General features: G+C 40.4%; 1 protein-coding gene and 2 pseudogenes across 2 annotated transcripts; all 3 read left to right on the top strand.

The window, feature by feature from the left end:
- Positions 1 to 5,016: 5,016 nt before the first annotated feature.
- LOC147424971 (uncharacterized) lies at positions 5,017 to 23,992 on the top strand (annotated as a pseudogene).
- Positions 23,993 to 24,124: 132 nt separating this feature from the next.
- On the top strand, positions 24,125 to 27,667 carry LOC147424970 (uncharacterized; annotated as a pseudogene).
- Positions 27,668 to 49,034: 21,367 nt separating this feature from the next.
- Positions 49,035 to 51,681, top strand: LOC147424969 (L-ascorbate peroxidase 2, cytosolic-like). 2 transcript variants are annotated; one of them, XM_086499587.1, is made up of 11 exons: positions 49,035 to 49,153; positions 49,839 to 49,941; positions 50,022 to 50,055; positions 50,157 to 50,331; positions 50,405 to 50,470; positions 50,556 to 50,604; positions 50,748 to 50,830; positions 50,913 to 50,992; positions 51,070 to 51,172; positions 51,248 to 51,306; positions 51,388 to 51,681. In XM_086499587.1, the coding sequence occupies exons 2-11, from the start codon at positions 49,857 to 49,859 to the stop codon at positions 51,401 to 51,403; spliced, it is 750 nt and encodes a 249-aa protein (XP_086355713.1). In that variant the 5' UTR covers positions 49,035 to 49,153; positions 49,839 to 49,856; the 3' UTR covers positions 51,404 to 51,681. The 2 variants fall into 2 exon arrangements, with proteins under 2 accessions (XP_086355713.1, XP_086355714.1); XM_086499588.1 differs by having other exon boundaries at positions 49,107 to 49,153; positions 49,834 to 49,941.
- Positions 51,682 to 60,948: the final 9,267 nt, after the last annotated feature.

The following is a 60,948-nucleotide window of genomic DNA, read 5'->3' as shown; positions in this document are numbered from 1 at the left end:
CTTTTTGAATGAAGTAATCGAACACCTTCTGAATGAACATGGTAATTCATAACAAATCAGCTTCATACCACCCCCAAGCTAATGGACAAGTTGAACATACTAACAAACTTTTAATTTATGTTCTCAAAAAAGTTCTTAGTGCGGGACATATTGATTAGGAACTGCATTTACATTTTGCATTATGGGTACACAAAGTGGCTTACAAAACTAATTTGAAAACGCCGTTCACTCTAGTCTCTGGATTGGATGCCATACTTTTGATTGAATGTTTAATTCCTACACTTTGGATTTCCCAGACACTTGAATGGAATGTTCATGAACTAAAAACCAGAATAGATGAGTGTGTGTGTGTGTGTGTGTGTGTGTGTGTGTGTGTGTGTGTGTGTGTGTGTGTGTGTGAATGAGTGTCTCCATGCTTGCATGTGTGTGTGGTTTTTTTAGTACAAAATCAAGGATTTGCAATCACTCTTTGGATCAACTATTCGCATCAAGTTTTTCTCTTTTTCATTAATTTTTATAAAAACTAAGTACTTTAGACAATCAATTAGCAAAAATATGCTAAAAATAGCCCTTTTTTTTATTTTCATGTATCCAATTTAACTCAAAATTCAGCACTTAGCAATGCAATTAAACATATCAACCAATCATTCATCTAAATACTAATCAAAATCAAATCATTTTAGACTCATAAAATCTTCTTTCACCCAATTTTGACCCCAAAACTGGTCTAATTAGAAAAATTTATGCACATTGATAAAAACACTATCAAATGAGTGTATCAATCATTCCATTTTTCATATCAATTCACATACACAAAGCAATTTTCATGTGCGTAAACATGCACATTAAGCACAATCACTTAACAAGCATACACATATAATTTTGATGCAATTTTGATGGTTTGACGTAACAAGCATACACATACAATTTTGACGGCATTTTGATGTAAATTGAATGCTGAAAACCAGGAACCATAAGCAAAACAACAATCATGAGCATCCAATTTCTTTACATCAATTTCCATTGGCCCCAAAATTTCCATACATTTGCACCTAACTATGTGCACGTTGCCTACACATAGGCATACACTAATGCATCTAAAATTGCCCAAATCTTGTGCACTCAATTTTTGATCAAAATCTTCACATAAATCAACAAATGCGTGGGTTAATGCCCCGTTAATGCACTCACATTTTCACCAACAATTGTGTTGATTTTCTACTCCAATTGACGCTTCCATATGGTGTGTGTGTGTGTGTGTGTGTGTGTGTGTGTGTGTGTGTGTGTGTGTGTGTGTGTGTGTGTGTGTGTGTGTGTGTGTGTGTGCACGCGCGCGCGTTTGCATGTGCGTGTGTGTGTTTGTGTACATGTACACACAAATCGCACTCCAAAACTGCTTTGACCTACAAAACACCATCACCAAATCTCATGTGTAGCTTCAATTTCAACCAAACAAAACACATAAAATTGGCAATCACACATTGGATCAAAGAGTTATGTGTAGCATTCAAATCACATGTCATTAAGCGATAATTAGAGAGGAGAATTTGTGAAAATTCACTTAATTGCACAATAAATCACTCAAATCTACATTAAACTTGTGCGAATGTCTTTCAAAAGAGTGATTTTCATGCCTCTACTTGGCCATACAAACACGTGTAGCTCAGAATTAATCAATGTGTTAGTGCTTAATTAGGGCCACTTATTAGTGCAATTTAGAGTCCTAATTAGACAAAAGTAGTGCCAAAAACAACAAATTAGTATGTAAAGAGCACAGAAGAAATGATGCACACACATAGATTTCATAACTCAATTGCACACCAAATTCATACACACACCTTCACACAACTAGAAAAATTAGAGAAACATTTAGTGAAATTAAACTCGGTCCCTAATCCAATTGGCTCCTCTAGCTTAGGTGTGTCATCCTTGGAAATGTTGCAAAATGTTATGGGATCGTCATAAGACAACCAAGCCAACAAAATTGTCAGTTTGGAATGGTAGCTACATGTCTAGGGCATGGAAACATCACACACACTGTGCATGCACACGCACACACACACTCACACACAATGCATGTGAGAGCTAATTAGAGGAATAAGGAGAGAGGTGAGACTAGTAAAGAGAGGTATGAGAGAAGAATCAAGCTAATCTAACACTAATCGCTCTCTAATGGAAGTCTCGAGCTAACCTACAAAGCCTTAATCAATTACACACATAAGTGTGGCTACTAATCAATGTGCACATACACACTAATTCACTCAGGGAAATTGATCGAAAGACCTCTTTACCTTCATACTAATAATGAGCACACATAGAGAGAAACGCTTCTAGCATGCATGTGTCTCAATCAAGCATTCACACATTGGGAATAATATAGAAGCTCATAGAGAGATTAAATATTAATTGCCTAACATACACACACCCGATTAGTGACTAATCAACATAAATTAGCAAGATTAGTTAGTGAGAGAGACAAGAGTAAGGAGGAAGACACTCATCTTCATTAATGGATAGCCAATGTTGTACATGGAGAGCTCCATCTTCATCTCCACCATAGCCAAGCTTGCTTGGGCTCTCTACTCACAACCCTAACTCTATAATGAATTAGCCCCATTTTCTCATTGTAGCCTTTCATATATATGCAAACTCTTTAAAATTGTGGCCAACCCCCCAAGATGCATAAGTGAAAGCTACTATTAGTGACCCATCTCGGCTGACTAAATTACAATCTCGAACTTGCATAGAGCCAAACACACAATGTTCATCAAGCACAAGCCCATAAATATACATGTTCAAAAATAGTAAATGGCCAAAAGATGTATATGCCACCCATATATGCTAAAGATGCTAGCCGTGTGTTGGCAACTTCTAACAATGTGCCACAATTAAAAGGTTGGATACGATGCTTAGAGTAAGTACTATTGATCATCCACATATGTCAAGACAAAGGTCCTAAGACCTTAGCAAGGCTAAGTGGGCAAGGCCCTATGGCACGGCCACATGGACGACATGCACGAGAGCGGTTAGTAGTTACCAAGGCCAATTACTACTGTAATTGGTACAATACACAATCAATCAAAATCCTAGTCCGAGGGCTATAAATAGGGCTCACTACTCAATTTATGGATCTATCTCTCACCCATTAGAACTATCATTGCTTTGTATCTTAGAGATCTTTATGTTCTTCTACTTTGTAATTCTGATCATTAAGGCCATATTAGGCTTGGCTCATGTGGTTGTACTTTGCCCATATGAATCTGAATATATTCCAATTCTAGTCTTCAATTTCAATGTTCAGTCTCAGTTTCTAGTTCATTATATATTTCACTTATAGTCTTTGCATTTCATTCCAATCTTGTCCGATCTAAAGGCGTATTCTTGATCTAAAATAATTGACCAACTTGGATTAGTTTTCATAAGTGTTCATATCATTTCATTTTGGCGATCATTGTGGCTTGAGCTAAGTCACTCTTGATAGACGGACTATCTCCTAGTTGGTGTTACAGATATCATAAATCAACCATGCAAGACGAGTTGCACATGGCAAAAGGCCAGCTATACCAGATTCATGGAGGATCCGAAACATGTTAGCCCAATCCAAGAAGAGTCAGAGCGAGGCACTAATAGTAAGAGAGAACCTAGGAATGTGATAGATGTTCCTCTAGGACTAGAAACAACTAATAAATGAAGGGATTCTCAGCATTCAACCCATTCCAAGCAAAGACGTGCAAAGAGAGTAAAGCACGGAAATGATTTCGGGAATGACACCGCTCTGATACCAGATGAAGGGGAGGAGTCAAGAGCACAGTGGAAGAGGAATATGCACGCACACACTCACACACTCACCACCATAGCCACACACACAGTTTGGAGGGGGAGAGCCAACACGCACTGTGTGTCCCCTTTCTTTCTTCTCTATCTTATGCACTAAGGCACAATACACATTGTACTTAGTGTTAGTGGCTCACACAAGTGTATAGTTGTACACTTAGAGTTAGTAGCAGTTAGTGATGGGCGGTTGGCCACTTGGCCATTAAACCTAACATAAACAAGCAAACACTCTCAATTCATTTTTTATCTAAAATTGAATTTAGAAATTATTTTACATTGAGATTAAATTAATCATTTTGCATTGTGATAAATGCTTGGAAATGGTCATGTTAAGATGCTTCATTTGAATTTAAAAGGTCAAGAGAAGATAGCTATCTATATAATTTTTTACATGAAATGAGGCACGTTGACGTGTCTAATCTCAGATAATAAAATTGACCTCATAGTTCTTTTAGCATGGTTCTTTCAAACCTCATAGCCGCTTTAGAAGTATTTCCAACAAATTATGCTTCTCAAAATAGGGCACATTGACGTGCCTTATTTTAGAGAGCAAAAAACTTTGTGGTCTGCAACAAACTTTCTTGATAAAATAGGGCATGTCGGTGTCCCTTTTTTTGTTAACATCATGTAGGAACTTTTTCTTCATTCAAGGATCAAATATTCTTTAATTAGGATTAATTTTCCTTTTTTAGAGAGAAAAATTGAACATCAAATAATAGTTCTTTAATTGTATTTTACAAAAAACTTTCTAGACAAAATAGGGCACATCAACATGCCTTATTTTAGCTAGCAAGTTCTAGGAGCTTTCTCTTGGATTCCTTTCTTTAGGATTAATTTGTCTTTAATAGACAACAAACTTGAAGATCAATTAATATATTTTTGATAGTTTTTTGCAAAAAAAATCATTGACAAAATAGGGCATGTCGGCGTGCCTTCTTTCAACTAACAAGTTTTAGGAGATTAATTTTCTTGGTCATCATTCATCAACTAAATAAGATTTGATAAGAAATTTTATATATTCTTTAGCAAGGATTAGTTTTATAGACCATTTATTTTTAATATATTTATTGCTTTGTACAATCCCATGAAATTTTTGGCCCAATGAAGTGTTCGAAAAAGTCAAGTGCTTCAAAAACAAACAAAGGCTTGAAGACATATCAGCTTTTGGATAACATTGTTGAGATGGAAACGCATGATGATGAAGACTTTGTTGGAGAAGTCGACAGTCAACTTCAAGAGGAGATAGTCATGTAATGTGAGGATAACATTTTGGTGGATTTTGGGCCTCAAGAACAAGACCTTGCTATTGTTCCATTTTCTTTTAGGCTAGAGGTGGTGGGGATTGAAGAAAACAAAGAAACTAATCTTTATTTGGACAAGGGGAAGGATATTCTTAATAAGACAAGGTTGTTCTCTTATCATGAGTGTCCATCAATTCCTTTTCGTAGATTGAGGTGCCACCCAAAAGTTAGAGGCTTACTTAATATTGTCGATCTACGACATGGAGATCCAAAAAGAAAAAGTTTTGACACTCCATTGGGATAGTGAAAGCTTTGCTATGTTGGAGAATATGAATCTTATTTCATTATGTGATGCTTCTATTGATGAAAAGATACTATGGCTATCTCTATTTGGAAGCAAATAAGGCAACAAAAATTTGTTTGAGCTACCAAGGGGAGATCATGTGTATAGATGGTAAGCAAAAATCTTACTAGTTTGTTTTCTCTTGAGACATTGCTTTTTTACTTTCTCATTTGTTTGTTTTTTTTTTGTTGGGTTTGCTTAGAGTTATTATTAGATAAGGTTAGTAAGATTGCAAAAACAATCTTGAAAGACTTTGTCGATATTCCTAGAGGATTGTTGTTACCTGAGGCTTTCACTCTTGCTAACTATTTTATGGAGGTCAAATTAGAAAGAGGAAATTCTTTGTTGGTGCGACGGACGTCAGCACAACGAGAACTCACCTAGCAAGATTTGTCAGCTAAGGACGAAGCTCGACTCACAGGCGCGTGGAAGCAAGCATAGGGTGTCAACCTACACTCGACCGACTCTCGACTACTTCCTACAGAGGTCTCTACCCAATGTCTAAGCTACAGCCTTCAGGAGTATATAAGAGGAGATTTCCTACAACTCTTTCAAGAGCCAAATACCCATCAAACGTTCTCGAAATGCCACAGAAGTTGAAGGAAAACCTATTAACACCAATAGGTCGCTCTCCCCAAGGTCCATGAATCAAAACCCCAACCCTAAACACCAGGTGCAAAATCACGTAGGATGTCTGGTCGAAATTTGCAGGTCTTTGTTTCCGAAAACTAAAGTGCCTAATGTGTAGCTCTACTCAATGCGAACGCGTGGATATGCTGAAATGCGAAAACAGACAACGTATGCTCACCGAATCACCATATATAGCTCATGGACCGAGCTCGCAAAACCAGATCGTATACACGCAATGTAGGTATTAGCGTGTCTCTTCGGGGGCAACACGCTGCACTTCTCCGCACTCGATTCTGACCACCGGTGCACGTGTAGCATCAAGATAAAACTTTCACTCTCTCTCTCGTACACAGAGTACGCTCACTCACACAGACCAAACTTATAAAATGACAAAGGTTTTTCTTCATTAAGGTCAAAAGTGGTATAAATACCTTACAATCTCAAACCCTAATGTTCCAATTTAACCATTCACTCAGTGTAAATGTAAAAAATGGGATACAATCTGGAAGCTTCTGCAAGCCCCACTATTTACAAAGGTGAAATGACGGTTTTTCTCAATTAAAGAATAATTACAAAAAATAATATAATGCCGGGCAATCATCCTCCATTGGGTGTGTCCAGCCGCTAACACTCCCCCCCTCATAGTTCATGTCGTCCCTGACATGGCAGTAGAGCTGCTTCTTTAGTGTAGGCTTTCGCGCATCTTCATAAGAGACTCATACCGCACATGCTGAGCTAGTAATGTCGTGCCGAATATTTCTGTATTGATGGTGAAGAAACCGGTGTAGAAGGCTTCTTCAAAGGCCTGGAGGTGATACGAGGGCAAAAACATGATTCTCTAATATAGGGCATGTATCACCTCATGAGAAGGCTGAGCAGACAGATCATATGCACATCTATATGTGTCTTGGAAGAAGAAGATGATGTCTGTTGCCTGTCCAGGTTTAAAGGTTTCAAAAACCGCCAGGAGAGGTTTTACAGATTTTTCTAAGCATTATGCAAGAGAGGTCAGGCGAGCCAGTGAACAATTTAATGGCGCCCGTTAGGGTTTTCACCATGTATTGCTCACTCATTCTCTCGCCTGCAATGAAGCCTGACAGCTTTGGGTAGTTGAGCCATGTGGATTGGCTTTTCTACAGCAGCTCTTGTGCTTTCCAGGTCCGCATCCTTGGTAGAGGGCAAAAGCTAAAGTTGTCTCTGACTCTTTTAGGCGCCTTTATCAGATGAACTAAATACTGTGCGTATTTGGTTAGCCATGCCTTTCTCCACTTGGGCTGAGAGTCCATAATCAGCTTAACTCCTTCTGGTTTGGAGATATCTGCTTTGTATAGTGGCACTATTGGCTCCTCTTTAATCCATTTGTTTATTGTAGCAGCTTCATACTTTAGAAGAGGATATGGGAGAGAAGGTTGTAGCCATTCATGCCGAATGATATTGGCATCTAACTCTGAATGGTCATAGACTTAAATACTCTCTGCTCCCACTCCATTGCTTCTTTGGCCGTGTCTTTATTGCCGCTTCTATTGCCTTCTGTAGATTTTTATCTTCTTCTTCTTGTGTCAGATCTTGGGGTTCTTGTGATGGTCCCACAAGGATGTCCTCTTGCATAGTGGTGTCCACTGGATCTTACACATTTTCTATGTCAATGCCTTCCATTGTTGCTGGCCATGTGCTCAAGTGTTGCTCTTCAGTCTGTTGTTGGCCTTTCAGCTCATCTATCTGCTTCTGATATGCCTTCTTTTCCTGTTTGGCTTGATCTCCCATGTTCACTAAGGAGGTCGTTCAAATTTGCATTGGTTTTTTCAGCCTCTTCTAGCTTCCTCTTGGTGTCTTCATTTTCTGTTTGCAATCTCTCTAGTTCCTTGTCCATATTTTTTTTCAAGGCTTCTAGCTCATCTTTCATGGCCTTGTTCTCATCTTCCAGACGGTTTTGCATCACTAGGGAGCCCTCGGCTAGCATCAGTCTTTGTCTCTTCTCTAGTGTCAACTCCTTTTGGAGCTCCTTCATCTGTTCTTCATATAGATCATTCTCTGAAGCAGTGCCAGATGAGGTAGCAGCTCTGACTTTGGCCGGAGATGCCCAAGTAGCCTTTGGATGGTCTGATCTTTCACTTTCATTTGATCTTTTAGCTCTATCACTTCATCCTGCCTTGCCTCATGTTCTAGCTCAGCCTTTTCCTTAGCATTCCTCAAAGTTTCAACCTCTTTGGACTCATCAGCAAGCTATAGTGTCAAATTGTCCCTTTCTTTCTCTACATCTGTCAGTGATTTACTGATTTACTCCTCTTCTCTTTGAAGCTTTTGTTCTGCTGCTTGACTCTGTCGTTCCATCTCTTGGCATCTTTGTAGTGCCGCATCCAGATCGTCTTACAGCTTGGTTTGTTTCTCTATGTTCTCTTGGTCTTGTTTTTGCAGTGAGTCCACTTCAGCTTTGATATGAACTTCATTTGTTTTGAGATTATCAATTTCAATCTCAGTGGCCATCGACCTTGCTTTGAGCCCGGTGAGTTTTTGCATTACTACATCCTAATCATTGGTTGGTGGCTGTGGATCCATTGTATCTGTGGCCATCTCCTTCAACTCCACTAACCGAGCACTCTGCATATATTCCTTGGGTCTTGTGCTCGACAACTCAGAAGCTGCATTAGCTGCCTCTTCTCGAGAGTACCCAACAGCTAGGAGATCAAGAAATATTCTATAGTTTCTTTCTTTTGGATCTAGCTTCTCATCTTTTGGCTCAGCTTCCGCCTTCTGCTCTTCCTCTTTGTTCTTCTCTTGCTTGGAGTCTTGTTGCTCATCAGGTTTGTTTAACTCCTCTTTTTGTTGGGTTTGAGGAGGACTAAGAGGAGGTGGTGATGGTGGTGAGCTGGATTCTCGGCTTGATGGTGGAGTTGGTTGCTTCTTCTTGATATCCCGATCCGCCTTTGTTTTCCTCTCTCTTTCTTGGCCTTCCTGCTCTTCTAGCAGCTACCGTCTCACTTCGTCCACCTCTTCTTCTGTAAATGGTATATTTGGGATATTCTCCGCTATAGCATCTAAGATCTCAAAATTCTTGATATAATCTTCAAACCGATCCCTATCAATCCTTCGGGATGATCTAGACATAGCCTCAAGGGATGGCTTCCATAACTCGCTCAGATCCCCTTTTAGTGCCCTCTCGGCTCTGAAACTTTCCATTAGTCTTTCTAGCCTTGCCACTTTCTGTGACTTTGTTTCCTTGATTGGTACCTACAGAGTTTCTTTCTTTCCCTTCTTTGGCTCTGGCGGCTCTTCTAGCACTGTCTCTAAACGGCACTTCAACCCCTAGATGCCTTAGGAGGATCTTCTTCTTTGTCTTCTTTCAGCTTGAGCCAATCATTTTGTGAGGGAGGTAGAGGCCAGTTTCCCTTGGCATGCAATGCTCCATAGAAAACTTTTGTTATCAACTCACCAGGTACAATATAGGTGGGATTTTTGGTCCCCATCTTCACAAGATTGTCGTGGATGTAAGCGGCATACTTTATCTCCTTTGGTTTGCTCTTCTGCATTGCCCAGGTGAAAGTGGTGGCAATAGCTCCAGGTGGCATCCTGTATTTCTGTGGCCGCTTGGTACACATGTGGAAGTATTGATTGTATAGTTGGCTCATGATAGCCACCTTTGGGTTTGCAATATCTTCAAATGTATAGTTATTCTTCTTTTTCGAGTAGACCTTAATGTCATCTCGCCTCTTTGTCACATTGTCTCCTTTGTTAGAGATGCCAAGTGCTGCTACCACCACCCTCTCTGTGATGACAATCATTGTATTAGGCTTGCCTTGTAGATCTGTAACTCGGGCTATGCTGTCCTCTTTGATTGTGGTGACAAATTCCCACACTCTTTTAACATCAATCCCTGCTGGCAAGGCTTCAAAGTAATTGTGGAGATCCAGTTTCTCCAAGTAATCCCCCATCTTGCTCCTGACAAATTCATTGAGCTCTCGAGGTATCATGGGTAGCTCCACTACATTTCCCTCCGGATATTTAAATACTCCTTGGTAGATTCTCAGATCATTGGTCTCTAGCAGGTCATCTTGAATCCACGTGCTTGTGGGCTTCAGGGTTCCCTCTGGGATAACAAAAGGCTCCACTTCTTCTAAGTAGTCCTTAATAGTCATCCTCTTCTTCTTTGCAGGTGATTTTGTGGCTGCCATGGATCCTGTTGCACTCAGTAGTCCAAAGTTAGCGTTTTTTACATATTAGCTGATAAACTGAGTTTTGACTATCCAAATGACTTGAAAATTGAAATAACAACTCAAAAGGAACTAGGGAAACCCTGCATGTGCCACAATAGATTTTTGGCTTAAAAATAACCATGTAGACATCCTACGCATAGGATGTCTACCTTCTCTATTTTTGGTGAAACTTGACAGGCTTGTGGCCCTTGACTTGTGCAACATGGCTATGTACTTGGAATTGGGTTTGGGCATCAAAAAGTGCAATTTTGGGCAGATTTAGGCTTTTGGCTCACAAATTGGGTAGGATGTCCTAAACAGGTGGCAAATGATATTCAATTGGGTTGAATTTTGATATATAGGCTTCTTATACCATGTAAATGGCTCCCATGAAGTCAATTCCTGCACAGAAGGTCAATATGACACTGGAGACATCCTACGCGTAGGATGTCTATTTTCTCAAAATGACTTGAAGTTGGTTCTGTGGGTAGCCCTTAGCATGTAGAACATGGCCCTGCTCTTCGATTTTGATTTGGATAAGCATTGGTGTTGTTAAGAGCATGTGTAGTGTTTTTAGGCTCAAAAAGTGCATCTTGGAGGTTTTGGGGGCCAAATGTGATGGGAATGGCTTGAAATTTGATACATGAGCTTGTGAAGGTGTTATAAAGACATCTCGAACTCAAAAACACCAACTGGAGGTCAAATAGGTCAATTAGACATCCTACGCGTAGGATGTCTATTTCATTAATTTTCATTCTGACCCCATAGTTAGCTTGGCAATGTGCTAATGAGTATATTGTGCAAGTTTCATGTGATTTGGACTAGTTTTGGTAGGTCTATGATCCATTATTGCCTCTATGCTCTGACTTTCCATTTTTTGATGCATATGAGGTCAACTCTTGCCCAAATGTGGTGAAACTTGATGGCTAGCATGTATAAGCTATGTAGAAGTTGTGTATGAGGTGAGATGTTGAGTTTGGTTCCAAAACATGGCCTTGAGACATCCTACGCGTAGGATGTCTCCTGATGAATTTTATATGAAAAATGCTACTGGTACATGCCCTGAGCCCCCCTGAGTCCCCTTTAAGCCCTATTTCAATAAAAAAGTCAAAAAGATAGATAGAAACTCCTTGTTTGGCTTTCAGAGCCGCTGAGCCATTTTCTGACTCTTGGAGTGCTTTTCGGCGATGAAATTTCTTGATGTTAGTCTCCATAGCTTCACGGTTCCTTGGAGATCCTTGCCATATGGTTTCTGTTGGCTTTGGCTTCACCGGAGTTCCGTTTGGCAATTTGTCGCTCTGGAAGCGCCCATGGTTGCGTTCACATGTCATCGATGACTTGTGGTGGTCTACCACCATAGGACTTCGTTGTTGATGGTCTAGGAAAGCCGCTCGTGAAGTTTGGTGGCAAATGGACATCCGGTTTGGCTGTGAGAGCTAGTTGCCGCTTCGGGTTGTCTTATGGCCATGTGGGCTATATAGCCTTGTAGAGCATGTCGAGATGCTCCTACCCATGAGTTTTGGTAGCATTTGGGCGACTCTCCACCGATTTACCATTTGGTGGCCTCTTGCAGAGCTCTAGAAGTTAGGGTTTTTCCCAATGGTTTTTTGCCGCCTTTGTGCATTCAAGAGTGGTCTCCTATGCTAGGGTAAACCTCCAATGAACCCTTATTGCTTTTGGGTTAGCCGTTAGGTGGCCACCTCTACCTGTAGGTCTCTACTGTTCGTTTCCCGTGTGAACCCTACACTAGTTTTCGCGACAAAACATCAAACATACGCGAAAAGCTCAAGGTGGTGAGCCTACCTCTCATATATGGAGCCTGTCGGGTGGTCGTGCGTGTTGTAGAAGCACCTGGAAGTCCGGTTCGCTCTAGGTGGCAAGAGCTCTCTCTCAAGAAGGAAATAGTAGAAATGAGCTCTAAGTGAAGTGAAAAAATCTTATAATGGGGGTCCCCGAACCACTTTCTATGAAATTTGACATGTGCTCCCAACTTCTTGCGAGATGCGGTTTAGGCTCAAAAAATTCTTGATTTGGACTCCATTTGCTCAGTTTCCGAGAAATTTGACGTTTCGGTCAAAATCTGTCCAAAACACGCCTTCCGCTTCATTCACATAATTGCACCCCCCATCGTACCATAGGTTGTCCTATAGTCACTGAGTATCCCCATACTTTTTGTTTCTCATTACAACCATATTTCACCTGCTTTTTGTATTTTTGAAGTTTTTTTGCCGATAATTAGTAAAATTAAAAAGAAAATAGAAAATTAAACCCAAAAAATCCCCAAAAATCATAATAATTAAAAAACATCACCGCAAAACACTATATACACTCACATGCAATTTTTATGGCCGGATTTCTCCGTTTTACCAATATTTTGTCCGAAAAATGGCTATTTTTACATATATACACACACCTAGGGGCCTGATTTGGCATTTGGCCCCATATACTTGTAGATTCATGCTATATAAGAGCATATGTACTTAGGTTAGTCCAGAAAATTTTGCAATCAAACGAAAACCTTCAAAGTAGTCGAAAAACATGCCCTTTTTTTGCTCTTTTTACCTTCATTGGGTCCGCATTTGAGAATGCCTCCTAGTCGGAGTCCTCCCGGACGACAAGGTATCGCCTCGGTGTATGTGCAGTGCATGGGTTAAAAATTGTGCTAATGCTCGGCCGTGTAATGTGGCCCTATTTGATGCATACTCAGTCAATGCATGGAAAAATCAATGTTGTATAAGAGGAGGGAATAACCACGATGCTTATTGGCATTCGACGTCGAGGTTTCCTGTTTGGTGTTGATTTGGTTGGTGGATTTTCTTTGCAACTAAAAGTTGTAACTCCACAGCTCTTTGTTTGATCGTCTTTCTTGCAAAAGTCGCTTGGTTTGCCGCTACTGTCGATATGGCCATGGTTGTCTCCGTGGAGAGAATTGTCGTGGCGGAATTGACCGTAGTCTTTTTCTCTTTTGCTTTCCATTTGTAGCTTTGTTAGGAGGTTTTTGTAGGTTTATTGCCACGCCGTGGTCGTCATTGTTGTGCTGTTGATCGGCACCCACATAGATCGGTTTACCGGTTTCATATGTAGTGTGTGTCTGCATGCCAGTGTTGCTTGTATTGAAGGGAGTTCCTGTTGCTTTTGTTTCGGGATCCAAATGCGAGTCGCATTCAAGTTGTTACTGAGCATTCTCTTTGGGATCCATATCTTTTTTATTCTCGTGGTTGTTGGTTGAATTGTGGTCTTCTGTTGACTTCTTCTGTTGTATTGTGGTTTGTATGCCATGGCACCTCTATCCTTCCGCACCCATACTTGTTTTTCGCATGTTGCTAACCTTGATCTTTTCACTGCGGTCTGTGTTGTTTTATGTTTGTAGTGAACATGGTTGGCAGTTCTCTGGTTGTTTTCCATGGGTATTGTGTTGTTCTTTAGTGGTTCCCATCCTTTTGGTTCTTTATCCAGTGATTGTGGTGTTGTCATCTGGTTCTTCTGGGTTTGCTGAGCAAAGGCTACCACGTGTTGTTCTTGTGCATGCTGAATTTTGATTGTATCCGAATGCCAATCTATCTGCACATTATACTCTTTTTGCCAAGGTTGTCCCAACAAAATGGGGTGTAGTGTGCTCGCATCCTCAACCACGTAAAACTTGTGGGGGTAAATATATTGATGTATTTGTACATGCAATATAGTCCAACCCAATGTTCTTAGCGAATGTGATGTACTACTTTCCAGCACTTGTGAAGTAGGATGTAGTTGATCTTTGGGCTTGAGCTGTTTATATAATTTGTAAGAGATTAGATTTGCTTGAGCTCCAGAATCAAGCAATGTCGTCGATTCAACTTGATTGCCACCCACTTTGACTGCAATTATTTTCACGCTTTTGTTATGTTTTGAGGAAAGGTCCTTGTTGTTAAGAAATCAATGATACATTGACTCCATATAGGTGCAATGTTTACCTGAAACAATGTCGCGTGATCCATCGGTCGTTTGGCACTACATATAGTTCAATTGTTAACATAAGCATGTGTGTCAACATACATAGTTGGCCAATAAACTGTTTCAGTCTTTGTTGTGTTTTCATTGTTGAACAATGAAACGCACAATCCTGGACGTGTGCTTCTTCAAGATAACACTCGAATTCCTCTGGATTTATACATAATCGTAGAATTTGGTCCAAGCCTAGATGGTACAGTCGTCCTGCAGTCAACTGGAAGTTTTTTGTTTGTCGAAATGTTTGTTGTTTGGATCTGTCTTTCTTGTTATCAAATCTACCTCCAAAGGAAAGAATGCTAACAATTTCCTGAGACCATTTGGGTATCATTTCAATATTGAAAAGATAAGCATCAGGTATGTCATCGTCTACTCCTTCGGGAGCTTCCCCGTTTTGCAGCTTTGAAAGATAATCCACCCGTAGATGAGTTTTACCCTTTTTTACTACCACTGTGAAGTCAAACTCTAGCAATATAATAAACTAGCGTACAATTCTTCTAGTATTGCATGGTTTATTTACTAGATACAAAAGAGCTTCATGATCTGTGAAGAACACAATTTTTTTTGTGACGAGCAAGTAATGCCAAAATTTCTTTACAGCATAAATCATTCCTAATCCCTCTCTTTCAGTGGTTGTGTAGTTCTTTTCTGCACTATTTAGCTGTCGGCTCGCATAACAAACTGGAAAATCCATTGTTCCGTCTCCAGGTGAGCCAAAATACTCCCAATTGCATATGCAGATGCATCAATGTGAACATGGAATATCTTCTCCCAATCTGGTGCTTTAAGTACAGGTGTTGATACAAGGTTTTCCTTAAGTTTTTGGAATGAAGTTTCACACTCCTCAGTCCAGTCGAAACTGACTAATAAACGATACATAGGTTGTGCAATGACTGCATACATATATATGAATCTTCGATAATATCCGCAGTGTCCCATGAAGCATTGTACTTGTTTGGCATTAGTAGGCCTGGGCAAGTATACTATGACTCTTATTTTGTCTAGGTCAATGGTTATGCCATTTCTTGAGACAATATGTCCTAAGATGCGGCCTTGCCTAACCATAAAAATGCACTTTTCCGGGTTGAGACAGATTCGATATGTTCTGCACTTCTCAAATACCTTTTGTAATGGTCAATATGTTCTTCTCGTAGAAGAGAGTGGACACAGAGATCATCCATATATATTTCTAAGAATATTCTGAGGTATTCTTTGAATGCATGAGTCATTAACCTTTGGAAGGTAGCTGGGGCATTGGTTAAGCCAAAAGGCATAACTCTATACGCATATATTCCCCATTCTGTGGCAAATGCTGTTTTGTGTTGATCCTCTATTGCAATTGCCAGTTGGTTATACCCTGAAAACCCATCTAGAAAGAAATAAGCCCGTTTCCCAGCCACCCTCTCAAGTACATGTTTTGTGATCGGCAAGGGATAATTATCCCTTATTGTGGCTGCGTTTACTTTTTTGAGGTTCACACACACACGCAGCTTTTCGTTCTTTTTGGGGATAACCACAATGGGTGACACCCAATCTGTATGTTCGATTTCATAGATGAATTCAACATCCATCAGCTTGTCAATCTCCTCTTTGATTCGTTTAGCAAATGTGTCATTATATGTGTAAGGATGCTGTTTGCTAGGTTTGGCATCTGATTTCAATGGAATTGTATGTTGGCATATTGATGGATCAACTCTTTTGAGGTCTTTGTAGGACCATGCAAACACATCTTTATACTTCTTGAGAAGTTGTGTTAGCAGTTCTTCTTCTTCAGGCTCCAAATCAGTTGCAAAGACCTCAACTCCTTTGAGGTCTTTGTAGGACCATGCAAACACATCTTTATAGAAAACAACGAATATCAAGTTTTATGATTTTGCAAATCAACACCCTAGACGCTTGCTTGAGCTGTCTGAACACTCGTTATCTGCATCGTTATTTAACTCCAGATGCTCAGAGGAGTCATAAAACTCTTCTTGTTCTGGTGGGTCTACATTCTCATCTCTTGCTGGTATAAGGCTTACCATGTAATAGGGTAGCACATCATAGCAATCCTTATCACAAAATATTGTCGTTGGGCTATCTGTAATGGTACAGACATCCAATGTTGCTAGTATGTGTTCCCATTCCAGAGGTTCTAAGACATTTTCGGGAAAAGGTTCCGGAATGTAATCCTTGTCCTCAATAGCTCTTTCTAAGACGCATTTCTCTCTTTTTAAGCTCCCACAATGTGAAGCTCCGCACATCCATAGCTCTTTTTTTTCCCCTAACCATGTTGGGAGTTCGGACCCTGCCAATGTAGCTGAATCAAACTCTTCCACTTGTGTCTGGTTCACATCTTTGTAACTATGGTCTTTTAGGTATATTTTGGTTGTAGTCTTGCCATGTCTGAGGTATATGTGGTCGTAACCCTAATCCTGGACCATCTTTAATTGTCTCATGAATGGTCTTCCCAAGATGATCTCGTAATTGTTCTTTTTGTCAAAATCAACTATTGCAAATGTATGCTCATACTCGATTCCGCAAGAGGTGACAATTACTTTTTCTAAAAGTCCTAGAGGCTTTTCCATGAACCCATCTGCCAGTTGCAATTTCATTCTGGTAGCTCTCAAAGCCGGTTTTCCCCATTTTTTCCAGATTTCCTTGGTGGCGATAGCGATTCATGCTCCACTGTCAAGAATAGCTTTGGAAACTACTCCTTGGAATTCTACTGGTAGTGTGGTATTTCCATCTTCTCCCTCTAATATTCTCCAACCTTGTTTAAAGGTACTGGCCTAGTGTTTAGTTGAGGCTTGTCCAATTCTCTGATCCCTTCTTGAAGCTTCGAGGTGGGGTCTTTTACTCCAAATTTTTCTAAGCATTTGCCTACGGTGGTCCACATGTTTGGCCGTAACCTCAGGAGTTCGGCTAATGTGATTGTGCATGCCACAGGGGTGGACAATAACTCAATCAACCCTTGTGAATCCATCACTATGTTGGAATAAAGTATTTGAGATGGGATTGCTCTCACCTCGGACTTAGCTTCATACTCCCCTAGGTAAGAGAGTAGAGTTTTTAGCGAGTCTGGTTGGCTGTGCCTCGAACTAATTGATCCCTGGTCTCCCCCTTGTGAATGCATATCAAAGTTCATTTGTGATCTTGCCTCAAATTCTTCAATGGGAGGTAAGATCTCATTTTCCTCCTTTCTCGTGCTATTTATTTGGTGGCTCCCCCTGTTAGCTTTGTTGGCATCGCGGATTTGCTTCCACAGGTCATCTAGACCGTTACAATCCTTACCCATTTCTACCAATGTTTTAGGTTGGAAACCATCAATTGTCTCATCTATTGTATTTGGCACTACGATAGGTTCTCTCCTAGACTCAGAGGTAGTTGTGAGTCTCTCCTTCGTGTCTACTTGTTTCTCTAAAGTTGGTTTGATAGGGGTTGGAGCTGGTACTTCGTACCAACTTACAGGTTTACCAAGTGGGTTTTCTACCAAGGATTGGGCTGTTTCAATCATCTTTTGACACATTTTCAACCTCTGTTTTTCTATTTCTGCATATGCATAAGTCATCCATCTTTGCTCTTGGGTTTGGTTGTTTTTGAGTCTGGCTTTGTATGCTTTTAAAAGTGCGTCTAACTGCTCATTTACCTTTTCTACCAACACTGATCCTCCTGATCTTGCACTTTTGGGTTCTACTATTTCCTTGGGCTCTATGGTTGCCGCAATGTGGGAGCTTAGACTAGCTAGATCCTCTAACCGTTCTAATCTATCCTTTGTGTGTTTTAACTCCTCGGACAGAGCCGTTTGCTCTCGTTCTCTCCTGACTTTCATACGCGCTTTTCTAGCTTTCCAAGTGCTTCTTTGATTTTTTATTTCTGCACTTGGGACATCATTTTTTGGCTCTTCAATTATGGGTTCATTTGTCATTCTTTGAGCTTGGGCTCGTGTCACTGCCTAAATAGGTATTACTGTCTCATTTTCTGACCCTCCCACTGGAAGGCACTGCTTCCAGCATGTTCAAGGTAGTTTTTGCTCCTTTGCTCGGGTTTTTAGGGCAATCAGGAATCAAATGAGTAATTCCACACTCAGTGCAATATGCGTTGACTCTAATGAATTCATCATGATGACAGTCTCTTAGCCAATGGTCTCCACCACACTTGTAGCAAGGTCCCTTAGGCTGTTAAGGTGCTCCTTGAGCTCCTCTTTGTTGGTATGCATGTCTCTACCCACCCATGCCTCCGTTGGCTATGAACAACATTGTTCGTTCATCCAAGCTATATCTTCCTTCTCCTGCTGCCCGTGCAGCTGTTGGTGGTCCTGCACTTTCCATCATGCTCCAAGGTTCTAGCATTGGGGGTTCTTCCGATGGATAATAGACAGGATTTGCAGCATATCCATTGGAATCTTCGTAATATGCCTACATAGGTACCAAAGCCTTGTCTTCTGGTTTGTTTACTGTTGGTGTGTATCTTATGCCAACTGGTCGTAGTCCTGGTAGGGGTGGTTGCTGCCCCAATACTGGTTGTGGTCTTTCTACACCTACAGGTCCTGGTAGGTTGCCTGCTTGATACCTAGGCATCGTTGAAGTTGAGGAGATGCTACCTGAGCCTGGGGAGCATAAGGTCGCTCTCTCACATATCCCTTGTTATAATAACATTCCTCCGTCACATGGTTTGTCCATTTTTGTTCAATAGCACACCACTTTGGCTATTTAGCCTAAGGCTTGGTATACATATTAATCTTTTTTAGTACTTCCTCTACAAGCTGCTCCTGGCTTACAGCTACTTCTCCTTTCGGTGTTGTCTTAGCGGACTTGCTTCCACTTTGTTGTGAGGATGAATCGTCATCAAGATCCTTGAATTCACCCTCCTTGTAGACCGCACAATTGTCTACAAGGTAAAGAGCCTCCTTAGTTAACTCATTTAATGTCATGCTCCTCTACATATGTAAGTCCTTCTGGAGATCTGCGTTCCTTAGTCCTTGAATAAATATAAGCATAAGTCTGGACTGAGTTGGTAATTCTTCCACAAGGCAGAACTTCACATATCTTTTTAGTCGTAGGGCTACCTTTCGCACAGATTTTCCTTCTTTCTGTTTGAATTTATGGATTTGTGAGACTGTATTATGATCTATCCCCCTTTGTGAGAATTCCTCAATAAACTCATCAAACACCTCCTCCATAGAGTCAAAGTCTCTACACTCCACAGAGTCAAACCAAGTAGCAGCATCCTCCTCTAGGGTAAGTCCGAACCCTGCAAATTGGGTAGGAAAGTCTAACACCTCTTCAGCTCTAATTACATGCACAAAGGATGCAACATGATCCCTAGGATCTCTGTTTCCCGTGTATTTCTTGTTTACCCATTTTTGCACCTGAGAAGGTCTAATTCTACGATGGTCTACAAATCTCATCATTGGTTCTCCTCGTCCTACTCAATATACCTTCTTTGGCCTTCGGTAGTGGGAGGGTTCTTCTCCCAGAGGTGCCCCTAAGCCATAATTTTTGATGGTTTTTGCAAGAGGTGGTTCATCTTCTCGAACTCGTTCTATGGTTTGTCTTCCATGCTCCGTCGACTCTTGAGTTTTTGGCTTACTCTCGCCTTGATACTGTGAATAGAGTGGTGGTTCTTGTAAATCTCTTAGCCCTCGTGCGGATGGATAACCATCTCGGTTTTGGTCTTGTTCTAATGTTGCACTTTGTCGAAGCCATGCCTGCAGTGATGGTTGGGTTGCTTGCTGGTTCTGGTAGTTGAACGTCTATTGTCGGTTAGAATGTGAGGTCACGTTGTACTCTTCTGAAAATGGATTTGTCGACTTGCTAGGGGTATAATGAACCTTGGCACTTCTTCGGGGCATATGTTGATGTTTCTCGAACTGTTGCCTTTTCTACCTCCTCTGGGAGAATACGTTTGTATTCTTGTCTGTACCTATCAACAAAAATGATATCCTTCCCCACATTAATTTTTATAAGAGAATAAGTAAAGAACCTTGTCTTTGCTTAATTCGTTTGGGTAGGGTTCTTTGCATCGAAAATAAGAGACTACTCCCTCACTCTCATGCTTGTAAATTCCCACATTCTCATTATAGTTAGAGACCCTGGTTGGTTTTTTACCATACATAAAAAGAGCTCAAGGTCGATCAATTTTTGGAGGTGGTTCTTGAGTTTCTGAAACCATTTTTCCTTTTTCCACGTTATCTCCATATCTGTTGTAATCCTCAGGGTTACTAACTATCAGATAGTGGTTCCCCTTTTCGTCTCGAAATCTATCTCCATCATCATAGACTCGAATTATCTCCAGTCTCTGTTTTATACAAATACACTTGCGTCCCCGATAGTTAGAATAAACTAGGGCTCCCCTAGAGTTTGTTCCTTCTAAGAAGATTATAGTGAACTTGGCATCGTTCAAAGGGTTTTGGGAGGTACTTCCTCCTAGCATTGGTCCTTCATCAGAGAAACCTCCTGGCTGTTGACTACCCATCATGAAGAAAGACTTATCTGATGAAGTGTCAGTATCACTACCCTCCTTAATGATCGGTGCTAATGGATCTAGCCTTTCCTGAGTTACACTCTCCTCGGTGGAGACTAAGCTACCCTGGTCACCTGCCACTTTTTGATCTCTAGGAATGTGTCTTCCTGATCTTAAATTCATCAAACTTAGCAATGCAATTTATCACAAATCCAACCACTCACCTTGCAAAGGATCAGTTTCTGCACAACTTCTTGCCTTGCCTGAATATACTTGTACACAAGCGTTTAATTTTGGCAATCGAATCAAAGCATTTCACCGCTAGAGGTGGTCTTAGTAATGATTGGTATAATAGGAGGGTTAACCTCGACCACTACTGTATTTTATACACTTCGGATGTTCTTGATTAGGTCTGCTAATCTGGAATTGTACTTCACTCGAATGTTGGTCAGTTTACAGGGAAAGTCTTAATTCAGTCTTTGCTCCGTCAAAAGATCAAACAAGGTCCAATTTCACTTCTGAAAGAAGTTCTGGAACTCTTAAGTCAACTGGAACATCACTCTATGTCCACAGTCAGCTTTTCACTTCACTAAGCCCCTGTAGACATCCTACGCGTAGGATGTCTACCTGCTCTGTTTTGGTTGGGTTTTGCACTATAGATTCCCCTTGATGTGCTGAGTCCACATCTGTTTTTACTTTTTGATTTGGACACCTATGAGTTGGTCAATTGATCAGAAATCTGTTCCAGCAGCCTGATGTTGGTCTGACCAATCAAATTTGGACCAAAATTGACTAGGAGGCTTACCTCAGGCTATACAACACCCTGTTATGCCTACATTCAGTTTTTGACTTCACTATCATGCAGTAGACATTCTACGTGTAGCATGTCTAACTGCTCAAAATGGCCTCAAATGCAAACCACAGACTCCTCTTAAGGTGCTGATCACTTTGGTATGCTCAAAGTTGGATTTGGAGTGCTAAATCACATAGAACACATCCTACGCATAGGATGTCTAAATGATCTGTTTGACCCCAAACTTGACCACAGCTTCCCCTTGATGTCAGCAACCCAGTGCTATGCGTAGATTTTAGTTTGGATTTCAAAAGACCCCAATTTTAGCTATCCTAGCTCTTTTCAGTCAAAAATGCTAAAGTTTGCTTAAAACCCAATTTTCTCACCCAATTGAGATGAAACCTTTCTCATACACTCAATAAATCATGTAGATCATGCTCATGCAGCCATCCTATGGTTTTGGTCTTAAAATAATGCCTTAGCACAATTTGGGTAGGATATCTGGCAATTTTCTTTCTTTTGGCCTTATCTTGTCAAGATATGGTCAAACTTCCACTTTCCAGGTGAAAATAGGGTAAAACCTACCTTCTAAACACACTGGTCAACTCAGATTTTTAAAATTCGCACCAGAACACCCTGTAGACATCCTACGCATAGGATGTCTACTGGCTTAAAATTTAATTTTTTTCTGACAGAAGTACTCCCTATGCTTTGCAGCTCTCTTAGAAATACTCACAGAAACTTTTGAACTTCACTTCAACTTCTAAACACTCTTTTCAGTCTTTTACAACCCTTTGATGAGCCTAACAGCAAATATAACATACATGAAGTGCTCTAGATCATAAATCATGATGTCCTACTTACCCTACTCCTACTCATCATATGAGATGGTGATATTGGTGTCTCGGTTGCTCCCTAGCCTCTCCGGACTCTCAAGCTATCCTTTCACCGCCTCTACGACTCCAACTCCTACTCTCTACACCACAACTTAACTAATACCTAAAACTATCTAAGTCTACCTAAGTCGAAGTATCTAGGCTAGACACTCGTTCCCTAAACTCCTCCTAAGACCTAGAGAGTCCTCCACCCTCTGATCCTATCTAAATGTAAAACAAGACTCTGGCAAGTCAGAGAATCCCTATCCTCAAGGATTAGTCTCGGTCACCTACCTAGGGTTTTTGTCCCCGGCAGCGACGCCAATGTTGGGCGGATACGTCGTGACGGACGTCAGCACAACGAGAACTACTTAACAAGATTTGTCAGCTAAGGACGAAGCTCAACCCGCAGGCGCGTGGAAGCAAGCATAGGGTGTCAACCTACACTCGACTGACTCTCGACTACTTCCTACAGAGGTCTCTACCCAATGTCTAAGCTACAGCCTTCAGGAGTACATAAGAGGAGATTTCCTACGATGCTTTCAAGAGCCAAATACCCATCAAACGTTCTCAAAACGCTACGGAACTTGAAGGAAACCCTATTAACACCAATAGGTCGCTCTCCCCAAGGTCCATGAATCAAAACCCCAACCCTAAAGACCAGGTGCAAAATCACGTAGGATGTCTGGTCGAAATTTGCAGGTCTTCGTTTCCGAAAAGTAAAGTGCCTAATGTGTAGCTCTACTCATGCAAACGCGTGGATATGCTGAAATGCGAAAACAGACAATGTATGCTCACCGAATCACCAGATATAGCTCGTGGGTCGAGCTCGCAAAACCAGATCGTACACATGCAACGTAGGTATTGGCTCTCTTCAGGGGCAACACGTTGCACTTCTCCGCACTCGATTTCGACCACTGGTGCACGCGTAGCGTCAATATAAAACTCTCACTCTCTCTCGTACACAGAGTATGCTCACTCACACATACCAAACTTATAAAATGACAAAGGTTTTTCTTCATTAAGGTCAAAAATGGTATAAATACCTTACAATCTCAAACCCTAATGTTCCAATTTAACCATTCACTCAGTCTAAATGTCAAAAATGGGATACAATCTGGAAGCTTCTGCAAGCCCCACTATTTACAAAGGTGAAATGACGGTTTTTCTCAATTAAAGAATAATTACAAAAAATAATATCCTGTCGGGCAATCATCCTCCGTTGGGTGTGTCCAGCCACTAACATTCTTATTTCCTCAAATCTTGTGGGGAGATTAGAGAGAAATTCGTGCTCAAAACAGCACAAAGAGATCCAAGATTAATGGAAAAAGTAGGACAATGTTTGGTTTACATGTTTAATATTTTTTGGTGCAAACAAGAAAATGTGGTCTTAATACATAGCTGATTTATGAATATATGTGTTCTTGATATAGGTATTTAACTATCATAAAAGAGCAAGGTCATATTCACGCCATCCTAATATGTGCTTGCGTAAGTGGGTGGATTTGAAAGAAAGGACATTGTGCATGTATCCTGTGCAGATGAAAAATTTAACTCCAATGGAGGTAGAAAATTTTCCATGTTGGATTGACTTGGAGAAAGGTCATATTCTTGAAAGAGAGAAGGAGCTCCATGTCACACATGGTGGAGGGATGTAAAAAGAAGTTCATATGAAAGAGTGGAAAGTGGAGCTGGGGATGTACATGAAAAAGGAAAGAAGAAGCTTCAAGGTAAACATCCGTGCATCTTTTGAGTATGGTTGCTTTAGCACTAAGTGTTTAATAGTTTTCATGGCATTTGCAATGCTGTATTCTCTCAAATCATGCAAACCTCATATTATGTGGTTTGACATAGATGGAAAAGCCAATGTTTTGGAAAAGTAGAAAGGTGGCTTTGGCAATGTGGATGAATGTCAAGAGAGTGATCATTATGAAGATACAGATATGGTCGATAAAATAAGGATGCTTTTATTGCTGATATATAGCCTACCCATTCATATAATATCCTTTTATACATTCTTTTGTTGTTAATGATTTGCAATATGCAATTTTCTATTTGCAAGAGGGTTTCTAACTTTTAGAGCAAGAAAGTCACAAATGTTTGTTCATGTGTCATGGGTGGTAGAGAACACTTTGAGATATTCACAACACCTATGTGCTTTGTGGGAGATTATGTGTTAATTGGCAAGGATTTTAGTGAGGGAAGGAAGAACGAAATTTAGTCACAGATACATGAGCATATGTTGTGACATAGAGGTGGAAGTAGTGCATATACAAAAAAAGGTAAACAAGTGAAGTGGGCTACAGATTTTGTGTTCCTTGATTTAGTTTTGGCCACAACTTGCATGGTCTACCCACCCATCCTACAGGGATGAGCTCATCGATGATCATATACAATATGGGATATCTTTGTCTACTGCTATTCTTTTAGATTCAAGGTGGATATTGATTATGGGATTTACAGGAGGTAATATTTTTATGTGGGAGAATAAAGTAAATAACTTTAATTCATTGTTTCAACTTGTGGTCTTCTTATATATAGGTGACAATGTGGGTTTGGTGGAGCGCTATTGCCGAGTGTCAAAGCTAGAGATCTTTAGATGCATCATTTTGATGCATCATTGTCCATACAAGACTGTTATACACTACACTACATTTGCTATAGAGATTGAGAAACTCCTTTGCTACTCGGCATGTGTGTTTTTATTATGTTGTATTACTAATCATTTGTCTTATATACATGACTTCCATCATTCGGTTGGCTGATAGACATGGGCTAGTGCCTCCTTTGTTCTTGCATGAGTGTGATGCACACTTTGAGGCTCTTAGGATGAAGCTTCAAGATTTGGTTCTTTACCACCACCTGTCTACAGAGGCTATGGCTCAAACAAACATTGGATTAGAGTGGCGAGGTGTGATGAAGAGGATTATATCTTTTATTGAATGTTTTATGGACATGCTTTCAACACCAAATGCCATATTTTTGGAGCTTGGTTGCCGCACAGCTCCATTGTTGCAGGCATCTCTTGAATCCACACATATGTGCATCTCCCTTGATCAAGATAATGTGTGTTACATTACTATCTTGATACATAGCTCAAGCATCCACCTCTGCACACACATCAAGAGATATTGATAATGATATTGATCCCCTTGGAGGGATTACTTCATATGACTAATTAAAGTTTTCTACTTTGGGCTTATTGTGGAGCATTGAAAATTTCTTTATATTTTGTTCTCATGGTTTGTATTTATAGTATTTTCTCTTGAAGCTTTTGTTTATGCATGTGGACATGTACGTAGTTACTTTGTTATGTTTTACTAGAAGTGTATTACCAAATCATGTAAATGTGATGGATAAGAGCATGGAGAGAGATCCAAGATTAGATGTGTGCTTGAAAGATCGTTTCAGTTCTTGTCTACTCTTTATTGATGACAAGTGTGATTCCATTTCACATTTGATTTATGATATTTGGTGTGTACAAAACATCACCATCCATCTTGCTTGTTCTTGGATGGCATGCCAAAGTAAATGCAAAGCTTGCGAGATTGTGTACATTTCATGGACATAATTACTTTGAAACTTGTACAAAAGAGATAATTGTTTTTTTGTTTGAGAAAATCTTCATACTATTTCCTTTGGTGGACATTGTGTAGCTTGTAAAATTGTATAAATGAGTTAATTTTTGTTATTTTGAAGCTATATTTTTGAAACCTGTAGATGGGCCTATTTCTCTGTCCTTAGGCATTTATTTATACCTTGTGACTTTCATTGATGATTACTCCAGGCATGCATGGGTGTATCCGCTTAAATTTAAGTCTAAAGTCTTTATGTGCTTCAATAAATTTTTGGCTATGACTGAAAATGTCTTTAAATGTAGTATGGGCACCCTCCGTTCAAATTGAGGGGGGGAGGAGCATATGTCTCATGAGTTTAATTCATTACTGGCTAGTCATGGGATAGAACACCAATGTATAGTGAAGTATACACCTCAACAAAAACGTGTTTTTGAAAGGAAAAACACATTGCTTACAAACATGGCACAATTTATGGTCAAAAGTCAAACTTTTCCACATTCGTTTTGGCTTGAGGCTATCACGTGTGCTACTTATGTACTTAACAGGTGTCCTACAAAATCTTTGTAGCCAATGACTCCTTATGAAGCATGGTATGATAAGAAGCCATCTATTGATCACATGCACATTTTGGGTTGTTTAGCTTATGCTTTGGTGCCACAAATGCAACACAAAAAATTGGATGATAAGGTTGTTAAATGTACTTTTGTTGGGTACAATACTGAAAGCAAGGTTACAGGTTATACCATCTGCAAATGAAACGTATCTTGGTTTCACGAGATGTTGTGTTTGTGGAAGATTTTGTTCAGCCTTTGTTGTCATGCACTAAAGATAGTAATGTAAGCCACATGACATTTATGAGAATTTATTGCCTCTTTTTAATGGTGGAAACTTGAATGTAAATTCCAATGAGGCAAATGTATAGCCTATGGGATTTTTGAAAATGCTATGGATCAATCTATTACTAATGCAGATGTACATGATGTACTTGATGTGAAAAGGGTTGAGAATGAGTAGGCTAGAGGTATGCCAAAATGGCTGGTGCATACTTTGCGTGAAAGTAAATTGGATGTGCCTATGTCTAGTCGTACTCATTTAGGTTCTTCCCATGCATCTTATGCATCAGATTATGCTTTGGCTGTTTCTAGTTTATGTGATGTGGAGGAACCTTTGTCTTTTTATGAAGCACAGAATTTAGAAAATTGGATGGCTACCATGCAATCAGAATATGATGCATCTATAGAAAATGACACGTGGACTTTATGTGATTTGCCTCGTGGCAAAAAGGCCATTGGTAGGAAGTGGATTTAAAGGTCAAAACATAAGCCGAATGGTGAGATTGATCTCTACAAGGCTCAACTTGTTGTAAAAGGTTATGCAGAGCAAAAAGGCATAGACTATGAAGAGACTTTTGCTCCCACTTGTCGTATGACTACTGTTCATTTTCTATCTGCATTGGCAGCTCATTTTGGATGGGATGTACATCAATCAGACATTGTTACTGCTTTCTTGAATGGTGATAAATATGAGGAAGTTTATCTTTGCAAAGCAACCTCGCAGCTTTATCAAGAAATAAGGAGGAAACCACCTGCCGGCGGGCCAACGGACTCTAGAGTCACGAGGGATGGCAGGCTGCAGCTCATAAACAGTAGATCAAAAGCCAACAGCTCTCGTGCAAGAAGAGGGAGTGTGTATACAGGCCAGCACCATGGTACAAAGCTCTCAGGCCTTGGACACCCGACAGCCAGAGGCTTGTGACGTCATGCATGATGCAAAACATGCGACAGAATCTCGGTGCTGACGCTTTGCAAGGAACATCATGGTTGACGTTTCAAAATAAACAATATATTTTTAAAAATTAGCAAGATTTTAGTAGATTGGTATTTAACCTATTAGGCAATTAGCCTACAAAGTGACCGTTCACATAGCATGAATACAAGACAGTGTGTTAAGTCGTTTGGGTGCAAGATTTTTCACTTGCCTTCATGACGTTTGAAATCGAGTCTATGTCCACGTTTTTTCAATGATAATGCAATCATCATGTCACAACGATTGTGCATGTAATTCCTTAATTTCATGATGTATGGGATTAGACACTACCTCAATGAGCATGATGGCATCTATGGTAAGACCTTCCCAAATGTGAAACCCTATATTTGTGTATCCCACTCTCATGAGGTTAATAGGTAAACCTAAACCCAAAGTTTGGGCGTAAACCAAAAACCTCGCATGATGATAGCTCATTAGTAGCACCAGGCTGTGAGAAAACCTAAAACTCACAAAAACTCGTGGTTTCGTGAGAGTGTAAAACTTAACTCAAGGGGGCGTATGTCGATGATGATGATGTTGATGATAATGATGATTGTGCCAAGTTTGGTTGAAGGGGGCGATTGTTAGGGTCAACCCAACTTGGGTGCTCTAAGTGTGAACATTGTATATGCCTATATATAAGGTCTATAAATACCTAATGCAAACCCCTTTTCATTTTTGCTTAGCCAGTGCCTTATCTTCTCTCCCTCTCTCTCTTGGTTGCTCGCCATGTCTATTAGAGACTACACGCTTCCACTCTGTTCCTAGACTTATGAAACACAAGTGTCCACAAGTGATTTTTGTTTCATGCTTAACAGTTCATGCATATCATGGTTGAGCAAGAAGCAACCTATTATGGCCACTTCCAGTTGTGAGGCTGAGTATAGGGCAATCTTCATAGCTACAATTGAGTGTATATGGTTGAGATGCCTTATGGCTGATTTGAGTGTTGGACAGGACACTGCCAACATCACCTACATTGATAGTCCGAGCGCATTGGTAGTTGTGAGGAACCTAGTTTTTCATGCTCGCACAAAGCACATTGAGGTGAATTATCACTATGTCAAAGAGAGACTCTCAATAGGAGAGATCATCTTGGCTTATGTATCGAGACAAGACAACCTTGTAGATATTTTCACAAAGGCATTTCCTCATGAGAAGTTCAAAGATTTCTGCAAAGCTTTGGGCTTACTCCCCTTTGTGGATTGATCATGTCCTCAAGGCATGGCACTTCCCTATACACTATGCGCTAGCTCTTGTTCACCGAATCACTCCCAAGGGAGATTTGTTACCATATATATGTGTAGTGATGCATGTGAACACACTTAGGACCAACGGGGCATTTTTCCCCCTCATTAGGAGGTTTTTTTCCCGTGCATTGTATATACGTCCATATATTTTGGGGCTAACTTTTCTTTCATTTGTGCACTAAGCAGTATACTCTCTATTGTGTGCCTTGAGCTTCTTCATCTTCTCCAAGCAGCAACCCTATTTCCAACAGGGAAATCAAACACTCAATGGCTTTGCACTTTAAACTTGAAGTTGTTTACGAAGGGCTTAATGGTCATCCCACTTGATTCTCTCTCTACCTTGCACTTCTCATTTCTCCTTGATTCACTTTATTTTCATATGTAGAAGAGGACTCCTTTTATAGATGTAAAGGACCCTCTATGGACAACCCTCCCTCATGAGAGGCAATCATCCATGTGTGGCCCATGTGTAGACGGTCCACCTAAAACTCGGCCATTGGCCATTGAACGTTGACCATCGACCATTAATTACCAACACACCGATCATGTTTTGGTCAGTTTTTATCGCCGTCCGATCGTGATATTTTTTTAAAAAGGAATATTTTGGCAAGCCGACCAGTGATTTTTCTCACACACGATGGCTTCTCGTCAGAATGGGGGCTTTACAAATGTGCATTTCTAGAGTAAAAAGTAAATCAAGCTCCATACTTAGAAATCTCCCACTTGGAGATTAATCTCCACCAAACCTATGACTACTTTTTGTTCTAGCTTCTTATCCTTGAATACCAATTAAAGATGAGCAAAAGCTCAACTTCTCCATGTTAACCACTTGTCAACATGTCTGCAGGATTATGGCTTGTGTGCAATCTTTAGTTGTCCCTCTTCCAAAAGAGTACATGTGAATTGATATGCCACTTCTATATGCTTTGTCTTCGAGTGAAAGGCTAAATTCTTTGCAAGGTGATTGGTGCTTTGATTATCATTGTACAATACACAATTGTCTTGCTTATATCCAAGCTCCTCCAAAAATCTGTGAAATGATGAAATCTTTTTGCTAGCCTCTATAAGAGCTACACATTCTGCTTTCGTGGGGTAGATAGTGAGACCACCTTTTGCATCTTTGAAGCCCAGCTTATTGTTGTGGCTCCAACGGTGAAGACATAGCGTGTAGTGCTTCATTTTTCCATGTTAACCTCTTTTGTCAACATGTCTCCAGGATTATGGCTTGTGTGCACCTTTCCTCTTCCAAAAGAGTACATATGAATTGATACCTCAATTCTATATGCTTTGTCCTTGAGTGAAAGATGAATGGCACTTTGAATATCCCTGTACAAGACACAATTGTCTTGCTAATATCCAAGCTCCTCCAAAAATCTGTGAAGTGACAAAATCTCATTGCTAGGCTCTATAAAAGCTACATATTTTGTTTTTGTGGTAGATAATAAGACCACTTTTTGCAACATCGAAGCCCAACTTACTATTGTGCCCCCAACGGTGAAGACAAAGCCTATAGTGTTTTGGTTCTACCTATCTCTACCTCCTCAATATCTACCTCTCTCTTCTCCCATATCTCTACTTTTCTCTCACTCTATATCTCTCCTCCCCATTCTCTCTCTCTCTCTCTCTCTCTCTCTCTCTCTCTCTCTCTCTCTCTCTCTCTCTCTCTCTCTCTCTCTCTCTCTCTCTCTCTCTCTCTCTCTCTCCCCCCATCTATCTTCTCTTAAAAACCTCCCTCCCTCTCTCTATCTCTTTCTTTGCTTCCTCCCTCCCTCTCATGTCATGGGGGAGGGGGGGGGGGGAGAGAGAGAGAGAGAGAGAAAGAGAGAGATTATTAATATTCAAGCTTTAAAAAAATACTTTCTTTCTTTTAGTATTATCTCTCTTCATATCTCCCTATAACTCTCTCTCTCTATCTCTTAGAGAGAGAGAGAGTTATAGGGAGATATGAAGAGAGAGCTCTAAGAGAGAGTTATAGGGAGATATGAAGAAAGAGGAGAGAGAGAGAGAGAGAGAGAGAGAGAGTTACAGGGAGATATGAAGAAAGAGGAGAGAGAGAGAGTTATAGGGAGATATGTTAGAGAGAGAGAGAGTTATAGGGAGATAGGTCTCCATGATATGCGGAACTACATTTAGCGATCTAGCACATCCCTCGACTCCTTATCGACTCGGTGAGGGAAAAACAATCCAATGAAAGAGAGTCCTGAGCTTACGCGGGCATGGCACCTCGATGCCATCGAGGGTTCGAATCCCTCTCTCTCCTAACATTTGGATCAGCCATAAAGGTTTCGGCGTAACTGGATATTCCTTACCCTGGGATCAGATTGGTTACTGGGCCGTTAAAATCGTGACAGGTGTACCCGAAGCCATTCCCTTTATGATATGAAGAAAGAGGAGAGAGAGAGAGAGAGAGAGTTATAGGGAGATATGAAGAGAGATAATACTAAAAGAAAGAAAGTATTTTTTTAAAGCTTGAATAATCTCTCTCTCTCTCTCTCTCTCATTGACAATAATTGGGCACCCAATTATTGTCAATGAGAGAGAGAGAGAATATAAAAAAAGCAACAACTCAATTGTTTTTTAGGAGGTATATATATAACCTTGCCCCATAATTAACATCATTCTTCATCAAATTTTGAGGGCTTTAAAGAGGTAAGTTCTTGTTATTCTCTCTCTCTCTCTCTCGTACTGTTGCATTAAGTGGGCGCTAGAGAGAGAGAGAGAGAGAGAGAGAGAGGGAGGGGGGGGGGGGGGGGGGGGGAGGTAGCTATATATGAGATCTAATCTAATAGAATTATATTGAATTAAGTCTTTATCCGACTCTCAAGGTATGTCCTCTCTCCCCCCACTTGCATGTGCGCATGAGAGAGAGAGAGAGAGAGAGAGAGAGAGTGTGAAACAAAGGGAAAGAGAGCGAGTAGGGAGGGAGTGAGGGAGTGATAATCAAACTTTTTGATGTTGCGTATTTTGATTAGGGTAAATCCTCTCTCTCTCTCTCTCTCTCTCTCTCTCTCTCTCTCTCTCTCTCGCAAGTGATAAGTGGCCGCCCACTTATCACTTGCAAGAGAGAGAGAGAGAGAGAGAGAGAGAGAGAGAGAGAGAGAGAGAGAGAGAGAGAAGGAAGAGAGGGAGATGTTTTTAATTTTTTTGTTGCATCTTTTGTTGAAAATAATTCCTCTCTATCTCTCTCTTTCTCCTATCACCCTTCTCTCTCTCTCTAATTTTTTTGTTGCATCTTTTGTTGAAAATAATTCCTCTCTATCTCTCTCTTTCTCCTATCACCCTTCTCTCTCTCTCTCTCTCTCTCTCTCTCTCTCTCTCTCTCTCTCTCTCTCTCTCTCTCTCTCTTTGTCCGTGCACTAAATAAGTGGGTGCTAGAGAGAGAGAGAGAGAGAGAGAGATTTTATTATCATCCTAGGTGGTCAAATATGACCTTTCTCTCTCTCTCTCTCTCTCTCTCTCTCTCTCTCTCTCTCTCTCTAAGTGAGCACTAGAGAGAGGGAGGGGGGAGAGAGTGCGAGAGAGAGAAAGGTAGGAGAGGGAGAAAAGGGTGTGTGTGCGTGAGAGAGAGAGACGGAGAGAGAGAGAGAGATTTTATTATCATCCTAGGTGGTCAAATATGACCTATGGGACCAAAGTTACATGCGATGTAGTATGTGTATGGCTGATGAGTGACTCTCGATGCTCCAAAACTGTGGTGATGGGAGTTGCAATGGAGAGCCACAGTACTGTGGCTGGGAGAGGAAAGTGTGTAGGTCCAAGTCATGGCTGAAAATGTGTGAGAAGCAAGTTCGGATGTGACCAAAAATTGAGACTCTCTAGTAGTGTGTGGTACTCAATTTGACTCTTCTCCATTGCCCCAACGCCCTATCTTGCATCGAAGGGAATGTGAGCTAAGCCGAATGGCTGCAAATAGTGTGTATCGCCGACAAGGGGATAGGCTCAAGCATGTAAGTGTGAGTACGGTTTCCTCTTTCAGAAGCGAAGAACATGGTTTTGTAGTTGGAGGCAATATGGGTGGTGTAATGTAAGAAGCGTGACCCACCGGATTTCTCCCAAGTTGTAATACATCGGCGTTGTAGAAAAGCTTCATTCACTTGGAAATCAATTGAAGCATCATGTAGCAAGTGTAATGCATCCCATCTCCCAAACCACTTCTTTATGTCTTGCATCCATCCTGAATGGCTTCCCATGCAATTGTAGGTAGTTGATGTGAGGGGTTTTGACGCATCTTTATCATGTACTCCACAACCCTTACCATGCCCATAACCTCAATTGGAAGAGATCCTGACTCAAGAAGTAGGATCATATATGGTGTTTGTGTCTTAACTTGGAGAAAGTTTGTAAGAAAACGGTTTTGGACATTCTCAAACTCTTTCCAATTAGACTTTGAGATGCTCCCGCCCCACACTTCAACTCCATAAAGAAGAACGGGTGTCACCAATGGATCAAAAAGGTACTTCTTGAGAACCCAACACTTGATGTTCCCGCACTACACATGTCTCAAATGCATAATATGCTCTCTTTCCTGCTTCCAAACGACGTATAGCACATTCATTCCACTTCTGATTGGACGGAACCTCGAGGCCAAGGTACTTAAAGCTCTCAACAACTTCAAGTGTCTCATTGTTGTACACAATGCATGGCTTCTCCTTATGGTTGGTTTTCACAAGCATAACCTTTGTTTTGAATTCGTTCACAATCAGCCCACTATGCAAGCAAAAGTTCTCAAGGACAACCATAAGCTTTTGTGGATCTTCTAAATTGTGTGCTAGAAGCACTACATCATCCGCACACAACAAAAGCATGATTATTGCATTGCAAATAGTGACCTCTTCAATGAATTCTTCTTTCATAAAGTCAATTACCATTTGTTCCAATTGATCAATGCATAGATCAAAGAGAGTTGGTGACAATGGACATCCTTGTTTAACCCCAATAGTGTTTACAATTTTTTTTGAAATTCCTCTTCCCATGCGCAATTGACGAGAGAGAGAGAGAGAGAGAGAGAGAGAGAGAGAGAGAGAGAGTGTAGGAGAGAGCGAGTCTCAAAGAGTGAGAGAGAGATAGAGATAGATAGATAGATAGAGATAAGGAGAGGGAGAAGAAGAGTGAGACATAGAGATAGATAGATAGATTCTATTATTGTCCTTTGACGTCAAATATGACCTATGGGACCAAAGTTACATGTGATGTGGTATGTGTGTGGCTGATAAGTGATTCTTGATGCTCTAAAATTGCAGTGATGAGAGTGGCAATGGAGAGTTCACAATGTGACTGGGAGAGGAAAGTGTGTAGGTCTAAGTCATGGCTAAGAATGTGAGGAAAGCAAGTTTGGATGTGACCAAAAACTAAGCACTCTAGTAGTGTGTGGTACTCATACTCTCGAACTTGCAGTGAGCATAATGTGCACAATCTATTTGACTCTGCCCTAACACCCTGTCTTGCATCGAAGGGAGTGGGATCTAAGCCAAATGGTTGTGATAGTGTGTATCTCTGACAAGGGGATAGGCTCAAGCATATAAGAGTGAGTACGGTTTTCCCTTTCAGTGAAGAACATGGTTTTGTAGTTGGGGGCAATATGGGTTGGTGTAATTTGTGAAGCGTGACCATCGGATGCCTCCCAAGCTGTAATACATTGGCAATATAGAAAAGCTTCATTCACTTGGGAGTCTGTTGAGGCATCATGTAGCAAGTGTAATGCATCCCATCTCCCAAACCACTTCTTTATGTCTTGCATCCATCCAATGCTCAAGATCTTGCTTTTGAACTTTTTTGCTTGCTTCCCATGCAATTGTAGGAAGTCGATGTGAGGGATTTGACGCATCTTTATCATGTACTCCACAACCCATTCCATGCCCATAACCTCAATTTAAAGAGATCCCGACTCAAGAAGTAGGAGCATATATGGTGTTTGTGTCTTTACTTAGAGAAAGTTTGTAAGAAAACGCTTTTGTACATTCTCAAACTCTTAGCAATGTGCCTTTGTCACCCATTGGAACAACAAAAACATCTAAAAAGTTTTCAAAAGGAAAAGTAAAGTTGCAAGAAGGAGCCTCCTCTAAATGTGTACGTGATGTTGAGAAATCTGAAGCAGAGACTGATGATAGGGAGATGGAGGTGTGCATGACAATAGGAGCAAATGTTGGAGGTGAATTTCCAATTAACAAAGATGTTACAGTTTGCCAAGATATGTTGCCAAAACATCTTCAAAACGTGAAGGTATATAAGAGCATTTAAGTGTAATGAAGCAATAATTGTTGCCCAGCGTGGGTTTTAACATATATTGTACCATGTAGGTGGAGCACAATGTTCCATTACCTTGGGTTCCTCTTTGTTGATTGATTAAGTTGGAGAAGGCAAGACAAGTTAGTTGGGACACTAATCGGCTAAAACCATTGGTCAATACATTCTTGTTGGAGGGGCAAACCCAACTTCAATACTCCCCACCCAAGCAATGAAGAGGCCAAGGAAAAACTACATATAGGTGAGAGATAGGCAAAGTCGGCATTCCCAACAAAATAATTGACATCAATACTTTTGATTTACTACGATTGCCCATGGTGGAAACAACACAAGCCCACAAGGTACTTTGTTAAGTTAGCAGTGGGCCTATTTCCCTAGTATTATGTTTCAAGTATGGGATATGATTGGTAAAAATAGCATCTGCTATTTATTTCCTTCCACCCCTCAAGTCCTTTTCCATGAGGTATTTGGTAGGATTTTGTGTCATAACCCACACCACCTGATACACATCATATTGTAACTAGTTTCATAAACTGTGAATGTCCTTGATTTTCGAGACATTTGCATAGGGGACCAATGGATTTACCAATCCCCACACTTCTATCTAATTGAAGCAAGAGTAAAGATACATGATAGATAGCACATCCCACCTACCAATAACTTATCAATGTATGATGAGCACAAGCCATATTTTTTCGCTTGGACTATGGAACCTGGCTATCTAGAAAACCTCAACAAAGTTAAGCCAAATGGAAGAATATGACTCCCACCCATCGCCAATATGGTTACACTTGGAAAGTGGACATCCACTACATTGATGGAAAGAAGAATCCATTTTAAATAATTAGATCTTATTTTTCTAGTGTTTTCAATAACAAGGAAATCAATTTCCATTTTTTTCCTTTGTATATCTTCCCGATGTTTATCATCATCATTTGTAAAAGTGCTCTTAATTTTTGAAATATCTATTGTGTTGAGCACCTCCAATGGAGTGTGGACACCCTAAAAGGTGTAATAGTATTCAAACTAAGTTAGTTTGAGTTATAATGTTTTTTAAAGCATATTGAGCCTCGCAAGGCAATGCCTACCTATGTCTTTATACGATTAATGTAATGGAAATTGATCATTATCATTGATGTTGGTTTACTCTCTTGAGACTCCGACTCCTTCTTCTTGGACCAACAATCTTTTTTTATGTGGCCCTTCTTGCCACAACTCCAATGCTCTAGAATTGACTTTGTTTTTGACTTGCTATGCATTGAGCAATCATGACTCCTTTGGTTCTTGAATCTCTCCTTTGGTCTTCCTCTCGTTTCTACTGACAATGCATCACTTGATGTTTCACTTGTGCTCTTTCTTCGCATTTCCTTGCATAAGAGAACACCCACAATATCATCAAACTTGAGAGTATTTGTACTAGAGATTGAATTACTTACGGCCATCACAAGACTATCCCAACTATCTGAAAAAGGGAAAATATTATTATGAGAGCTCGGACTTTATCATCGAAGTTTACTTTCACCGATGGAATCTGAATTCATTCTTTTCAAAGCAAAGTAGCTAGCATTGAATCTTACATCATAGATGTCTGTAGCTTCAATTATACCCTCCCCCATCTGAGTTAACCTTATTGTACCCATTTTTCTCATACTTTTAGTGTTATTCATAGAGATTGTGATGCCACTTTTAACTTGCATCTATGAATAAATCCATGCCCCCTCAACCTTTCTCCTCTCCATACCTCCACCTTTTGGTGATTTAAATAATAACCTACTAAATACTATTTGCACCTTGCCTATTTTCTAGTAGATGTATACCTTTTATTCAATTCTCATTCTTTGTTGATAACAGCTCAAATATAACACCAAATTTATACCTTCATAGTTTCACATTAATTGTTGACAAATATTAATGTTCCTTGTTTTAGAAATTAGTTTTAGTTAAGCAGATGAAGTCATATAGATAAGCAAGGGTCATTTGGAGCAATGCATATTCAAGTTTAAAGTTTCTCTGAAACTCGCTCATATTTTGAATCCAAGAAGACAGAAAATGTACTATGCTTTTGTAATACCTTGTCCATTGGTCACCTGCACACAGATTTGTCAGTTTAGAAAATGTGTGAATATTAATCTTGGTGTAAGTTTGCTAGTTTAAGCAACAACAATGAATACTTCAAATTTGCCAGTTTGGCCAGCACTAGTGTAAATTCACCAATTTAAGCAACACGACCAGAAATATCAAATTCACCAGTTTAAGTAGTATAAGTATGGATCCATCAATTTAGGCAACATAAGCACATATTTACCAATTTTGATAGCACGCCTAATCCGTGTCGATTCACTAGTCTAGGCAATACCAATTACAAAATCATATTACAGTGGGTGGTTGGACACCGCGCACTATTAGGGTGATTTTGTCAACTCATGTACATGATGGAAAATGATTTGAATGATATGGATTTGGATTTTGGTTTGGTTTATGATTGTGATATATTATTGGTAGTATTGGTTTTGGACTTTACATTAATGGAACTTGGTTATTGAACAATGTGTGACCAATGATATTCTGTTATGTCAAGGTATGACATATACTCCTTATTTTAATGACATGTGAAACTAGGATATGCAATATGTGGATGACAAAAGGCATAAGACAATTAGTCCATGTCAGTTTGTGAAATTTTATTTTGATACGTAATTTAAACCCATGTTTTTGACAAATATGACTTGCAGATTCAAAAGATAAAAACTGAGAACATTTTCTTTCTTAAGGGAGATGTACATAATGGTATTTGAATATGAGGCATTAACGATTATTTATTGTAGCTAATGTGTGGCAAAGACATGATTGACTTATTGCTTAGGTGGTAGGAATCATGTGATAGTATGTGGAAAAGACACCTAAAGTACCAAGCATTTCTAGAGGGTATGGATTAACCTAGACTTAGTACAAGGATTCCTAAAATGACCTATAAGAGCACCCATGAGGTCTCAAGTGGATTTGGAGATTCTTATGATGTCATATATGATTAAAGATGATATTCCTACTCTAGCTCTATAAAATGAGTTTCTTTGTACTCACAGTCATTCAGTTTAGTTATCAAGTTTGTGTTTACAATCTACTCCAATCTCTATTGTACAATTTTGTGTTGATTATCATGTTAATGCCATGAATTTCTCTATTTTATCCTTGCTAATATTTATAAATGGTATCAAATCTTGTAGTCATGATTGACATTTCCAAATCATTAACTATATCCTTAATCAATAGCTTCCACTCTCTCTTTACTTCATTTAATTATGTCAAGTAACCAATCCCATAGCTATTGGGAATGTTCTTGAGACTTAGAGCTCTCAAGACACTACCTTCAGCTATTAGGAGAGTTAGTTAGTGCTAAGGATAACTAATGTGTAATTAAGCCTCTCCCTTTGTGCTTAAAAGTGCTTCTTTTGGTCCTTTTTTCTGTGCAAAATATAGCTCAACATTAAACTCCCTTCACAACCTTTCTTGTGTTGATGTTTATGTTGGGAATTCTTCGCAGAAGGGTTCTCCAATTGAGCCCTTGAGCCGAAAAGTTGGAATTCATTACCCCCTAAATATTGGATTAAGAACTAGCGCGCGCGCGCGTGTGTGTGTGTGTGTGTGTGTGTGTGTGTGTGTGTGTGTGTGTGTGTGTGTGTGTGTGTGGTCGTCTCTTTGTAAGACCATGGATAAAGACTATCGTTATGTGAAGTATGGTGTACCAGAGGAGGAAAAGAGAGCCGTCCTACTAAGAGCCTTGCCATATAGCTTTGAGCAAATAATAACCATCATTAAAGAGAGGACCAAACACCCGACTTGCAAGATATGATCAATTGTTTACAATCAGAGGAGAAGCAAAGGAGGAACTTGATTTCAAGGAGAGTAGCGTAAAACATGTTTCAATTATGGCAAAGAGGGACATATAGCCAAAGATTGCCTAGCATCGAAGGCTTCTAGAAATTTGTGAGAAGAAGGGCCATCCTCCTTCAAAGTGCTTCAAGAAAGACGAATGCAGTACTAGCAACAGTCTAAAGCCTATAAGATCATTTTTTTTGGTAGAAGAAGACAAAGAAGAAGCTAAAGAAGAAATCGATAGCATCCTTCTAGTTTCTTGCGAGTACAATTATGACAACATTCTCTTAATTTTTGTTTTTTGCCTTTACCTCCTAGTGTATTTCATTGGAGATAGCTCGAATTAGCTTGGTTTTGGTCTAAGATTGTAGGGTTTTGAGAGGTGGCACTTCTCCTCGTCGTTGGTTGCTAGATAAGGATGCAATTTTCCATGTCACACCACATCCTGAGTGGTTTAGCATTTTCTCTAGTGGGAGCTTTGGTCGTGTACACTTGGCTGATGGTTCAGAGTTTGACATTGCAAGTGCATGAGAGATTTGCTTGTCATTACCTAGTGGTGCATCTTATACACTATGACATGTGCTATATATTCATCAGTTGAGACATAGTTTGATCTTAGTGAGACAATTAATAGATTATGGATGTCACATATTGCTTAGAGAGTAGTCTATCTAGATGCATTGTAGATCACTCGTGATTGCCAAGGGAGCCCAGAGTGGCTTGGTATACCCTATGCATGTATTTGAGGTGCGAGACATCATAGTCATTATTACATTAGAGTCATGTCAGTGAGAGACTAGACACATATCTTTTGTAGATGAGCTCCAGAGTGTTGTGCAAGACATGTCTGTAGATGTAGAGCTAGAGTGGTAGTGCTCTAGTGAGACACAAAAGGTGTCATCAGAGTCAATGCAGACAAAGGTAGAGTAGGTATGCTCCCTAGAAACATAGGTAGAGATGATGGACATGGAGCTTTTTGATATGCTCATGCTAGCGACTGATGAGTTGATGCCAGGACACATAGTTCCACCTATGAATGAGAGGGACATAGCTATCCCAGTGTCGGAAATGATACATCCATACATGATGAGTAGTCTTGATGATGCAATGTATGCAAATAACAATGAAGAGGCCCCGACAGTCCTAGTGTGTTCACACACATCACTACCACATATATATGGTAACAAAACCCCCCTGGAGTGATGCGGTGAACGAGTTGGCACATGAGTAAATGGAAGTGTCATGCCCTAAGGACATGATCAGCCCACAAAGGGGAGTGAGCCCAAAGCTTTGCGGAAATCTTTGAGCTTCTCATGAGACAATGCCTTTGTGAAAAGATCTGCAAGGTTGTCCTTATTGGCACATAAGCCAAGCTGATCTCTACTGCTAAGAGTCTCTCCCTGACATAGTGGTAATGCACCTCAATGTGCTTTGTGCGAGCATGAAAAACTGGGTTCCTTGCAGTCACCAATGTGCTCTAACTGTCAGTGTAGATAGTGCTGGCAATGTCCTGTCCAACAGCCAAATCAGCCATAAAGCGTCTGAGCCATACACACTCAACCGTAGCTGTGAAGACTGCCCTATACTCAGCCTCACAACTCAAAGTGGCCATAGTAGGTTGCTTCTTGCTCAATTATGATATACATGAACTGCCAAGCATGAAACAAAAACCACTTGTGGACACTCGCATGTCAAAACAACCAGCCTAATTTGAGTCCCAAAAAGCATGTAAGCCTGGCGGCAATGATCCCCCCTTGGGATAAAACAAGCCAAGATGTAAAGTGCCACTAATGTAGTGGAAAATCCTCTTGACAGCCTGCCAATGCTTAGACCCTGGGCTATGCATAAATCTGCTGACCTGTGAGACTGCAAACTGAATATCCGGCCTCTTGTTGCATACATAAATGAGGCATCCAATAACAGCTCGATAAAGAGCGACATCTACAGGATCACCAGCATCATGAAGACTCAATTTTGAACCTGTTTCCATGGGAATGGCAATAGGTTTGCAATCCTCAAGTCCAAACTTACATAGCAATGTCTCTATGTAACTTTTCTGACACAAGGCAATATCACCATCACACTGCTTAAACTGTATACCCAAGTAATGATGCAACAGTCCCAAATCTTTCATCTTGAAAGTAACATTCAAAACAGTCTTTAATTCAGCAATATGTCTCTCATTTGGTCCAGTGATCAACAAATCATCGACATAAAGAACCACAATGAGAAGTACATCACCCTCACACCTTACATATAATGTGCTTTCTGTTGGACTGTTACGAAAGCCTTGTTTGACCAAATGAGTGTCAGCTTTCTCATACCAAACACGAGGAGATTGCTTCAACCCATACAAAGCCTTCTTACATCTGCACACTTTGTCCTCTTGTCCTTTCTTGACAAAACCACGAGGCTGCGTTACATAAACTTCCTCAAATATGTTACCATTCAAGAAAGCAGTAACAATGTCTGATTGATGTACATCCCAACCAAAATGAGATGCCAATGCACATAGAAAATGCACAGTAGACATACGACAAGCCGGAGCAAAAGTCTCTTTATAATCTATGCCTTTTTGCTGTGCATAACCCTTTGCAACAATTCGAGCTTTATGGAGATCGATCTCACCATCCGACTTGTGTTTCAACTTGTAAACCCACTTCGTACCAATGGCCTTTTGCCAGGAGGCAAATCACATAAAGTCCATGTGTTATTTTCTATGAGTGCATCATATTCTGATTGCATGGCAGCCATCCAATTTTTTGAATTCTGTGCTTCATCAAAAGACACAGCCAAAGACTAACAATCAATGCATAAGATGCATGGTGAGAGCCTGAACGAGTACGACTAGACAAGGTGCATCCAATTTACTGTCACGTAATGTATGCACCTGCCATTTTGGCATACCTCTAGCCTTCTCATTTTCAGCCCTTTCCTCATCAAGTACATCATGTACATTTGCATCAGTAATAGGCTGATCTGTAACATTTTCAGAAACCCCCATAGGTTGTACATTTGCCTCATTGGAATCTACATTCGTATTTCCATCACTGAAAAGAGGCAACAAAGTGTCATAAATGTCCTCTGAGCTTACATTATTGTCTCTAGTACATGACAGCAAGGGCTGCACAGAATCTTCCACAAACAGAGGCAACAAAGTGTCATAAATGTCCTGTGAGCTTACATTACTGTCTCTAGTACATGACAGCAAGGCTACATCCCGTGAAACCAAAATACGCTTTGTTTGTGGATGATACAACCTGTAACCTTTGCTTTCAGCACTATAACCAGCAAAAATACATTTGACAACCTTATCATCCAATTTTTTGCGATGTGTTTGTGGCACCAAAGCATATGCCAAACAGCGAAAAACACGCATGTGCTCAATAGAAGGCTTTCTATCATGCCATGCTTCATATGGAGTAATAGACTGCAAAGCTTTCGTAGGACACCTGTTAAGTACATAAGTGGCACACATGATGGCCTCAAGCCAAAAAGAATGCGGCAAAGCTTGACTTTTGACCATACATCGTGCCATTTTCGTAAGTGACCTGTTTTTCCTCTTAGCAACACCATTTTGCTGAGCTGTATAAGGCACTATATATTGGTGTTTTATCCCATGACTAGCCAGAAATGCATTAAATTCATGAGACATATACTCCCCCACTCGATCGGAACAAAGGGTGCCCATAGTACATTTTGAGACATTTTCAGCCATAGCTAGAAATTGTTTGAAGCACATGAAAACTTCGGACTTCGCTTTAAGCAGAAATACCCATGCATGCCTGGAGTAATCATCAATGAAATTCATGAAGTACAGGTAATTGCCCAAGGATGGGGTTTGCATGGGCCCACAAACATCACTATGCACAAGCTGCAATGTGCATGTGGCCCTAACTGAACCATCCTTTGGAAACTTAGAATGCTACATTTTACCCAAAATACAACCTTCACAAACATGTTGATAGGTGCTTCAAGAGGCGGCAAAGAAGCAACCATATCAGATTTCTGCAAACGCAGCAAACTCGCAAAATTCAGATGACCAAAACGTGCATGCCAAAGTGCATCTGAAAGAGCCTTTGAATCTGCAACTGCATTTGCAAAATTTTGTCCACACTTATCATACAAAGTGAGCTTATACAGCCCACGGCACAAAAGCCCAGATGCAACAATTTCATCACCAAAACTGAGATCATGAACTGTACATCTGTCATCCACAAATTTGACTACAAGTCCAAGTCTAGCAAGTGCAGATACAAACAAAAGATTCTTCTTGATCCTAGGTATATAAAGTGCATCAACAAGTGTGAAAGAATTGCCATTTGAAGCAATAAGCACAGTCTTTCCAGCTCCCTGAACCGGATAAGAGGCATTGTTGGCACAAGTGACTGAATTTCCATGAAGGACATACTCGAGAGAGGTGAACAATTCACGATGTGAGGTAATGTGCTTTGTAGCACCACTGTCGAAATACCACACATGTGAATCTGCAGCAACTGACATGCATGCATTGTGGACAGTAGGATTGTAAGTGCACTCTGCTCTAAAAGCCCTTTTCTGCATCAACATCAACATCATAGTCTCCTTTCACAGAAGACTCAACAATGGCTGCATTTGTAGTGGAACCAGCATTTGCAGTGGAACCACCCTCTTTCTTCTTAGCCTCTTTGGCCTTCAACTTAGGACACTGCTTGATCAAGTGATCATTAGCTTTACAATAATGGCAACGCATCTTCTTTTTACCCTTATCACCAAAATTTCCAGAAGAATTGCTACCAACAGAAGCATTAGGAACAGAATTTTTGCCACTCGCACAGCAGAACCATAAGAAGTGACCGCATTGCTGTTACCACCCTTTCTTTGAGAAGCAATAAAATCCTGTTCAACTGCACGCTGCCTAGTCTTGTTTTTTCTAGAAAGTGACTCTTGCAACAACAATGTGCATAATGCATCAAACTTGACAACTTCAGGATTTCCTTGGGCATAAGTCTCCAAGTACTAGCAAAAGTTTGGTAAGAATCTGGTAAGGCATCAAGGACAGTCTGCACAAGGGAACTGTCTGAAATGACTTCACCTGCAGAAATAAGTTGCTCATTGATATCCTTGACACCAGTAAGGAAAGTGTCCATATCATCTTCCTCATGCATAATCTTCAACTCCAACTCTTTACGCAGCAAAGCAATTTTAGCCTCATTGCAACTTGCATAAAGACCAGCTAAAATATCCCAAGCCTATTTTGTAGATTTTGCTGAACGAATGTGAGGAACAATAATGCGCTTCACAGACGCAATCAATTAATGAGCTTGCGCATCCTTTACATCCCAACGAGATTGTTCTGCCGTAGGCAAAACAACTCTCATATCAGCAATCCTTGCAACAAGACCTGCCACATCCTCAACATCACTTACATCCTCAGAATTAGGACGTACATCAATGCCCTGCACAATATTCCAGACGCCCTTTGACACAAGAACATGTTGCATCATGTAAGCCCACATAGGATAATTGTCCCCATCCAATTTGTCCTCAGCAGCAAACATCTTGAACACATCTGTGTTGTTGTCAGCCATGGTAAATGTTGCACCTGATGTGAAAACTGCCCGTAAAGAGGAGAAACGAAGCGAGAACAACAACACGTGCTATATAGCACAAAGCGTAGAAGACTGTAAGGCACATGTTATGCAGGAAACGACACTGACAAAAATTTTACACAAAATGACAAAATAGCATGTGCAGTACTGCTTGTAGTGGAAATGGAGATCAAAATGAGCCCGCATAAAAAATCTGAGCAGACTAAGCTCTACGAGCTCACCCAAAATTTTTGCGACCTGCAAATGCTCGCCAAAGCTCACAGAAATCGAAGAAAGTGAGCAGGCGTGTGCTGGAGCTGTTGGCGGCTGAGCCCGGGAGGACGCAACCTACTCTGATACCAATTGTTGGAATTAAGGTTGCAAGGAAACACACACACCTTGGAGAAGACGAAGGAAGCTCAAGGCACACAATAGAGAGTGTGTTACTTAGTGTGCAATGGAAAGATAGATAGCCCTAGAGTGATGGGCGTATATACAATGCACGGGGAAAAAAACCTCGTAAAGAGGGAAAAAATGCCCCAGCGGTCCTAGTGTGTTCACACACATCACTACCACATGTATATGGTAACATTTAGGCACGCTTGCCTATCACTAGAGTCAATACGGTTGCATGTAGATTGAGTGAGCACGCTAGTGGGCATAGGTTGAGAGAGTGTCTCACCTATTTTCTTGTCCATACTAGTAGTTTAGCTAGTAGGACCCATTTATTAACACATTCGCCTTTAAGTGGAAGCTTGTTGGGGTAAAGGCGACACGTGCCTTGCCCTAGGACAGACGTCCAGTGTCTGCTACTCTCACTGACTTCACTAACCCACTCGCTTATTCTTTATATACATAGAAGAATAAGGAGTAAGTGCTACTTTAGGACACTCTACTCCACCCCACACCGTGTTTTCTCTCTCTCTCTCTCTCTCTCTCTCTCTCTCTCTCTCTCTCTCTCTCTCTCTCTCTCTCCCCCCCCGCAGCACATGCACTTCATTCACACATTCCTTCACTGGTGTAACACCTCTTGTCTACTGAAAGCCTAAGTGGTAGGAATCATGTGGTAGCATGTAGAGAAGACACTTTAAAGGATGTAGGTACCCATGAGGGGCATTTGTAGAGAGTGTGGACAAGGTGTGGACTCACTTAGACATAGTAAAAGGTTCATTAAATCGCCTAAAAGAGCACCCACAAGTTCTCAAGTGGATTTGGGTTGATTTGGAGCTTCTTATGATGTCATGTATCATGTCGGATGAGATGCCTACTCTAACTTTATATAATGGGATTCTTTGTACTCACTTTCATTCGATCTAGCTATCAAGTTTGTGTCTACACTCTACTCCAATTTGTATTGTGCAATTAAGTGTTGATAACCATTGTAATTCCATGAATGGTTCTCTATTTTGTCCTTCCTTATCTCTATAGATGATTATGGATACATGTGTATAGGTGTTGTTTTCTCTTGTACATGTGTTATTTATGTATTTTTGCAAGCTCGCCATGCTTTTTGATTGTAGCAACTTCAAGATGGTAGACCAATTGCATTTGAAAGTAAGAAATTAAATGTTCCTCAATAAAAATTTCTCTGTGTATGAGTGAGAACTGTTCATGCCTTTCATCGATGTAGACATTATTTATATGGTGCAGAGTTTGAAATTGTATTTGACCATGAGATCATTAAGTGTTTTACAAATCAAATGGACTAAAGCGTTGCAAGGCTAAATGGGTAGAGATCATTTATGGTATTATAAAGTTGGTACACCATGGTAGCTGATGCTTTGAGCCGCATGCTAGAAATCGATGCTTTTTCTTTCACAAAAATTATGAGTGATGTTTTGGCCTCTCTTCAAAGAAAATGCAAGCAAGATCAATCATAGAGTACAATGTGGAGTCATGAAAAAATGAGGAATCCTTCTCATTATCATGGGAGTGGATCAATACACTCCTAGACGTAGTCATACTTTCTCACAAGCAGAAATACAACCATTGAAGAATTTCTCTTTTTCAGGATGTGTATCTACTCCATAAGGGGAGAATATGTGTACTCAAAGACTCATACACTTGGTGCCAAATTATTTTTGAGTGTCAAATAGTCCAACTGCACGTCATCATGGGTATTCAAAAGACCTATGCATTAGTAAGATGACAATTTTACTTACCCAGTTTATACAAGGACACATACGAGTATGTGGTAAATTGCCAAACATGTCAAGTGACAAAGGTCAAGCATCTCAAGGTAGGCAGGCTTTTACAACGTGTAGAGATCCCAAATGAAAAATAAGAAAACATCTCTATGAATTTCATTGTTAATCGACCTATGACAGCTTGTGGCCATGACTCTATTTGGGTATTGGTAGACGGCTTGACCAAGATGTGTAGATTTATTTCCACAACAACAATGGTCAAGGCTCTAGAATTAGCATGTCTATTCACGAAAAAAGCAAAATTTAGGCCACCGTCAAATATAATTAGTGATAGAGATCAAAAATTTGATGGCCATTTTTAGAGAGGAGTATTTCGTAAACTCGGGACTAGTCAATCATGTACTAGAAGATATGCTATGAGCTTATGCTAGTAAATAAAAAGTTAATGAATTGGAAAGACCATCTACAGATTTTGGAATCTGCTTACAACAATGTAAAGCATGTTTCCATCTGGTTTAGCCCATTTATGCTCGTGTATGGCTATCAACCTCGGTTTCTAGTGCCAATTGGATTAGCTAATGAGTGTATCCATTTGAATCAATTTCTTAAAGGAACATTTTGATATGTTGAAGATTGCTAAGAGCAATGTTAAACAAGTTCAGGACCGTTATAAGAAGTTTGTAGATAAGAAACACCACCAGGTCTCCTTCACAGAAGGAGAATGGGTCTTTCTCAAGGTTCCATAGCATCCAGACAATTTAAAAACTGGGCCCCCATCTGAACTTTTACTTAGGTATTGTGGTCCATTCATATTCTTAAGAAAATTGGTAATGTGCTTATGAACTCGATCTACTAGCACATTTTAGAGTTCTCCCTATCTTTCACGTCATCCATCTAAGAAAACAGTCAGGGCTCTTAGATATTGCCATTGATTTAGACATTTTACTTGACATGATTGAGCAACTTGCTTAACCTTATGAGCTACAAAGAATTTTGGATCACCATAAGTTATGAACATTTTAATCATGTTCACCAGCAAGTCCTCGTCAAGTGAAAAGATAGACTCGAGGAGGGTACCACTTGGGAAAATATTAGTGTAAGAAGCGGTTTCCTACTTTTGTTTTCAACGTTTTCAAGGACAAAAACTCTTCTTCAAGAGGGAGTAATGTCATGATAAGGGTAGGAACCGGGGGGGGGGGGGGGGGGGGGGGGGCATGGCCGTAGGATTGAACCAGTTCAGGGGTTGCCTAAAGATAGACTAAAGGTATATAAAAGGGATGCAACTGGCTGAAGACGATAGGGTCAAACCCCCTTGCCTTTTCATTACGGGTATGCCAATGTCAAAAGCAAAATGATGGCAACATGAGAAGAAGTTACAAATGACTAGGTTTGCATCACATTGCTAACATTGATATGAGTGTGAGGGAATCAAGGGTTTATCGCTAATGGATGCAAGAAATTGAAAAGCTTTTTGACCATATTAGTAGGATACTAGTAAAGATAAACACCTACCTTTTAGCAGATGCTTGTGTGTAAATAGAAGAGCAATTGAGTATTGTAACCCAAACCTTACCATGTGAAGGCTTTTTGCTTGAGCAAAAGGAGCCAAAAACAAGTATAATGGAGAAAGGAAGAAAAACTTGCCCAACTAGACTAAGCTAAACCCACTTTCTATGATCCAATGTACATGTATTACTTCCACGTACTTCACATGGACATGTATGGGAGGGGATGACCACAAATACTGCAATGCCATATAAGCAATGTAAGATGTGAGCGATCACTTCAAATTTCTCCTTGGCATTGTAAATATTCAAGTTTGTTTTTTTCCATTAATATGAGGTAACTTCAAAAAATTTTCACTTGTTTATTCTTGTGTGAGAAGAGGAGGGAGCTCATAAATGTGTTAGGTTGTTTACACACAAGACTTTGCGTCCACGACTTCAACAAATGACATTTATCAAAGAGAGGGACATAAGCAATGGGCCATGTGGTGCTTACACACAACCATTCCATACACCCGTCACAAGTCATTCTTTGCTTTGAGGCCTAGTGCTCAATCAAGGGCATAAAATTGGCTCGAGCAACCCGCCCGAAACGAAAAAAAATTCAAATCGCGTGCCTACCTCGTGGGCATTTAGGGCTGCAAGGGACCGAGCAATCGTTGCCATTGTGTACGCGTCAAACTAATCTCTGCCGTTCAAAAATAGAGTGGTTGAGCCGTTGATGGGAAGGTGATCGGACGGTCGGTATCAGGATTACATATATAGAGACATTTGCTCCATATTTATAGTTCACTTCACGCCTTCAGTGGCTTTGCTCTCGTCTTCTTCGCTGCGAGTCACTCAAAAGGTATGGCTATGGCCTCTTCCTTCTCCTCTCTCCTTTCTCCTTTCTTGCTTGTGCATGTGATGTCGCGAAGCTTCATAGAGAGGATCCACGGGATCTCTCAGAGGCTGGGGTTGCGCTCTCGTCTGTTATTTTTGACCTCAGCGTCCATCCCATTCAGCGATCTGCAAAGTCGTGATTGATCTCTGTATAGGGTTGTTAGGACATTGATTTGCTTCTGGACGTGTTAGCATGAACGCGTGCGTGAACGTGTCGCGCGCAAGCTCTCACGCTCTTGACAACACAACGTGTGTGCACACCTCTCCACCTTCACTGTGAAGTAGCCATAAATCATGCACTCTTTTGCAGGTGATGCTATTAGTTGCAGTGCTAGGCCTGTACTTGTATGAACTTGTGCATGTGTTAAGTGTTTGGGTGTCGATCCCTTCTTGAACGCGTGCGCTCCTTGAAGAACGGTGTAGGATGTCTTTGCATTTCCTATATATTCTGTGAATATTGTTGTTGGAAACTCACGTTTTGTTAGGATTGGTGTAGACATTGACTGTTTCTAAGTTTTTCTCTGAGTTCCATGTGTTGAGTTGAGCTATGCCATTTCAAATAGTATCAACATAAGGTTCCTGGCTCATTTTTTAGAGTTTTGTAACTATAGGTTGATGCTCCATTCTGAAATGCTCTCTTTGCAGCACAGAATCAAGCTACTTTAGCCATGGGAAAAGCTTATCCTGCTGTCAGTGATGAATACCTTTATGCTGTTGAAAAAGCCAAGAGGAAGTTACGTGCATTGATTGCAGGTCTTGATATTCTCCCATTTTGTTTTGCATTCCTCTTCTGGTTTGAATGCAACAATTTTGATGTTGAAATATGGTTGCAGAAAAGAACTGTGCTCCTCTTATGGTTCGCCTTGCGTAAGTGTTGAGCCTTCTTTCCATCTTTCTGGCACAGCTTTGAATTTGAATGTGATCAATTGGCATTTTTGCAAAAAGTTGAAACTGTTTCTCTCTTAAAGCTGGCATGCTGCCGGAACATTTGACGTGAAGTCGAAAACTGGTGGGCCTTTTGGAACCATTAAAAATCCTGAGGAGCTAGCACATGGAGCAAACGCAGGTCTTTATATCGCTGTGAACCTTTTGGAACCCATTAAGGAACAATTCCCAGTCTTGTCTTATGCTGATTTCTATCAGGTAAGCTTACTCATTTTGTTTGCCCATTAACAATTAACTTGTGCAAAGTTACTGAGATTTTTGGATGTTGTAGCTTGCTGGTGTGGTCGCTGTTGAGGTCACCGGGGGCCCTGAAATCCCTTTTCATCCTGGAAGACAGGTGTGCTTAGTCTGTCATGTCAGTTGCACAGTTATTTATGAAATAGAACATGTTTTTATCCATGCAAGTCTTCTGTGATATACAGGACAAGACAGAGTCTCCTGAAGAAGGTCGGCTGCCTGACGCCACAAAAGGTACGATGGTTTGCTTCTGTTGAAAGGGGCTCTTTGGTTTCTGCCATTCATAATTCCTTCCGAGCATTTCTTTCAGGGAAGTGAGCTGTTCTCTTGTGAAGCCTTATATTTCTCTCTGTGTAACACTTTGTGAGTCCTTGCAGGCCCCAGCCATCTTCGGGATGTTTTTGGTCATATGGGACTTGGAGACAAGGAAATTGTAGCACTTTCTGGCGCGCATACTTTGGTGAGTACCTTTTAAAGCTCTATTTAGGAGACTGTTTGTATTATATTGCATTGTTTGAAGTTTGCATGGTCACCTGTTGCAGGGAAGGTGCCACAAAGATAGGTCAGGTTTTGAAGGAGCATGGACAGAGAATCCCCTACGCTTTGATAATTCTTACTTCACGTAATGTTCTTCACTAAATTAAGTATGACCAATTGAGAGAACAAACTATTGAACATTGTTTTCCACTTGATTTACAGAGAGCTTGTAGCTGGAGAGAGAGAGGGTCTGATTCAGCTTCCATCTGACAAGGCATTGATTGAAGACCCAAAGTTCCGCCCCTTCGTGGAGTTGTATGCCAAGGTTGGTTGTGGTTTGTCCTCACTTTTGTCAGCCGATTTTAGAGATCAAGGACAGCCTGAAATGGTTTGTTTGCAGGATGAAGATGCCTTTTTCTGTGACTATGCTGAAGCTCACATGCAGCTATCTGAGCTGGGGTATGATACAGTCTCACCTGTTTGTAAATTCCCATTGAGGGCCATTCCGATAACCAATCATGTGCATATTGATAACTGCAGGTTTGCTGAAGCATGAGGCCATAGTTAGATGTTCGTTAGAGAATAAGTCAGCTGCCAAAATATACTGGATTACGCAAGTCGTGCAGAAATGAGAAGATGCTATTGTAGGTGCAGAAATGAGAAGATGCTATTGTAGGCAATCATTGAGTATTATTATTTACTCTAAATTTTGTTTTAGACTCGAATCTGATTCCACCTTAAGTGAAACATTGGAAGCTACATAATGTTATGTACTGTTGATCCAAATGAAAGGTGCTAATATTTTTTGAGGGTGTGGTTGTTGCCCTTTGCTTATGTTCTGGAGTATAGCATTGCGGTCTTCATACTACCGTCCTAATTTATGTGTGCTGGTGATAACAAAATGGCCTAGGACATGTTTCTTCACAGATTCTGATATTTACATGTTTGAGCAAGCTGGGGGGAATTAGCCATCTGTTGAATTAGGGGATAAGGAATTGGCAGAAAGAGCTTATTTGTTCAAGTTGTGTAGAGGAAATAAAAACAAATTGGGATGGAAACTGTAGTGAACAAGCTCCTAAAAGGTAGTGTGATGGCATTGGAAGATGTATTGTATTATGTAATATTGTGCATCGTTTTATGCGAGCTGGCAGTAGCAACAAAGTCTCAGGAGCCTTTGCCTGTTGTGAACCTTGGGTGGTAAAAGCCTTATTTTGTGGGTGGGGGGGGGGGGTGGGGGGGGTGGTTGAAACATGGAAATTCAAGCTAGTAGTAAAGCTCTTCGGTGGTAGTTTAAGCACTTAGGTTGTGATGGCGCTGCCATTTGAATAGTAAAGGGCCTCCAAAGGTGGTGTTAGCGCTCCTATAGAGGAAACATTGAATGCCTCTTATTCACATTCTTGTGGGACTGTAGATTAAGCAATTATCTTTTTGATACGCAATCCTTTTTTGCTATGGGGTACTCTTAATACCAAATCGTTTTTCCCTATGGGGAACTTGCTCTAGATAGATTGTTGGTTTTTGCAATTACATTTGAGACTAGATGAAGCTGCTCGACGAGCTTGATAGCAGAAGTAATAGTTAGTTTAGAGCTCGCTAGATGCGAGCAGCTCAATCTATATTATGTCCATTTTGCTATCATGTGCTACACATGAAGATGAGTAACCTTTATGAATTAAATGATCTTGCTTGAAGAAATCTGAGGAGCATGTGGTGGGTAACATTTTCTCTTTGCAAAACAGTGGAAAGGTGGTAGTGCCACTTTACATGTTGGGGCAACAGGTCTATGGTGGGTGGTGATGGAGAAGTTAGAACCATGATGGGAGAGAATGCCATCAACGCATGTGGCAAACATAAGAGCACTTTCACAAGAAAAAATAAGGCAATGTTTTTGATCTTGAACTCCTTAAATATGTAGATAACTATAACCATTGTTGGCCACCCTCTTAATCATGCGAAACTCCATAGGTTTCTACCATAGATGTGTTTTCCACAAGGGTAGGCACAATGACTTGAACTTGAAACCCAACAATTTTCCACTCAAGCCCAAACCAATAACAATGGACTGACTATAGGCCATGGAAGAATTCAACCACTTGAAACAATGAGTAGAATCTCTCCCTTGACAACATCCAAGTGTGTGTATGTCCTTCAAACAACAATCAGAGTGGGAATAATAAGAACTCAGGCGAAACAGATACTTTGGGAGGTCTTACCACTTTTTCATGTGATAGTGTCTATAATTTGTACAATTTTGACATGACAATAACTTGACAATTGAGAACCTAAAATGAGGTTTTGACCAAAAAAAAAACTAAGAGAGAAGAGGAGGAGGAATCTAGAAGAATTCGATCCCTTCGAAGATCCCAGCTTTAAATCAGACGAGCACAACGAAAAACAGATCAGCACCTCTGCCTTCGATGAAAGCCAGGATTCTCTTGTTGAAGGTGAAGATGCTTGTGCCTTGAGAACCCTCTCCCAAATCCTCTCCTCTACCGGCTTGCTCTCCTCCAAGGCTGTATATGCCCTTGTAGAATCCACTTAACAGGCTACCTTGTTTGACAGAGAGAGAGAGAGGCTTCTCACATGCAAGAGAGTCATGGAAAGCATTACATGACGAGCAATGGAAGGATGCAAGAGAGTCATGGAAAGCATTACATGACGAGCAATGGAAGGATCTGGAGGGAGGGGGAGAGAGAAAACCTGCAAGTTGTTGGTCTGCTATGGTTGGAATAATGGAAAATTACTAAAATACTCCTTTAATTTGTAGAAATTCCCTCTAATTTTCAAAATTCCCAAAATAACCTTTATTTATTTTGGTTGGCTTTTTCAAGATTTTCTTATCTGGATTCCTTTTTGAGATTTGAGATGTCACAAATTACCTCGTAAATAAGGCAATATGTCAAAACATGACTTACATGCCGCTGCCATGTTGGACATATCCACATTCCAAGTGATGACATTCTCGACTCTAGTAGCATTCAACGCTCTCATGCAGAAGTTAACATCTTGATGCAATATATTTTCCCAATAGTCCTTGACTTGCAATATCCTCATGAAGTCTTTCAGTCATGTGAAGGTGCGAGCGTAGGCTATTGCATGTGGAGAGAGACCTTCCCGTTGCATGAAACATCCCACAACTTCCATGTCATTGCCATGTTGGGCAAATCTTGCAATCAACATGTTCCATGCCGTTGCCATGTTGGGCATGCCCTGCAATCAAATAACGCCTTGCATTTGTTGAAAACAGCCTAGAGCTTTCTATCCCTGCTCCTATTGTGCGTATCTTGCAATCATTTATAGCCGTTCCGAATAAAAGCACTAGTTGAATATTGTAGAGAGATTCCTAGCAAGACGCTTGTCGAGCATATCCTACAATAAGTGCGTTCCAAAAGACGACATCCTGCACCACAGTTGGCATACATAGCGACCAAGACATTGCCAACCACAATAATTTTTTGCAACAGTCCCTGACTTACAATACCAAAGTGAATTTTTAAGCCCATAACGACATCTTGCGTACAGCCACATGCCTTCAAGATGCATGCTTCTATGATTGCATATGGAGAGAGCCCTTGCTTTGCATCCGCTGAAAACAATAGGGAGCTTTACAGCCTGCTCATGTTGCATGTATCCCGCAATCAATGCACTTCGAGAGAGAACATTCGAGACACGAAGCTCCTCAGGCACATTTTGTGCTTTCTAAAGTGCACCACATTAAGCATACGTATCGACCAAGGCATTGCCAATAAGACAATTGTTTGCTACAGCCCTTAACAATAATTTTCAAGCCCATATTGGCATCTTGCGTATAGCAACATGCCTTCAAGATGCATGCGTACGTGATTGCAGCTGGAGAGAGGCCATCGATTTGCATCTGTTGAAAACAGCCAAGAGCTTTCTGACCCTACTCCTGTTGTATCCATCACTCCAAGAGACCTCCTCACGCACGTTTTGTGCTTCATGTAATGAGCACGTATCACAGTGCCTCTCAGCTCTCAAGCAATAAAGAAAGGGTAGAGCCTCAGGCAAAGGGGTTGGGAGATGCCTGCGAGACAAGCCTTCGGTGCTTCGCATCTGCCGGCGATGAAAAGCTGAGCACGCATGACGAGCGTGCAGATAAAATAAAGGGGAAATTACCAAAATACCCCTCTAATTTGAGGAAATTCCCAAAATGCCCCCGATATTTTGTCATAAATTCCCAAAATGCCCTTCAAATTTTCCAAAATTTCCAAAATACCCCTTGTTGTGAGACTAAATTTCTCGAAAAATAATTTTTTTTGTAGGTCTTCACAAGAAGAGTAATTGTCTATCGTACAAGATGCTAAAACTACAATTTGAGTTGTTTACGTAGGCTTTGGAGATGAATTGCTTCATTATTTTTAGACATAATTGCCTTTTTTGCGATGGTAACTGGTGACAAATTACATGCTGAGCACTCAAAAACGGATCTCAATTGTCAAAAACTAATGAAGATTAGAAAATCTTGAACATTCCAAGCAAAATAGATATAAGGGTATTTTGGGAATTTTTTAAATTTGAGGGGTATTTTGGGAATTTCCTCAAATTAGAGGGGTATTTTGGTAATTTTCCCTAAAATAAAACGTTCAAAAAGAGGACAATCACGTGGATGCTTGAGAAGCCAGATTTTTGAATGTGCATGTATGCTAACGAAGTAATGGAGCAATTCATCTCCAAAGCCTACATAACCAATTCAAATTTTAGTATTAGAAATCTGTAAGTCATACCAATTTTGAGAAAATCTACTTCTCAATAGAGATCCTAAGCCTCCCAATTTCAAAGTGAGTGCATAATTGTCGATGTGTACATAGACATCTCTCTCTTCTCTATTGACATGTACACAAATGCAATAGTTTTGCTCGCTTTGCATGCAATGATCTCTTTCTGTTTTAATAGCATAGAAGATGAGGGTGTCAACATCCACATATATAATGTATGTCTGTCCATGCCTACCTCTCCCTCTCAAAGGAATCCATACACCGAGTGAAAAAACTGGAGCATATTATTGAAGTAAAGAAAATTGTAACACAAATTACCTTTTTGATTACGTCCTGCCATAATGTCAAGCGTAGGACCAAAAATAGTGCTATGACCAACAAGTTTCTTCTTACGTTTAAGACAAAAAATAGAGATATGACGACCCATTTTGTAGGCTGCACTACAATCGGTCATGAGCGACATAGAGACTACTTTTTGCAGAAGAGACAATCTCTTGGGAAAAGAAACTAATGGTGCTTTTTTATCTGAGCAATTCTCTTTCCGATGCCAGGTGTGAAAATGACAAAATCTAGGGCAAAAAAGGTTTCGAGTTCTAAGAAATACTTTTTGTCCTCTATTTATCTCCCCAACCTAATGGCATCACACGCTTTACTTTTACTTTAGGACATGTAACATTTAATGGTCTAGTAATTTATGTGTAGCGGAAAATAACATAGACATAGCGAGTATTTCATTAAGACTAGATTCCTAATGAGCATAGAAAGAGTGCTTGGATGGATAGAGCAACAAAAGCATAACACCTAGTTAGATAGGCATGAACAATACTTCAAAAAGAGAGAGAAATTAAGCTATTGACAACAGTTGAGGACCGGATTTACATGGAGCCTGTCCCCCCTCCAAAAGGCTTTGTATTATAAGTTTTCCCCCATCAAGGGAGACATTTTAAAATACAATACTTTGTGTTCCTTCAATAACTTGTTGGTGCAATAAAGATGGAAGCTTCAATTACGAAGCTTACACTTGAAAACACAACATCAATTCCCTCACGGTCTCAGACCTAAGACCTCACACACCTTCGAAGATGGTGAAAGCTAGCGGGGTATGAGAGTAGATCGAGAGAAAGAAGGAGTATTCTTACGAGAAAGATGTATGTCTCCTCAAATAATCACTCTTAATAGCTTAGCATAGCTTAGTAATTAGCATGGTAGAGGAGATGAGCATGCATTGGAGCTTGGCTCTTGATTGGATTTGCATCAGAAAGCCAAGAGTTGTTGGTGTAGGCCTCCCAACTCACAAGCTTGGAGTAGATGATGAGAAGCTTGAGAAGGAGATAGTCTTCTTTACTTCACACATGGGATTGTGTGAGTGTGTGTGTGATAATGCCTTGCAAAAATCAGCCCCCCCCCTCTCTCTCTTGGTCGACCCCTCTTGCTATTTGCTCATGTTGGCATCCTACTCGCCCTGCAAAGCTTGGCCAATGACAATTAAGAAGCATAAGTGATAGCCTTGTGACATGTGTCCCCCTTTTTCCTTTTGTGAGAGCTTTAGGTATTACAGTATTATTGTAGGCATACTCCACCAAGGGTAAGTACTTCTCCCATTGGGACCTTTGATCTACTTCCGTTACGTAGGCTTTTAGTAGATCAAGAAATATTAGGTTAGCTATTTCACTCTGGCCATCCGTTTGTGGGTGATAGGCCAAAGAGAAGTTTAGCCTTGTCCCTAAATTCTCAAAGAGACCCTTCCAAAAAGTAATGGTCATTCTAGGATCTCTATCCGACACTATGGACATTGGCAAGCCATGGTACTTGAAGATTTGTGATATGAAGAGGGTTTCCATTTGATGGGCTTTGATAATCTTTTTGACAGGTATAAAACGAGCTTGTTTGCTGAACTCGTCTACTATAGTCCATATTCCCGTATTCCCATGGATAGACTTAGGCAATCCAAAGATAAAATCCATGGATATGCTCTCCCATGGTGAATTAGGGATTGGAAAAGGTTGAAGCAATCCAGGTTGCTTCCCTCTATCAAACTTCGTCTTTTGGCATACCACACATTTAGAAACATACTCTTGTCTGTTTGCTTTCATGGCAGGCCAATACAAATATGTATCAATCACTTTTAGGGTAGACTGACTCTCTCTATGCTCCACATAAGGAGGAGCATGAGATTCATACATTAATTTCTCACGTACTGAGTTAGTAACGCATAGTCTATTGCCATAGAGACAATAACCATATTGCAAGGTAAATGGTTCCTCTTTTTCCCTAGTGCAAGGGATGAAATCACATCTCTAAAATTAGGATCAATAGTGTACTCATCTATCATCGAAGATAAATCATTGTGAGTTGTTATGGAAACCGCATTCACTCTCGGTCATCTTGAGAGTGCATTGGCTACTTGATTATGCTTGCCGACAATGTGAGCAATATGAAAATGAAATTGCAAAAGGAAATTTTCCCACCTCCTTTGTTTGTCGGAGAGTTTGGTCTACGTCATGAAGTACTTAAGACTTTGGTGATCCATCCGCCGCAGAATGAAAGGAGTCTCCAATAAATAGTGCTTCCACGAGTCTAAGGCATGTAGAACTGCGAGGAGTTACTTTTCATATATGCCTAAAGCTTGCTCAACAGGGTCAAGCCTTCGACTTTCATAGGCTATGGCGTGCCCTTCTTGGAGCAAAACAGCTCCAAGGCAATCACCACAAACGTCACATTGGCCTCAAATGACTTTGAGAGATCTGACAGTGTAAGCATAGGTTGAGAGATAAGCTTTTCTTTAAGCTTTTCCAAAGCATTGTTCTCCTTGGTAGACCATGTATACCTAACGTTTTTCTTTGTTAGGTCATGTAATGGTCCCTCGATTTGTGAGAACTTTTCTATGAAGTGTCTATAGTATGCACACATACCTATAAAGCTTATTAGTTCATGTAGATTCCTTGGATTAGGCCATCCTTTTATTACCTCTAGCTTTGATGGATCCATTTGGCTGCCACCTTGAGAGATAATATGACCTATATATTGAATCTCTTATAAGAAAAACTCACTTTTATTTTGATTAATATAAAGTTTATTCTCTCGTAAGACTTGAAATATTACCTGGAGATGTTGCTTGTGTTCGTCTAGTGAATTAGAGTAGATGATTATATCATCAAAGAACACTCCAGTAAAGGTTTGGTGAGGCCTGAATAGCTTCTCCATTAAGTGGTTAAATGTGGCTGATCCATTGGTCAAGCCAAAAGGCATGACAATGTATTAGTAAAGACCAAACATAGTGCAAAATGCGGTCTTTACAATGTCTTGATCAACTATCCTTATTTGACGGTAGCCACTTTTTAGGTCAATCCTACTGAAGTAGGTCGACCCTTCTAGCTTATGAAATAGGTCTTCTACCCGTGGAACGGGAAACCTATTTTGATAGTGATCCTATTTACTGCTCTATAGTCGACACACATACCATATGTGTCGTCTTTCTTTTACACTAATAACACGGATGAACGAAATGGAGATGAGCTAGGCCTAACCATGCCCTTCTCAATTAACTCATGCACTTGCCGCATAATCTCCTCTTGTTGAGCTTGAGAAATTCTATAAGGAGTGTAACATTTAATGGCCTAGTAACTTGTGTGTAGTAGAAAATAGGATAAACATAGTGAGCATTTCATTAGAATATATTCCTAATGAGCATAGCAAGAGTGCTTGGTTGGAGAGAGCAACAAAAAGCATAACACCTAGTTAGATAGGCATGAACAATACTTCAAAAGAGAGAGAAATTAAGCTATTGACAACAGTTGAGGACCGGATTTACATTGAGCTGGTCCCCCCTCCAAAAGGCTTTGTATTATAGGTTTCCCCCATCAATGGAGACATTTTACAATACGATACTTTGTGTTCCTTCGATAATTTTCTGGTGCAATGAAGATGGAAGCTTCAAGAACCATTGCACACTCTTATAAAACACAACATCAATTTCCTCACGGTCTCAGACCCAAGACCTCACATACCTTCGAAGATGGTGAGAGCTAGCGGGGTATGAGAGAAGATTGAGAGAAAGAAGGAGTATTCTTACGAGAAAGAAGTATATCTCCTCACATAGTCACTCATAAAAGCTTAGCTTAGCGTAGTAGTTAGTATGGTAGAGGAGATGAGCATGCATTGAAGCTTGGATCTTGGTTGGATTTGCATCACAAAGCCAAGAGTTGTTGATGTCGGCCTCCCTTCTCACATGCTTGGAGTAGATGATGAGCTTTCCATTAAAGCTTCACAAGGAGAGAGAGTCTTCTTTGCTTCACACATGAGGTTGTGTGAGTGTGTGTGTGTGATAATGCCTTTCCAAAATCAGCCCCCTCTCTCTCTCTCTTGGTTGACCCCTCATGATTTTTACTCATGCTGGCACCCCATTGGACCCTGCAAAGCTTAGCCAATGATAATTGAGAAGCATAAGTGATAGCCTTGTGACATGTGTCCCCATTTTCCTTTTTGTGAGAGCTTTAGATAATTAAATAATGCAACTAAAATCTCCTTGTACCCCTTAGTCTTCTGGCTAGTAGAAATCAGGCAAGCCATTGGGCTGTTGAATGCTCAGTAGACCCCTTGGGAGACTGTCCACCAATAGTCTTCTAGAGAGCTTATTTTCTATTGGTGCTTTTATCAAGTGTTTTTAAATGAATTAAACTAAATATACTCTAGCTTAATTCTCATTGGTCCACCTCTATGGCCATCCAATAGGAATTGAATGCATCTTGGGGGCAACGGAGTTAGGAACCTGACATGTGTCCATTATGCCCTTTGTGTAAAGAAAAGCCTTTGTGTGTGTGTGTATGTATCCTCTCACCTCACTCTCTCACTTCCCCTACCTTTAGGGCTCGCCCCCTCCTCTTTAGGAGTCTTTGAAGACTTTGTGTACACTACCAAGCATCCAATTTTCCTAAGCAATGACCATTGGACTTAACCTTTGAATTTTGGAACCTTAGCATTTTGGAAGTCTGAATGGGCCGAACCTTAGGTCTTTGAAGCCCATTGCTTGCACATTGCTCTTCTGCAGATGGTCCCCCTTTGGATCCCTATTTTCCCTCCTTTGGATCCCTACTATGACCAATCTGCTAGCCTTACCAATAATCTAGCTTTTTTCTCCCTGGTACTTCCCCATATTAAATGATCAGTTTAACATGAGAAAATAATTTAGGAGAAGTAGATATTAGTTATTATGACATTACCTCTCTCTTGAAATCATAGTCGTCCTTGACTATGGGGTAGAGAAGATAAAGCCTATTCATTAGTCCTTTTTCTAGCGGGTAGAGGATCCCTATCTTACCCCTACGACATCGTTCCAGAATGGATGACTAATCCATTTGGATCTTGA

This window comes from Adiantum capillus-veneris, chromosome 25 (assembly GCF_014529385.1).
Source record: "Adiantum capillus-veneris isolate H3 chromosome 25, ASM1452938v2, whole genome shotgun sequence".
Classification (NCBI taxonomy): domain Eukaryota; kingdom Viridiplantae; phylum Streptophyta; class Polypodiopsida; order Polypodiales; family Pteridaceae; genus Adiantum; species Adiantum capillus-veneris.
This window is presented reverse-complemented; position numbering and strand designations above follow the sequence as displayed.

Excerpts from the sequence above, each read along its gene's own strand:
- LOC147424969 (XM_086499587.1), top strand. The coding sequence starts at position 49,857 with ATGGGAAAAGCTTATCCTGCTGTCAGTGATGAATACCTTTATGCTGTT. Across the intron at positions 50,605-50,747 it reads GCTGCCTGACGCCACAAAAG|GCCCCAGCCATCTTCGGGAT; the intron begins GTACGATGGTTT and ends GAGTCCTTGCAG. Across the intron at positions 51,173-51,247 it reads TCGTGGAGTTGTATGCCAAG|GATGAAGATGCCTTTTTCTG; the intron begins GTTGGTTGTGGT and ends GTTTGTTTGCAG.